The sequence below is a fragment of the Thalia democratica genome, chromosome 8 (assembly GCF_965202585.1).
Source record: "Thalia democratica chromosome 8, ktThaDemo2.hap1.1, whole genome shotgun sequence".
NCBI classification, from domain to species: domain Eukaryota; kingdom Metazoa; phylum Chordata; class Thaliacea; order Salpida; family Salpidae; genus Thalia; species Thalia democratica.
In genome coordinates, this window is record NC_139172.1 from 31,939,274 (window position 1) to 32,011,362 (window position 72,089).

General features: G+C 26.3%; 2 protein-coding genes across 3 annotated transcripts; both read left to right on the top strand.

Annotated features, from left to right (window-relative positions):
* Positions 1-6,154: 6,154 nt before the first annotated feature.
* LOC145843144 (uncharacterized) lies at positions 6,155-7,455 on the top strand. Its single transcript, XM_082950606.1, has 2 exons — positions 6,155-6,795; positions 7,029-7,455. Exons 1-2 carry the CDS (start codon positions 6,155-6,157, stop codon positions 7,453-7,455), a joined length of 1,068 nt encoding a protein of 355 aa, XP_082806732.1.
* Positions 7,456-21,705: 14,250 nt separating this feature from the next.
* LOC145842714 (eukaryotic translation initiation factor 3 subunit E-B-like) lies at positions 21,706-39,607 on the top strand. Of its 2 annotated transcripts, none has more exons than XM_082950191.1 (10): positions 21,706-21,812; positions 21,992-22,139; positions 23,580-23,696; positions 25,771-25,900; positions 30,467-30,648; positions 33,206-33,394; positions 34,231-34,461; positions 36,330-36,497; positions 37,747-37,845; positions 39,376-39,607. In XM_082950191.1, exons 1-10 carry the CDS (start codon positions 21,748-21,750, stop codon positions 39,406-39,408), a joined length of 1,362 nt encoding a protein of 453 aa, XP_082806317.1. In that variant the 5' UTR covers positions 21,706-21,747; the 3' UTR covers positions 39,409-39,607. The 2 variants fall into 2 exon arrangements, with proteins under 2 accessions (XP_082806317.1, XP_082806318.1); XM_082950192.1 differs by having other exon boundaries at positions 39,379-39,607.
* The last annotated feature ends 32,482 nt before the right edge of the window (positions 39,608-72,089 follow it).

A 72,089-nucleotide genomic window follows, 5' to 3' on the forward strand; every position in this document is an offset into this window, starting at 1 on the left:
CAGAAATGCCTCTTATTACCGCCCCTTGTTTGAGTAATTTATCAAAATTATCTTCTATTTCCTTTGAAATAGTTTTGTTAGTTTTCCTTGCTCTTTGGTGTCGGGGTGAAAATTCTTTTTCAAGTTTTATATCTAAGACATGGTTGTGCTTGGGCTTTTCTTTGTAGTTTGGTTCTTTGTCGATTTCAGGAAAAAGATTTAGGAGATTTTCTACTTCTATTTTCGTTTTTGTTTCAGGAGTAGTTAGCTGTTTTAATTTCAGTTTAACTCCTGAATCACCTTGTACGATAGTTTTTTCTTGTGGTATTATTGTTAATTTATGTTTAATTATGAAATCTAAACCTAGAATTGCAAAAGGAATATCTATGTCTATTACGTAGAAAGAATGTGGCAGGTCCGGTTTCAGGCCAATTTTAACGTACTTCATTGAATAACCTAATGCTTTAGATGTTTTGCCATTTAAATCGCATATATTAGGCGCTGACTTGTCCTTATATATGTGTCAACCATGGATTTGGGTATGATCGAAACTTCTGCACCAGTATCGAAAAGATATTGTACAGAGGTTTCATTGTCGGCAATTATTAATAGTTCAGTATTGTTTTTTAGTTTTGTTTCATAAGGCAATTTCCTTTTAATGAATTTATCATCTATTTCGTTTGTTTCTTGTTTAATTTCCTCATTATTTCTGTCGTTAGTAATGCATTTATCTACTCCATTAATGTTTGTTGGTTTGTTTTGAAAGAAATTTTCACTTGGTTCAGCATTCTAAATATCTTGTATTATTGACATGTTAACTGCTGCAGGTTTATTTTTGAGAAAGCTTAATTTTTTCTCTAAAAATTTTTGGTACATATCGCATTGTTGGCCTTCACAATTATTGGATTTTTCACCGAACCTAACGTGATAACTACACCTGTTATTATTTTTATTATCAAACTGGTTTAGATTTGGTCTATAGTTTTGTGCTTGATTGTATCTGTTCTGGTTATAATTTGAAAAGTTTTGGTTTCGTTGTTGGTTGAATGCGTTGTGAAATTTGTCATTAAAATTATACTGGTTGTTTGATTTTCTATTGTTGTAATTTGTTTTCAAATCAATTGGGCCTTGTTCAAGAGTCCACATAACCCGACCTTTGAACTTATCAATTTGTAATTCAAGGTCTTTTTTTAGAATGTTACTAGCCCATTTCGGGCAATAAATCAGTGCCAAATGTTTGTAAAGGTCATCTTGAGAGCATGTAAGACCTTTTGATATTAGATGATGGATATCTTTAAAGGTTTGAGTGCTGCTCCAGATAGGTGGAGGTTTAAGTATGTCTGGCAAACATGGGGTCATACTTAAGATTTCTTGTTTAAAACAGATATAACTAGATGGTTTGCCAGCTTTTACATAAGAAAGTACGTCATTAATTGGCCAGATTCCGATAATAATCTCAAATTGTGTTTGATCATCAAAAATTCCTTGGCTTTTACATTGAACCTCGAAGAGGCTTAACTCCTCTCTTGGTCTTTCCCCTGAAATTTTTCTGAATGCTTTATCAGAAATGCTATTTGATAGCCTCGAATTAACTGTTTGTTGGAAGTGTTGATTTCTGGGTATCGGATCGTGGTTGCCAAAAATGTGGTTGGTGTTAGGTTGGGTTGTTATACGTTCGTGGATAGGATTTTGGTTTATTGTCTTTTGGAGGTTGTCAATTTGCCTTTGTAACTGTGCAATCGACTGGTTATTATCTTGTGGTTGACTTCCATTTCTTTCGTTTGACTGGTCAACGTTTAAAATTGAATTGTAATTGCTTGGTATTGTGCAAGATTTGGACGCATGGCTTGATAATGGAATTGGTGTCTGGATTTTGTTGGTAGGTAATGTCGATACCGCCTCTGTTGTCATTGTTGGTCGTATTTTTTCAGGATCTGTTAAATTTATATGTGAGTTAAGATTATTTATTGTACATACCTCGGTATTTGTCGGGATATTAGATGATTGAGAATTCTGTATAGAAATTTTTTTTTAAATAGTATTAAATCTATCTTCTATTAGTTTGTTACTATTTTCTACTAATTTAGTTAATTCGATAATTTTTTTAGTGTTGTCTTCTGTGGTCGGCGGATGTTCGCTTCGGAGGACGCCATTATTGTTACCCAGACTAGGAGCCTCACTGGTTTCCTTCGCAATTGCCTCGGTTTCAGTCTCAACAATCTCATCGGATTCCAGGTTAGCAATAGTCTCGGAACAACTTATCTCGGTTCTGGACCGAGTTCTGGGTGCCTTCAGGACTAATGCCTTTTTTAAGGGTTTTAAGGACATAATTATATAATTATTTAACTAAATATAATGAAACTAAATAATGTTGGTTTATTATGTACAAATACGCAATGACAGCTCACAATAAGTTTAGACACTTAATGTTAACAAATAGAAGGAAACGTGCTCCGGATTCCCCCTTTGGCGTGTCACTGGTCTCCGTTCGCTCAGCTTCTGGCACTCGACGTTGGTCCGTCTCGTTTGCAGAATCTTGCTAAACGTAGCGTGGTCTGTTTTCCTTTCCTTTCCGTAAGCAGAGCGGGCGATAAAATACGATATTAAATAAGCACGATGATATCAATATGTATAATTATTACAATACAAATACAATAGTGAATAAATGCGGTGATATAAATATATATAAATATTACAATGCAAATACAATAGTGAGTATATATGATAATATGAATATATAAACAATACGATAGAATCAAACAGTATGAAAACAACTTGTTCGTTGAAGTGTAGCTAAGGTTGGCGCCCAGTCTGTGTGGGTTTACTTGCTGAGATGAATGTATACTTTAATTTGTTTGAACGCTGTGACTCAATCGTGGAGTCCAACTTAGAGTATTTGATGAAAGAGTACTTCCAGTACTGAAATTCTCGATGCCACAGAATGCGTGGGCTTCTTCGATTAGATGGTTGTTGAAATCTTCTTGCTCGAAGATTGACGATGTTATTTCTTTTGCGGAGCAGAGTGTCGCTTCGTGCTTGTTTCGTGGTGGATTGCCCGCTTCATGCTCTGATCGGGCGTATTTATAGATTTTGAACTCTTTTTCTTGAATTTTCCATAAATCACGCGATCTCTCATTTTCCTGGACTTTGGACTGTAGATCACTTGATCTCTCATTTTATTCTCTCATTTTCCCTTAGCCACACCCATGAACAGCAATTTCCAGTTTAATCAAGAAATCAAAGACAACAATCATTTTAACTAGCACTTATTTTGTTTGTGAAAAATAGTTTTTTTCTTCGGAAATCAGTTTTACTATATTTTTTCAATGTTTTCTTTTTTAAGGAAAAAATATAATATCAAGTGAAAAACATTAATTCCTTTAAATTATAAAAATTTGGACACAAGGCAAAATAAGATTTTGCACAAGTGTCCTACATTGAGTTTATTTTTGCAAAAAATTTTTTTTGATTAGTTTCATAAATAGTTTATTATAAGACTTTTGAACTACGATTTGTAAAATTTAATAAACTTTCTTAAAATTGGTAGATTCACGTTTAAGGGAAGCCAAGTAAATAATTTTATATTATTAGTTTATTTTATACTCATGTTTGTACTTTGTAAATTTTAAATAAACTTTTTATAATAAATCTAGATACTTTTACAAAGTTTCATATAAATCAAAAAAAATTGCTCGTTTTTTAGCAATGTTTAAAAAAGTATGTAATATATTTGTTTTATTTTAGGCTACTTTGAATTGTAAGTTTTTATTAGTTTCTAATTTAAGCACAGAAAAAAATAAATGATGATAAATAATTTGGTTGAGTTTTTTTTAAATATGAGCAATGAACATATTAATCAAAATAGCTATTTAGCATGACAATCATATAAAAATTTTAACTGGAATTTTTTATAAAAATAGCAGTACAAAAGCTAAAAAGTGTTGTACTGTTTTACTAAAAATAATTTATACAAGTTTACTTAACTAAATTGACTTTTTTTCACTGTTATGTTGTACACAATAATATATTTCAGCTCGACAAATTAGTCGGAAAATATTGCATTTAAATTTTGTATTACATAAAAAAAATCAAAAATTCATGAAGTCTTTAGTATTACAATATTTGTGAAAAAATACTCAAGACAAGTACCTTATTTGTTATACATGAACGCATTACACGTCTTTTAAGATTTATGCTTCATTCACCAAACCTCAGCCAAAATAGTTTATAAAGATATAAATTCATGTTTACAGTAGAACAAGAAAAATTATTTAACTGTTTTTTTTTTGATATCTTCTATAAAACTATATCAAAGTGTTTAAATTTTTTTAAAAGTAAATAACAACAACTTTTCGGTGTATTTCTAAATGTGCGTGAAAAGACATGCTTGTATTTTGTTATGTGTTTGGACATTTTCGGTATTAAAAACATTAAGAAAATAAAATAAAACTGACTGACTTTTTACTTTGGTTGTTTTAGTTTTAAAATAATAGCTTTTAAAATTTATATTTTTGCATTTTAGTTATACTTCAATATTATTCGCAATTATCATTTAAGTCTTTTTTATTAAGAAGTTTAAGTAAGAAGTATTAAAAACAAAAAATTTTAACAGCTAAATTAAGTTTCTTTGAATCAAGTCATCTGTATACTTACTCGTGAGAGCTCCAAACCTTTTGCAAATTAAGTTTTTTAAAACATTATTTAGATTGAACGTAGTTGTTCTAAATAGAAACAATTGCAGTAATAGTTTACATACACTATAAAAATGTTGTTTTAAAATACGATGATGTTTAATAAAAGTACCAAACGGGGAATTTTTACTAAAAATCTTTTCTAAATTAGATACTGTTTTAGCGTTTCATCAAAAAATGTAGTAATTTCTTTTTTTTTTTGTTATATTCGTACAAATTTCTTATTTGTAATAAGTAGTTCCAATTTGAAAGGTCTTCGGGACTACTGCAATTCTGAAGATTGTAACAAAGTAAGTATAAAACTTTACAAAGAGTTTTACTTAAATTTAAAAAAAAGTACAATTAAAGAAATAAAAAAAAATCATAAAATATAATACAATGTTATTCTAGACATTAAATTTCTAACCGATTTAAAACCAAGACTAATCTATTTCAATTAAAACTTACTAGTTATTAAACTTTATTTGTATAAAAGATCAAAGTATCAATTTTTAGTTATGTATGGACTGTATCATAATTTTTTTTGTCTGAAATCACAAGTTGGTGTTTAAATAGAACTTTTAAAGATTTTTATAGTTTAAATATTGTTTAAGTAGTTATACTTGATAAAAAGTAGTTAAATAGATTAATGAATTTAACCTTGGTTTTTTAAAAGTTTAAAGTACTCTAATAAATATTTTAAGTAAAGTTAATCAAACACAATTAAAGTTAACTTTTTTAGCTATAAACTTATAGATTTTATTTAAAAAAAAACTAAAGTTATCAACTTGTTTATTGATTGCATATGCAATGCTTATTACCTAAATATACGAGATTTGTTCGTTTGATTTTAGATTAGAGTATTAAGAACTCTACAATTATGTCTTTACTAAACTTTGTTTGGTTTTATTTTAAATACTATTTACATAATTTTATAAAAGTTTTATTTATAAATAAAATAAAACTTTAACTTACACGAGTTAAAATACATACATTTAAAAAAAATTCATATACTACCAATAAAATTTTTCTTATTGATAAAGAAAAAATAAATAAAAAGGATATACTTTTAAAATAATAATAGAACTATTTTGTTCAATAAAGATATTGAAGTTAACTAACAATTAACAAAAAAATCTGAATAAATTTAAAACTGTTTAAGAAACTTTTATAAACTTATTAAGAACTTTTTTTTTCTTTTGTACAAGAAGATTCCACAAAATCATTTTAAAAAAAATTGATAAAGAATTGTTTTTAAAATAAATAATTTAAAACTTTTTGAACTATAACAAATATTTTATTCTTTTAGAAAAAAAAAGCTACAAGTTTTGTTTAACTTTCCAAAACATAACAGAAAAAGTTGAAAATTTTGAATTAATGTTTATTATTTACAACTATATGATATATAACATATGAATAAAACGATAAAATAAAAAGACTTAACGCTTTAATTTAACGATAGAGGAAAATTTTAAAGTCGATAACATTTTATATTATTCAAAACCATGAGTGCAGCAAAAAAAATCACCAAGACTTCTTCAATGTACAATTCAAGACAAGATGCAACGAGATCAACAAAGGACAACCTTATTGGAAAAACTCTCAGCTCCGCATACACTTTTGAAAGTAAAATAGGCGTAGGCACATTCGGCACCGTCTACAAATGCTTCGACACTGAAAGCAAGAATCACGTCGCCGTCAAAGTGATCGAGAGCAGAGAAGATGCGGCAATCGAGCTGTGCATGCTGCAAAAGCTGAGAAGGTTCAGCGAGCAGAACAAATGCAGCTACTTGGTAGAAATTCTCGACTGCTTTTCACACAAACCTCCGCACCAGGACCTCACGTGCTTGGTTTTCCCGCTCCACGGCCCCAGCATCAGCCAGGCGCTGAAGCAAAACGAAACTCCGTTTGAAATGGAAGAAGTCAGAACAATCGCTCGCCAGCTGATGGAAGCGACGAAGTTTCTCCACGACAATAGAATGCTGCATAGTGACATTAAAACGGGGAACATTTTATTAAACAAGCACTACTACAATAAAAAGTACCCAGCGAGTTACAAAAGTCCTGACATAGTTCTCTGCGACTTTGGATCGGCTTACTTGCATGATGACTTCGATGTTCACGAGGTCACAACGTTGCCTTACAGGTTATTTTTGGTAAATATTTTAACATTAAACTTACAAGTATTTTAAAACTTTGTTTAATATCAGTTTCAATCAATTTTTATGAATACATCTAAAAGTTGCTAATTTTACATCACTAAAACCAACTTTAAATTTTACTTGGTATAAATTTTCATTCATATCTTGTTATTTATTACTTCCTCGCTCGCACAGCTCTACCGAAACCTTAACTTTTATTTTTCTTATTGCCTCACAGGGCTCCTGAAGTTCTCATGGGCATGAAAACCGGTTACCACTGCGACGTTTGGTCGATAGGCTGCGTTGTTTTTGAACTTTGCAAGGGAAAAAGGCTGTTTGACGTCGGAAAAGAAGAGGAACTGTTCATCCTGGTTCACAACACGGTGGGACCGTTCTCGAAAAGTCAGCTCGACCGAGCAATGTCTCAAGAAAACAAACACAGGATAGAACTGACTTTGCACAAGAGTGAGCTGGATGACGTCATAGACAAACTCGTGGACAGAATTAGTACGATCAATAAACAATTGGAGGAAATTGAAAGGGACGAAAAGAATTTTTATGACCTCCTAAAACAATTGCTGCTTATTGATCTTGAGAAGAGGATAAGTCTGCGTGAAGCGTTGAACTTGACATTTTTTACAGAATTAAAAGAGGCAGAAACTTGATCAGTATTAGTTAGTGAGTTTTATTTTGCTATGATTTTTATAATAGTCGTTTTTTAACTAAAAAAAAAAGAATAAAAGTACTAAAATTAGTTGATAATGCTAAATTTATAAAGTATACTAACAAATATATTCCTTGGTAAATTTATCAATTTTGAGAAAGTTTGAGCTATACTAGCAGTTGACAACGACTAAACTAAATCTTAGTAAATGGCCTAACCGCTTAATTACTATTAATATAAAAGTTTGCTATCTTAATAATTGTTAGAAATTTATACTGTTCTACAAAATTGTTATTTTGAAAAATATATAGTGCAGAAGAGTATTTAAAAAAACTTAAAAAGCTCAATTGTATAGCTATCTTGGCTAAATTCTTACTATTGTTGTTGATATTTCTAACCATATTGATTCATAAATAACCCTTGGAAAATATAAGGCTTATCTGATAAAAACATGTTTCAACATATAAACCAACCTTCTCTCAATAATTTAACATTTTATGAAAGGTGCAAAATTGTATTTTGTTAGTTATAAAAGTACTTTATTAGTTTTTTGATAATTTTAATTTCATTGACCCCTATTATGTCAGGTATAATTTCATAGAATGACATAATTTTCTCAAGCTAAGATTTATTGTGTTTAAACTTCATGTAGAAAACTTTTGCTTACATTTAAATCGCTATCTGATAAACGTCTTACAATAAAAAAACTATTTGAAGCCAACAGCAATAATTTTAGTCTCTATTTTAAAACAAAATTATTTTTTGGTATACTATTATTTATCATAAAAAGTTAGTTCAATGTGTAATTTAACTTTTTTTTTGCAAAAACAAATGATGTATTTGTTATTTATATAACTAGAGCATATTTTTTATTTGACTAAGACTTTACTTAATCTGTGAAGATATTTGTTTTTTCATAATCAAATTGTGAGTTTACTATTATTTACAAACTTACAGTTACAAGTGACAACAATTAAGACTAAGATGTTTATAGAAGAACTAAGAAGCTTTTAAAGTACCACAGAGTTCTTTATAACAAATAAATGTTTAAAAAACAATATACAAAAAATTATAGGGTGTTTTACCTTTTTGAAATATAAAAAAATATTCTTAAGCTTCTAGTAGTTGCAGTAGTTAAATTTTTTTTGATGTTAAGTAGTTAAACCAACAACTTGATTTCAAAATAAGTTTGTTTAAAGTGTAATAAAAACATAACTAAAAACAATTACAATTTGTTCTTTTAATATAATTATTGTTTAAATAGTACATGTAGCTTTAGATTTGCTTAAAAAGCTTTATTAAGTTAAGCTGACGTTTTAGTTTAATGATTTTAATTACTGATATACCTAGTTCAAAGTTTGTGTATCCGGTATATCACTAGCTAAAATTTTAAACTAATTATAATGATTACTGAAAAAAGCTTTAGTTGTATGTTAAACAAAAACTTACTTTGTTTAATCAAGAAAAAAATGTTATTAAAAAGATTACAGATGCAAAAGTACTATTAAATAATTTTACATTCATACTGAAATTTAAATACATCACAATTTTAAAATGTTTAATTAGATAGTTATTAGGGAAATAAAAAACATAAAATACTTAATTAAACTTGTAAGTTGGCTGATTATATCAAAAAGAAAATATAATTAGCAGAGAATTGTAAAGATTATAAACTTAACAATTTTCAGTTGTTGGTTTAAGTTTACTTACAATATTGAAATTTATATTAGCTAAAAATTTTATAACTCTAAGTTTTTCAGACTTTATCAATTCTAATTTTGTAATTGATTGACCAACTATGGATAAATGTTAAAACTAGTCTTAACTATGTTTTCTCAATGTTAGTTTTTAGTTCAATTAATAAACATTTTGTTGTTATCTTTTTTTCATACATTCGTTTATTGCGAGACGGACCTTACCTGCAGACTTTTAGTTGTCCATGCTTATTTTATGATAACTTTAGGTGGAGTCCATTAGGTGGAGCTAGCTAGCCGCGCCAATCATAAATCTTTGGCGTAATGTGTATTATACATATAAAGAAAAAAACTTATGCAAAGTAACTAACATAGATATTTGTTAGAACAAATGTACTTTTCAAATGTGCTATCAATTTCATTTTCGTATGTATTAGTGCTGAAAAGAATTTTTTCCAACACAACCTTACTTTATAGTTTTTACTAATATTAAAAGCCTGCAAAATGCTTTTTTGATTAATATGACCCGCTGAGGCGCCGACTGAAAAAATTTCCTACAGCATGCTATAGGCTTTAAAAATTAAAGTAAAGCAATGAAGTTTCAAATCTAGACTTTAGATCACCTTTTTGAGTTTTGAAAAATTTTAATTTGTTGAATCCAGTTCTGGCAAAAAGTCGATTTGAAAAATATTGGGATCAGGCCCAGTCTTAATTAAAAAAAATATATAGTACGATTAAAAAAAAAGATCTGGACCTGGCCGTTTTATGGAATTTTATGTTTTCAACATTCAGATTAAGAAAATAAGTAGTAAATTATAAGCTTAGTATTGTACAGTACATAGTTGCGACTTTATTTGTATTCATAAAGTTACTTGAGCATGAGCATAATTTAAAACAGTTAAACCTTTGTTAAGCATTCAGTACTATTTATTTCTAGCAACCAAGGTTGTCAAAGAAATAAGAAATTAAGAGTTTATAGTCCTGAATTGAAGTCTGTTTGTTTTAAGCTAACAGTCATGCTTTTTTTGGTAACTTTGTTAACTTTTCATAAGATATTTTGTAACTATGCTTTTAACCTTGGTACCAAACTTTGTTTTTATTATTTAAAAGGTTATCAAAACTTTAATTTATCGATATTTAAAATTACAACGATATAAAAGTTTCGTAAAAATAGTTAAGGCTTGATAAAAATCTAGTGACTGACCTATTATTTTTTTGATTTAAGCAAATTTGTGCTTCGAAATTGCTGTAAGACAATAACTCGAGAGCAGCATATTGTTTTAAAGTTAGACTAATTAATATAAACCAAATTTTTCCCCATAACTTTTAAAACTGTTGTCGTTTTTTTTATCATTTAAAACATGTTTTTAATACAAAAACATGTACAAGCTTTAAGTTTTTTTAAAATGCTTTCTAAAATTATATTTGTTCAATTAATAGTTTTAAAAATAATAAAAAGTAAGCTAGTTAGTCTTAAGACTTAAAAGTACTTTAGGTTAGATTTTTAGTATTTTTCAACTTAATTAAGTTAAAACTTAGAGTTTTTACATAACTTAGAATCAAGATATCTAAAATATTGTTAAAAAATTTTATGATTTTGTTGAAGTTTTTCTCTCGATTTTGAGATTGTTTTAATTAATGAGTGTATTTTAAACTTCTCTCGAACTAAAAAATACTAATAAAAGTATTTTAACAAAGTATATTGAAATTTGAAATTTATTTTATTAAACTTTAAATGTAATATACGTTTAATAAGTTTAAGGCATTGTGATAATGAATTGAGAAAACTAAATTTTGGTCGTTGAATGTGAAGTCAAAAGAGAATAAGTAGTAATAGTCACAGTTGGTGCTTTCATTTCTAAAATGTATTCATGTTGTGAAAAATATGTGAAAATTCTATACAATTCTAAAATAAAATGTTATTATAATAAAACTGAACAGGAAGACATGTTAATATGCATTTTCCACAAATAATGAATGGAACTGTACATACTTGGAGTATAAAAAGTGAAAAATTGAATAGCTAAAGTGAAAATGAACATTTTTAATGTATTATACTTACTTAACAATTATAACTATTTTAAAACAGTTTGTATTTATATAATTTAATATTTTAATTAAACTTAAGTTTGGCTCTTAAATTAATTTACTAAAAAGTGTTTTAAAGAAGAATTTAATTTAAATTTGAATTTGGTTATTTATACAGCTATCAGAAATGTTGCAAAAGGTAGTGTTTGAGACTGATTTTTTTTTGGTAATTACTTAAGATGATGTTGCATCAATATCAGACTGAAATTATAATAAATATGATGTCTTTTTTAACCATAATTTTAAGCTTAATTATGTTTAGTCTAAAGATATATGCTTTGTTTTAAACCTTATGCATTTAATACCTTTTATTTTACAAGGTTATTATAGTTTTAAGTATCTCAAATTTTCCATTGGTTGTGTGTTCTTCTTCAGGATTTTTTTGTCTTTTTTAAAATCATTTTAAATAAAAAAGTTTTTTTATTTAACAAAAATAATTTTTCTATTTTATTTCATTTAGTTTTTGCAAGTTTGATTTATAATTATGTCATAATATACTTTTTTAAAGCTTTTTATATTCAATGAAATTTTGAATTAGTTCAGTTCTAATTGCCTACTGAAGAACAATTTGAAAGTACTTTAGGCAATAAAAAGAATATTTATTAGTATGTAGGTTTTTTTTGTTAAATAGTTTTTTTTTTATTTAAAACAATTTTACAGGGTTGTAATTGATATAAAGGATTGTATTGATTTAATCACCTTATATTTTAAAATAAAATCAGTTAAATATTCGAGTTTTATTACTATATAATAAATAAATTTAATTCTGTATATGTATTATTAAAATATATATTTTGAGCCAAAAATTGTGGTTAAAATAGACATCAAATATAATATAATTACAGTTTGATATTTGTGCAACATCATGCTAGGTAATTATCAGTTTTTTTACCTTTGTTTTATTTAGTTGTTTTTTACCAAAAACAAAGTTAAATGTTATGTTTTTGTAAAGGGTCCAGTGAATATAAACCTGAATTTTACCAACTTGAAAACTATTTTGAAAAAGTAAAACTGTTTTTTTACCTTTAGGAGATGCAATAGTTCTTACATATATGCCCTTACCAAAAAACTTGGAATCCTGAGCAAAACTTTGAATTTGACAATTTATGCAAAAAAAAACTATGGAAACCTTAGAATTAAAAACATTACAAATCCTAGAGTCTTAAACAATTTTTACATTTAAATAACAATATAGATATATGTCTTAAGTTTGAACAAAAGCAATGATATTAAAAAAATAATTAACATATTGCGCATAGGGAAAATTTTATGTTTTTCTACCAACAAGCCAATTATCTATTTTTTACTATTTTAAACACGGTCCTTTATCTAGACCGGCTGTTCTTAACTTTTTCTTTTGTTTTACCTTTTTTTAAAAGGTCATTACAAAACTACCCCTTTTTGAAAGGTAGTTACCAAGTTTACCCCCAATATACAATGTAGTGCTTGTTCTTGGGGAAAAAAATTAATTTTCTTTTGAACTTTTTGCTTAAAAAACTTGAGAAGTTATTAAGTTTAAGAGTTTATAATACTAAACTTAAAAATAGTTTCAGTTAAATGCCAACTTATAATTTAAAAAGACATTAATAAACATTAACTTAAATAACTTAAAAAAAAAGTTTAACCGCTGGTCTAGACTGTTACAGAAAAACTATTTATTAGAAAGCAGTGTTGGACTCATTTTTGATATAATTACCAAAAATTATTTTAAAACAAGTTCACAAATAGTGATGAAAGTTTTTGTATAAGTATTGTTGAATGCATTTTTAAAATTGTTTTTTATTTATTTCAAGTTATATTCTTACTTTAGGCAAAGTTACTTTCACAGTTATGAAAATTTGTACACACTCTATTTAAGGCTATAGTATAATCATTGATTAATTTGAAATGGTCCCATAAAGAACAATGTTTAAATTTTTATAATGATTATTTTTCAGTTTAATACCATAATTACTTTCAGGTGTGATTTAATATTTTTAAAAATAATTTATCAAGGTTTACCATTTTCCTAGATTTTTATGGATAATCATGTTACATATCAAGGAAGTTCATAGTAAATTTAAATTTATTATCTAAAATCTTGTCATAAATAGAATAAATTGATATAAAAATGTATTAAAAATTAAACTTATAAAGCAAAAAGGCCACATATATATTGAAAAACTACTCTAAAATATTTGTAATTTAAATTGCATTTAAAAAATAATGCATTAAATCAAGGTTCCTAAGAAAATTCTTAAAAAACCTAGAATTTCAAACAAAAATCACTAAAAAACCTAAATAGCCTGAAATTTTAAATTATTTTTCATGTTAGGTAACAAAGTTTTGGTAAGATACAAAATATCTATCATAATGATTAAAAAATGTTGTATCACTTAAAATGTTTATCAGCAAAATACATTTAGTATCCTTAATGTAGTTGTACTATTTAAGACAATTTTTTTATCTTTAATTTATTTACTACTAAAAATGGAACAAAAACTTAAATTTTAAAAACCTGGAATAAATTCAGAAAACCTGGATGAAATTTACAAAAACCCTTTGGCAACCCTCTTAAATGTAGTTTCTGACCACCTTTTAAATAGTTGACTTGAATTAGTATTGTCAGTAGTACAATATAATAAAGAGTTACTTAAATTAAAGCAATTAGTAGGGGTAGGGAGTACTTGGGTCATGTTTGCTGGACTTATTAGGAAATATGATTTGGATGTTTTATGGCTTCATTATGAAGAATATTAAAAAAAAAAAAAAATTAAAAAAAAATGCTACATAAAAAACTAATTTCAACCCCTAAAAATCACATGTTTTTTGATTTTTTGACATTAATTGTGATAAAGTCACTTTACATGTCCTAGACTTATAATTTATATCTTAAAGACTTATAATATACATTTAAAGACACTTAAACTGCTTTTGACATGTTAAGACGTCATAATAACACATAGTATGCAAATTTTTCCGTAAAATTACTTTTTTTATAGAAATAAAAGCTAGTTCTTCTGCTGTTTTTACATTTATTTTCTTCAATTTTGAATGTGAAATGTGTGGAACTAATTAGCCAGAAAGGTATTACTAATGTAATGTCATTTCAATTTCATTTTAATATAGATATAAAATATATATTAAGCAACTTTCAGTTATTAGTTATAATTATTATTGAGAGCACCTGACTATGTTGATATGACTGTGTTCAATAGTACATGTGATTTACTTTTTTGTTAAAATAGTGTTTTGTTGTTTCTTGTGACACATTTTAATTTTGATTTGTTGTAGAATTGCTCCTTATACACTTTAATAAAGTTATTATTTACAACTATTAACAAGTTTTGTTTTGCTTAAGTTTTTGATATAGCATATCTTTCACCAAATGCTTTGATTACATTATTAGAAAAGTAGTAGTAGTATTAAATGATTACTTTGATAAAGTGTATGTAAAGCAATTCCGAAAGAAGTCAAAAATAAAAGGTTCCCAAGAAACAATAAAATACTATTTTAACAAAAAAGTAAATCACATGTACTATTGACCACAGGTTTCTTACTATAGTTTTCTACTATGAATATGCTTAAGGTTAATATTTTTATTTAATAATTAACAACAATTTAAATAATAGTTAATATCAACTCAATACCTATAATATAGTACTTAGCAAGATGTAAGCTTTTACATATTATATAGATTAAAGTTTATACTTAGCTAAGTTCTAAGTCTTGAAAAGAGCATTTGTATAAAGTAAATACAATAATAAAATGCTATATGTTTAAAACTAAAAAGAGTTTGATACAAAGCTATTGGACTAGAGAATTAAAACTTTTAAACAAACTAACAAACTAAGTTTTAAATTAATTCAAGTTTAAGTTACTTTGAAAAACCTAAACTAATAGTAATGTGAAAGCAATAACATATTTAAAGCGAACTTAGAAAAAACTTATAACAAATAAATAACTGACACTAAATTAAAAAAAATATATTTAAACAAAAAAGTTAGACTATTTATAGTAATTTTACATGCAGTTTTAATGATAAATAGGTCTAATTCTTTTACTCTTAGTCAGGTGGTCTAAATAACCATACTATCTAATAACTGAAAGTGATTTATTATGTGTTTTATATCTATATCAACATGCAACTGAAATGATATTACATTAGTAATATCTTTCTGGCTATCTGGTTCCACACATTTTACAACAAAACTAAAAGTAAAATCAGCAGAAGAACTTGCATTTAATATAAAAAAAGTACAATTTAACAAGCAAAATTTGTATATTTTGTATAATTATCTTGTCATAGTATATCTAAAGCATTTAAAATGTCTTCAAATGTATGCCTATAATTATAAGCATTCATTTATGATATAAATTATAAGTTTAGGATATAAATAAGTGACTTTATTACAATTTAAGTCAAGAAATAAAAAAATATGTGATTTTCAGGGGTTGAAATTAGTTTTTAAGGCAGCAATTTTTTTTACAAAATTTTTTTTTGATTCTTCTTGATAAAGCCAAGTCACATCGGAATCATATTTCCTAATGTGAATTTTACAACATGACCAAGTTAACATGCTGTACTCCCAACCCCTACAATAATCAAATTTTTAAGTATATTTTCAAAGATTTAAAAACACTTATTTTTTGTTTAATTTTATCAGAGTTGCTTAAAAAGCTGGAATCCTGGAAAAACTTTAAAGTTGAGAAAAAAAAACATGGGTATTTGAACAAAAATCAATAAAAATGTTGGAGATTTTAACAACTTACACACGTAAAATAATTCAATTTCGATTTACTACAAACAATCTGTTGTATACAATTTTTTGTGTAGTTGAGATTTTTATTATACAATACATTTAAAGTAGCATTTCTTTAATTTTTAATATTTTTGTACTATAAAACACAGTATACTTTCTTAAATTTAATTTTACACTAAAAATGGATAAGACATCTTGTACTTCAAAGAAGCAGAAAGAAATCCAGAAAAAAAAAATACAATAAACTTTTGTCACCCTCTTAAATATATTCATTTGTTTTATATAACTACCAATCTAAAATTATAATGGACAACTGTTGCTTAAATTAAAAATATTATATATATTAAATACTTTAATTTTAATCAGTTATACACTTTTGCTAAACAAATTGTACATTAAATATATATGGATGGACACAAATATAAAATATCGAAATACTTCGCATTCTAAATTTTATATCTACTTTTGATTTGTTTTTGTTGAATTTTAGAACAATCAATAATCTTTAATTATTTTTTGAATGTAACAAACAGAGCTTGTTTGAATTTAAAAAAAACAACTTTATCAACACAAGAAGTTTTATCATCTTCAATACATTAATAAAAATAATAAAATTTTAATGTTTGGTACTTGTACACTATCGGGTAAATTTAAGCTTTATTAAAACACAGTATAAATTGATTAATAGTAAAATTGTTGGTTTTGTCTTAAAATTTAACTTTCAGCAGAAATGCGCAAATTAAAATAAAATTTTTAAATGTTTTTATTATATAAGCAAATATTTTACTAAATTTAAATAAATATGTGGTCATTTTAAGTATAAGTTAAAATCTTATTTGGTTTACATTTCTTAACAAGCTTTGTTAATGTGTATTTACCAACAGTTTAAGTTTTTTCCAGATTTAAGTTGAAGGCATAGGGGGTAAACATTTGTTTTTTTAACAAAATTAAAATTAGCACTTTTTTTAAAACTTGGAGTATATACTATAAAATGCTTTTTATAAAACAGAGAAATTTCAATTAACTTATGAGATATAAAAATTTTTGTAAAAAAATACAACCGTATGACATCAAAATTTTTCAAAGTGGATTTTCTCTGAATTTTGTAAAAATTTACTAAAAATCTATCTCCTTCATTTATTTGGCAATTTAATTCAATTTTTCAGGAAGTGTAGTTTTTAATATTTACAAACAACTTGTAGGAAGTGGATTTGTGAAAAAAATTCATAAAAAAGATATTGACCAAAATAGAAAATTAAAAAATTTGTTTCCTTCAAGTTGTTTAAAATTTATTAAAAATTACTCTGAAAGTTTTTAAAAACATTGCTCAAAAACTGAAGAAGGAGGAGATAGATTTATAGTAAATTAGTTTATTTTTGTCATTTTAGTTTGCACATCCCATATAGAATCTATTATGCAGGGTTGCCACACACTCAGGGAACTCAGGGAATTTTCAAACTGTAGAAAATCTCAGGGAATCTCAGGGAAACTCAGGGAATTTTGGCATTTTTCTTTTAACTCAGGGAAACTCAGGGAGGTTTTGATTTTTTCTCTAAATTACAGGGTAGTTTTTGAAAATCTCAGGGAAATTTTTTTCTAGATCTCGAATGAGGTTTAGTTAATCCAGTTTGAATATTTTGTTCAAAAGTAGTAATTTTTATTATTTAAGTGGTTATTTAGAATTTTTTTAGCCTCGCGGCTAGTTCTTCAATATTCTTAGTATTAACATTGTAGTTTTTTTAAGTTTTAAATTAATATTTACTTAAGTAAAATCAAACAGTTTAGAGAAATGAAAGTTGTTGTTAACTATTCATTGAAAAGTTCTAATAAACTCTAAGTCACAGTTTAGACACCTTTTATTTTGACACACTTGATATCCCAAGCAAGTATAAAGATTTAACAAGAGTCCTTGAGGCTGTTTTTGTGCTTCACAATGGCCAGGCAAGTGTTGAACGGGGCTTTAGCTTAAATAAGGAAGTAATATCAACTAATATGGGAGAGATGACACTCAGGTCCCGAAGAATGGTCAAAGATCATCTATATGCAAACATTCTAGAACTAAGCACGGTTGAACTAAGTTCTGAATTGTTAAAATTTGTAAAATCTTCTAGGGCCCAATATTTGGCATATCTTGAGCAACAGCGCTTTGCTAAAAATGTTCCAAATAAAGGTGATGCTTTGAGCAAGTTAGGAGAACAAAAAAGTAAACTTACAAAGCAACTAAAATGTTTGAATGAAGACTATGACAAATATACTGCAGATGCCAACAAACAGTCTGATTTAGAAGCAATGAAAGAATTATTAGCAAGAGGAATAGCTGCTAAGGACAACGCAAATAAACTTGAAAATAAAATTAAAACTATTGATTTAGAAATTGCATACTTAAAAAAACAGTATTAAGATTTTATTATGAGGTAATGTGAAATTGTTTTAAAATCAAAATTATGTTTTCAGTTATTTAAAATAGATTGTGTATGAACATCTAAAAGACATTAAAAATTTTTTAATTTTAGATTATTTTGTATCAATTGTTAGGTATTAAGTTGTACTTTGATATAAGATATTTCTTTAGCTATTTCTTTAAACTTTCTTTTTGTAGGTTTTTTTACAATAATGTTAAGCTTTTAAGTTTTATTTACTGCATTCAGAACAGTTGCTAGGAAAGACATACAAGTCATAATAAAGTTATTATGTATGCATTTAAGTGAGTTCTTCATGTGAAATTATTATAGTATAATTTTGTCAATTAAAATGTCAAACAAATTAAACTTTATTCTTTTATGTAGAAAGTTAACTAACAAGTTTACAAAATGCTGTGCAAAAATTTAGTTTTTAATTTTTATTTGGTTTAAACCTTTTAAGATTGAGTTTTTGAAAACAGTTTTTTTTCATAAATTTAATGCAGAAATATACACATACAACCTTCCTTTTATTATTAAGGAAGAAAAATGAGAATGAGGTATTAATAATTTGTGTTACAAGAGAAAATTTTTTTTTTAAGATTTGAAAAATACTCAGGGAAACTCAGGGAAATTTAAGGTTACTCAGGGAAATTTTTGGTCACTCAGGGAAGATTTTTTGGCTCAAAGAGTGGCAACCCTGATTATGGCTCTAACTTTGATTGCATATATCTCAAAACTTACTTAGAATTTAAACAAGCGGTAAAAATAAAAAGTAGTTTATCTAATTATTTTAAAAATAAGACTAACTTGAAAATAAAGTGTTTTGAAAAGTCTGTTGAAATCTGTGGGAAAGGGCTCAAGTAATTTTTATTAGAGAAATAATACTGTTTAATAGTTATATAATATATATATTATAAAGTTAATTGTCAAAGTTAAAACTTAAAGATAATAAAAATTATTAATAATTTGATTAGAAAACAGTATTTTTTTTTGATTTTCAAACTTAGTAAATTATCAGCTTTGTTCAAAAAACTTTCTTATTTATTTAACTATCTCAAAGTTGTTAGATCATAATTTTCATTGCTTCTTGTGAAAATATTAAGTTATTATAAGCTATTTTTTTAATTTAAAAAAACAGACAGAAAGAAAACGGGAAACTTTGACTAAGTTTGTAGTCAATTTAACGGAAACATATCACTCCTAACAAACTAGTTTTTATTGGAAGTTTTACTAAAATTAGAAAGAATAGACGTTTGTTATATAATTTTTCCACGTTTTCAACAGAAAACTCATGGAATTTAAAAAGTTGCAAAACTTTTTAAATAAATTTTTGTGTTTACTACTAAATTTTTTGAATTTTCAACTGACCAAAAATTTCCGGATAAGTGAGCGTCTGGATAAGTGAAGTCGGATAAGTGAATAAGCACTGTATATCTGAATTTTATAAATTGTTGACTACAGAATTTTTTAATTTTTTTACAAGTTTTACACAAGCAATATATTCAGTGATAAAACCCTATAATAATCACAACAAGTAATATTATATACTTTTGGCAAATAGCACCACTGTTTTTAATTATATTTATGTCTTATAAATTACTTTTTTAAATAACTTTTGTCAATATATGTTCATAACCCACAGTTTTTATATGATGATTTTTTAGTTTTTTTTAAAAGCATCTTATAACTAAAAAATAGTAATCTTAATATATAAGCTTATGAAAATTTTTGTAAAAAAATCTTGACCCATTTGGTCAAAGTAGTAGTTATTACAAAGTTGACATAGAGACACAATTAACTATCAAAATTAAAAGTACACACAGTATAGAACAACAATTAATACCATTTTGTTTTACAACATTTAAACAACATAGTAAATAAATTTATTTTGTACGAAGTTGAACAAGGCCTTCTAGCTAACTATTGTTACAAAACTCAGTTTCTAACTGAGTCCGTATTTAAAAAAATTTACACTTATAAATTTTAAGTTTAAAAAAATATACAATTTTTAAGGCCAGAGTTAAAAAAATATTTTTAAACAATGGCCTTTTAGAGTCATGTAATTAATTTTATCAGTGTTTCCACTCTTTGGCACCAAAATTAGCCTGAGTGACCATAAAATCAAAATTTGAGTCAGTCTGAAATTATTAAAATACCTTTTGTAATTAATTTTCATCTAATGTTACACTTGCTTAAAGCCTTAAAATCTTTGAGACCAAACTTTTTAACATGCTTTTGTCATTTATGTTATAATTGATATTTTCAACATTAAAATTTAAGGCCATAGGGGGTCCATTTTTTTGTAGTTTTTACTAAAAATAACATTGGCTCTTATGAAAGTTTTCACTTTAATCTAGTTTTGAATTAAAGCCAGTTTTTTTAGATTTTTTATGTTGTCAAAACATTGTTATTTCTGTCAAAATTTTCTGATACAAACGTGAAGACAGCAAGTTTTTCACTATCAAATTTATCAGAAACTTTAAAAATCACAAAAATTTTATCTTTCTAATTTTTAAAGCTTAAAACCTCAAATTTTAAGGAAACATGCATTTTTTAGTTGAAAAAAATTTATTAAAAACTTAACATTTTAGATTGAAAAATAAAATTAGTTTTTTATTAAGTTTTATTAAAATAAATTAAAACAAAAATCATGCATTTAATCAATATGAAAATTAATAATGATCTTTTTGTGAAAATTTGAAGAAGCTTGGTTAAAAAATGAAGGAGAAGATAGATTATTAATGAAAAATTTTTTTTTTGTGTTTTTGATTTGCACCTTTCATTAGGATGCTATTGAGCACACTGACTTTGATATTTGCTTATATTTCAAAAATACTTGGAATTTATAAGTAGTTTAAAATGTCTGCCGGCTCAGATGAAACTCTAAAAAAATCAATGTGTAAAAATCAAGGTGTACCCCCTATGACCACAACTTAAGTTTCTAAATTCTAAACAGATTTAAGTATTAGCATAAAACTTTATTACAGCACTCAAATAAAATTTTAAGTAATTTATTACAGTGAAGCTACTTTCAAGCCCAACAATTTTAATTTATAGTTACAATTACTACTTAAAAGTAAAATAGTAGAGCTAAACATTGACAAAATAAACATATTGAAAAAAAAACTTTTTCATCTCTTAATATCTAACAAAAAACTGGTTTTTAAGTTTTTCTAAAAATTACCTTCTACTAAAAGCCTAGTAGAGTCTGGTAGTACAAATTTATTTGTGAAAACATTTTAAAATATGTTTTTTTTAATTGTGTTGTGTTGTATTAATCCCTTGTTTAGTTAAAATTTAATTTAGAATTTAATAAACTAAAACAGACTTTGCTTACAGAATCTTTTTTGTAGAATAAATTAGGAAAATGTCAGAAGAAATAGACCCCGCTCAGTTTGATTTGACCCAGAAGATCGCCTTCTACTTGGACAGGTTAATAAATATCTTAAATTATTTAAATATTCTATTGCATTAAGATTCAATCAAAAATATATCTCTTGGTCATGTTTCATTAATTAACTAACTACAAGAATAATCAAGTCTGAAACAAAACAAAATTTCATGAATTTAACTATCAACATAGTTAACATTTGTAAATACTTACATGTCAGGCACCTGGCCTTCCCCCTCTTGGAGTTCAACTGCGAGAGGGACGTGTTCAACAAGGAGGACTTGGAGGTGGCCCGCTTGGAGCTGCTGAAGAAGACCAACATGGTGGACTTCGCCAAGGACGTCTTCCAGACCGTGTTCCCCGATCAGGTGAGAATGAATTTTGTTGAGATGATATCACAATGCAAAATTGAATCTAACGTAATTTGAAGGTTTTGAATACACTACTTCCTTCATTTTCATAGCCCCGTTAAAGTGTTTATTCCGTTAACACACAGAAACATGTGTTAGTGTAATTAAAAAGGACACTGTTAATTTGCTTTTATTATTTATTCTAGTGAACTTGTTTTGCTAGAATCTTTTGTTAATTCTTTTGTTCCGCTGTTTTAGTTTTCCCTCCCCATAGGGAACCTATTATGCGGCCCGACTTTGACTGGTCATATCTCAATAAATAATTCAAATTTTTTAAAACGATAAAAAGCATCTTGAAGCTTAGAAAAAACTCTATAAAATAAAATAAACTTGTAAAAAACAAGGTTTTTCCTTTACTATTGCCTTAAATTTATATTTTCAATAGTTAATAAACTTATAAATTTTTGATCCTATTTGATAAATGTGAGAATGAGTTAAGTTGTTGTTGGATGTTGAGAAAAGAAAGAAATACTTGTCCACCAATACTGGCAGTTGCGCTGCGTAACAAAATCTGATATTTAAAAGTCAAATGTGTTTGTATGAAAATAATTTTAGTATTTACAAAACTTAAACAATGTATTGTAAATTTGTTTACATTGTTCATGTTGTCTTGAATTTTAACTAGTTCTAAGTATTGGTTACAAATAACTTATTTTAAATGTTACATTGAAAACTATATAAATTATAGCAATGATTGTTGTGAATTAACTTGACAATTATTTAACAGTGCCTGTTTGTAACTGAGTTATTAAAAACCAATCAAGTTGTATTTTATATTGTTTTTAATATAGTTGAAAATTTTCACAAAATAAGCTTCTTAAATTTAATTAAATTATTAATATTTTGTAAAAAATATTTTGAGATAGTTTAAATTAGCTACTTAGCATAAACTTTCAATAAGTAAGTTACATGTGAATTCTGTATAAATTCCGAAAATCTAACTCAAACTCCAGTTTAAGCACAACAAACTATAATAATCAATATTAATTATGTTTCAACTGTAATTTAAAATTATGTTTGCTGTTTGAATATTTATATTAGTTGACTACAGCTTTGTAAAAGATTAACTATTATGTTAACTTAAAAATAATTTCTACAATATAAAACAAAATTTGAGTAAACTACTTTTCTTATTAACCAAAATTTTATTTAATACAGTTAAATCCAAAGTATTATTTAACTATTTAGGATAACTAAGGTTTACTTTATGTAAAAAGCCGCTTTAATTTTCATGATATGTATAAGCTTTAGGTACATCTAGTTTTTCTTGATTTCATCTTCCACACAAAAACGTATACAAAAATTTATCGTTAGAAAGTACCAAACTGCAGCGTGCTGTTCTATTGATTAACAAGTGTATACCATATTTTTTTTCATGTTCTCAATACAAACAAACAGGAAGTGCCAGCGTCTTTTGATGAACAGAGAGAGGTTGTCATCGAGCAGTTGGACTACCACTCCAGGAATGTCAACCACATCAAAGAAATGTTTGCAAACGAAGAATTCAAAAGACAGGTTGGTATTTGTGAGATCGTTTTTAATTAAACGAGGTAATTATGTATAAAATGAATGAACTCTTAATTATTAAAGTAATAGAAATTTTTGTATGATGTTTGTTTACCAAATGAAATTCAAACTAAAGGTAACATTTGTAAGCTAAAGAAAAAGAAATACTTTCAAATTAATTTGAAAACTCATAATACATTATAGCTATTCAATCCATGCTGGTAATATTAATAACTGGATTTGAGTCATTTAGATAACATTTTTGTTACATTTAATTACTTCTCCATATGATACAAAAAGAACTATTATTTTTATTTGTGAGTTAGTTTGAAAATTTAAAGCTGACTTTTATTTTCATAAACTAGTAGTGTCTAGCTTTCCGATAAACTTTATTTATTTAAAAGTTAAGTGAAGTTTATAACTGTTAAACTTTAAATTTCTTCTAGTGTCTATTTTCTATGACTGTTACTTAGTTATTACAGTGTAAGTCTATAGCAATACCTAGGTTTATAATTTTTTTTAAATTATAAAACATATTTGTCTAGTTTACATTATACTTTTTGTATTAAATAGTCTTCTAACTCAAATTTACTATCATTTAATTATGAAGATTATATCATGTAACATATTTCATGAATTATAAATAACTAATTATATAAGTCAGTAGTCGGCACGGTGTACACTGGTGCACACTAATGTACATGAAGTTTCTTTTAGGGTGCTCGAGACTTTTGGGGTGCATGAAACTTATTTTGGGGTACATGAATTTGTTCGTAGCAATACCTTTGTTAAACACAGATAGTAATCGCTTAATAAAAAAACTGTTAAGTTAACTTAACTAAATGTTTAATTTTACCATTTAATAAAAAGTACCAAGACTACTGATTGTTAATTGGGGTAGTGGCAATATATTAAATTAATCGAGTTAGTATTTTAGACCTGGATGATACAAGTAAAATGTTGTTATAAAATTAGATTATCGATATTAAATTTTTATTGAAATGGATTGGGTAGAATGGCAATTTTAAAGTTAGCGTGTAAAAATTTACTGGGTGTTACCAAATTATTAGAAAAAAAAAACAATTAAAAGTGTTTACATATTCTTAAACACTAGCCGCGCTAAAGAATGCAAATTGGGGTGCACAGAATTTTAATTTTGTGATGTAGGGTTTACGGATTCGAAGTAGCGTGCCGACTACTAATATAAGTTATCAATTTTCACATGTTTTTAGTCTGAAGATCATAATAACGCAATTAATATGAACTTAAATAATCCATATGTATAAGTATTGCCTTGCTATAACTGTACATTTGTGTTAGTTGTTCAATTATGTTTTATTCAAATGAAAAATTATAAATCAGAATATTATTGTTTTTAGTAATATAAAACATTCAAGCGTAACTTGTCAAATGCATAAATTTTTACTCTGTATGTTTATCTAGTAGTTTTATCAGTTCATGGTTTTTTACTTTTATTTTTATAGATTTTAAAATTTTAACACGTAAATCTGCGTTTTTCAAAAAATTAAAATTTCTGTTGTTCATACTTATTAATAAAAAAGATAATTTAAATGTTTGATGTTAAACTGTAGTTCCTTATATAAAATATATAAAACAAAAACAATACACTTATTTCTTGGTAGTATAATACTGCAAAAAAATTAAACACAGTTATTATTAGTTTTAAAGAAACAATTCAGGTGTAGACCGTCTTATTTGTTTGAAAAATCATTTTTATAAAGTTAAATAGTATTTTACAAAGAACATATAAACTAATGTTATGAGTGGAATTTATTGCATTTAAAATGAAAATAAGGTTTACAGATGGAACATGAAGACAATAGTCAAGTGTAAAACAAATAAGATTTATACAAACTTTTGTATCTTTGAGTTATAATAAATTGATAAGAAATTTATACAATAATAAAGTATATAGTTAATAAAATTTCAACACGGTCAACAAATTAATTTTATTACCTGTTTATATAAAAACCTGGTGTAGAGCAAGTAACAAATTTACAATCAACAGACAACAATGAATTTTGTGTTAGTACATGGATATTTAACATTTGAAACCTCACAGATGGAATCGACGAGGGAGGGAAAAACACTGCTGGACCACCTGGTCAAAAACCACAATTTCAACAGTGAGAGGGACTTGCCCGCCATCTACGACTACGCCATGTTCCAGTTCAGTTGCGGTAACTACTCCGGTATGTGTTGCAAGTTTTTATTGAAAATATTTATTCTTTGATAGTTATTCAGGTTTGTATTAAGTTAAGTGTATTATAAGTAGAAATGATAGTTTTTTGAAACTACTATGGTTCGTAACGAGCTTTAATTGATATAAGTAAGGTATATAAAAAGTTTGATAACTTTCTGTGAAAACTACTCTGTTTTGTTTGTTTGTAAGAAATTTTTAGCTGATTTTATAGATTAATACAAGTTCAATGTGTTGACTATTTAGTTAGTGATAAGTTAAATTAAATATAATTAACTTACAAAGTTTCAGCTCGGCTACAAAAACATAATTGGAATTATAAAAAAAATTGTAGTTAAAAATTTAATTGAATTAATTAAAACATATCTTCAAATATCAAGTAGAATACAATACAATTTGTTTGTTCATATTATTGTATAGTCTTATTTTGTAATTAATAAGCAAGATCGCAGTTACGAAAAGAAAAGTTAGTATTTTTTTTTTTGAGTTCTAAAATGTATTATCATCATTAATCAAACTTAAACTAACATACTATGCCTATGTGTATTAAAATACTACTCAAGTTGTGTGAATTACTTTTTAAAACTATGATTACATATGAATATCAGCATTTGCTAATATTTTGATTAACATAAACATTAAACACACATGAAACATTAGTTGATCTTATATTTCTAACTTTTTATAATAGCAGTGTAGTTTGAAATATTACTGTCAAAAAATAGGTTTTGGTCTATTAGCAAACTGTCAGTTCATAGTATAGTTACCGTAAGTAATTATTTGTGTTATAAAAGACAAATCAATAAAATTAATTTTTGGTTTATCTGACCTGTTCAGATGTTTATTTTTAACTAGCATTTACCTTTTAAACTAACACAACAGGGTTTCCTAAAGTTGGCAACTAGCAAAGGGCCCTAAAAGCACTTGGGTAATTAACTAGTAACAGTGACTAACTAGTAACAGTGCAATATCCAATAAAGGGAGGAGATTGTTTTTTTTTTGATTTATGTACTTAGCAATTATGAAAATGAGTTAGAGAAACCCTGACTTACAACTATCCTATTTCTTTTCACCACCAATTATGTTTTGTTCTTAATAATATATGCGGGCCAGATGTTGTATTTTTGACGCTAACCTGGGATAGATTCTACTTATATACTATTTTTGGCCTGGTTTAATACGCAACGTGCGCTCTAACTTATATAAAGTAGAAGTCCCCAAGATAACGCTTATTTTATAATTGACTTAAATAACTAAAATGACTTACTTAATATTTACTAAAGGTTTAACAAAACAGTTACTTCTACTGAGTTCGAATTTGTGATAATGATTTTATTTACAATGAAGCTGCGAACCGAAAAGATGATAAAAAACTGCACAACATTACACTAGAATAACAGAAACTAAACACTACATGTTTAAACCAAACTCAAAAAGTATTGACAACAAGATTGAAACCATTAAAACTTAAGTGCAGCAAAAAGCTGCACTGAGTTCAGACCCTCAATGAAGTAGAGACTAGAAAAACTGCACCGTACTGAACTACCCATTAATCGAGACTATCAACTTTATATCGCTTGCGAAAAAAAGAAGAAAGTAAAAAAAGAGACAATTACCACTAGAGTGGCACATTTTCTCCTCTTACCCTCGGACTTTAAAAAATTTTTCTTGGTTTTCCGAAAAAGAAACATTAATTTTTATTCATATTATTTAACACTTGTAAGAATGCTTAAAACTCCCTATATAGAAAAATTAACGAAAAAACGACCGCCGACTTTTATCTCCTTAGTTTAAAAAGCATTAATTTTTAATACACAAAGTTAATAAAAGTATAATACAGTTTTCTAAATGACAGACAAATGTTTTTTTTTTAAATTCTTTGCTGCTGGAACTCGCTCCGCCCTTGTACATCTCCACGTCGTTTGACCGGTTTATGCTGATACGTCTCCTCGCCTCACCCAACGGTCTCTTGGCGCCACGGAATCCGTCTCCTTGCCTCAACCAGCGGTCTCTTGGCCCTACGGAACCGTCTCCTTGACTCAACCAGCGGTCTCTTGGCCCTACGGAACCGTCTCCTTGCCTCAACCCGCGGTCTCTTGGCCCTACGGAACCGTCTCCTTGCCTCAACCAGCGGTCTCTTGGCCCTACGGAACCGTCTCCTTGCCTCAACCAGCGGTCTCTTGGCCCTACGGAACCGTCTCCTGCCTCAACCAGCGGTCTCTTGGCGCTACGGAATCCTCTGATCCGTCTCTCCGTACATCTCCTCGTTCCTCTCCTCGTACATAAAGATCGGTCTCCTCGTACCGCTCCTCGCCGATTCGTTTCTCGGGCCGTTCGTGCGAAAGTCCAAATAGAAATACGTAACACTACTTTATATCAATTTTAAAAACAAGTTAAAACATAAAAAAAGTAACAAGTTACATGCTTTTAGTTAGCAATAACATTTCATTAGTCGATTAGTCTATTTATTTTTATCTTAAAAGTCTTGTATGTTTTAAAATACTTGAAAAACATTTATGGCTCCAATCAATATACAGTAATTCTCTACAAGCTTTAAAATAAAAAACATTTCACATTTTACACGAATTAGTTGACCAAACAAACAATTATATTCATTTCAAAAGCTTAAATTTGTTTCGTAAAAATATATAGCTCTTGAACTTTATACTAATTTATAAAACTTTAACATTCTAAGAAAGTTAAAAACAAAGTTGTTGTTAGCGTTTAAATGTTGAATAAGATATTAATAGCTCAAATGACCTTATTAAAATTGTGTTTTTATAAGTAAGCTGAAGTGTATAACAACAAAAAACAAGTCAATAAAGTTTGTTACAAGCAATTAACAAGGTCATTGTAAAAAACTGTAAATATTATAATTTAAAATTTGAACATAACATTGTTGCTAAATATAAAACTAAATTAAGCTTCATAAATTTAAGAAATTTCACTTTAATAACCGATTATGCACTCGAAAACAAGTTTTATTAACCTCATACAAATATTTTTACAAGGACGAACGAAAAACAACAATGTTTTTTACATGCAGTTTAAAAAGTTTATTACCCGTTATAGTTCAAATTAAACCGATTGTTTGAAAACAAAACAATTAAACTTTACAGTTGCTAAATTTTATAGACGTTTAAAACTCTTTTTGTTATAAGAAAGTTTTATTATTAGAAGCCTTTAGTTTCATTTTAATTTTTAATAAAATGTTTAAAACGATTGAACGATATTTAATTAATTTGACAAAACGCGGAACAACTTGAAAATAAGACAAACTTTTGTTTAAACTTGCTCGTACAAGTTTAAAACTTATTTTAAAAAACGCTTCAACAATGAATAGCAATAATATCTACACAACAAATACATTTTAGTTCTAACACATGTCCATTAGCTTATCCCAAACCACTTTAACATAAAATTCAACACAATAAAGCTAATTACTTTTTGCAAAAAACAACACAAATCTCTCACAAACTCGAACTACTTAGTTGTTTTTCCAACTAGAAATTTTAAACTCATTTTTAAAACTTTACAGACCAGATGACTGGGTTAAATAAATGCCCTTAAATTTATCGAATTTATAATATTATTAAATAAGGTTTATTTTACTCTGTTTTCAAGTCACCATCTACAAAACGTAAAAATTTTAATGAAGGTATCTGTGTTCGATTCCAGCTATAAATAACTGGACGTCCGGGTCATCATGACGCTAACCTGGGATAGATTCTATTTATATACTATTTTTGGCCTGGTTTAATACGCAACGTGCGCTCTAACTTATATAAAGTAGAAGTCCCCAAGATAACGCTTATTTTATAATTGACTTAAATAACTAAAATGACTTACTTAATATTTACTAAAGGTTTAACAAAACAGTTACTTCTACTGAGTTCGAATTTGTGATAATGATTTTATTTACAATGAAGCTGCGAACCGAAAAGATGATAAAAAACTGCACAACATTACACTAGAATAACAGAAACTAAACACTACATGTTTAAACCAAACTCAAAAAGTATTGACAACAAGATTGAAACCATTAAAACTTAAGTGCAGCAAAAAGCTGCACTGAGTTCAGACCCTCAATGAAGTAGAGACTAGAAAAACTGCACCGTACTGAACTACCCATTAATCGAGACTATCAACTTTATATCGCTTGCGAAAAAAAGAAGAAAGTAAAAAAAGAGACAATTACCACTAGAGTGGCACATTTTCACGACGTGCTAGTAAGCACGAGCATTGCTGTGATTAAGAAACACGTAAAATGTAAATTATTATAATATTTCTCACATTATGCTTATTACAGACATGAGATGTTTTACTTCTATGGTGCACTGGTCTGCAGGAGATCTAAATATATATATTTAATGATTTAAATATTTTCTAACATATTTTTTGTGTTTATTTTAACAACGCGGGCGAGATGTTGTATTTCTAAGATTTAAAAATCATTTATTGTGTTGCAGCAGAAGATATAATAGAGATTTGATTTAAAAATAACAGCAACATTTGAACTAAACTCAGTAAAATAATAAATTACGTTATACGGTAACAGACGCGGGCGAGATGTTGTATTTCTACGGCGCCCTAGTGGACATGAGCAACGAGAAAGCGCTTCCTTCGTACTGGGGAAAGCTGGCATGTTCAATATTGACCCAGGAGTGGGACGCGGCCAACGACGACATGAACAAACTGAAGGATTTGATCGACAGCAACAGCAAGTCGTCGCCTCTGCAGGTATTTGATTGATAAAAAAAAATTGTCTAGTAATTTGAATATACATAATTTTTTACATAGATTTCAAAACGATAAAGATTACTGTTCATTATTTAAGTTTTTCAAATTATATTAAGCAACAGTAAGTCATCACCATTGCAGGTATTTTAATTGATTTGGTGAAAATTACATGCAATTGCAAATTACTTATATTTTTTATAAAAGTTTCAAAATTGCTAAGCTTAGCTTCTCTATCAATGTTTAATTAGTTTATAAATTATTAAATTTTTTGAATTTAATTAACTACAGCAAGTCATCCACCACTGCAGGTAGTAAAAAACATACTAAAATGCAGTTAATTTCTTTAATAAGTTTCAAAATTTACAAAAGATTATTAAAAACTTAATTTTTTTTGAAGTTTCCAAGTTTTAATCAGCACTAGTAGGTCCTCGCGATCATAATTGTTTTATTGGCATAAAAATTTGGATAAAATTAAAAAAATATTAATTTTACAACCCAAATTGAATTACAAAGTTAAAGTTAATTCCTAGTAAATATTAATACAAAAACTGAGTTTTAATTAATAAAACAGTTCTTATGATTTCCATCCCTGCAGGGTTCCGTTTAGAACATAAATACTTACTGTACTGTTTAATGTTTATAAAGTAGTGATAAAAGTTGTTTTATATTTCAAACTCTTGTTGACGATCTATGTTTATGATAATGTTTGAAAGTTTTACTTTGTTTTAACAACTGTGTATTTACATACAGTACACTTTAAAGCTGAATGAAATGAATAAAGTCTTTTTAGTATTCTTTTTACAAATACTCTTTAAGTATATTTATTTTCTCATCTATTCGTATTTTATGAAACTAAAGATATGAATATTTTTTTGTACAGTGGTTCAAAATAAATAACAATTAATGTGGTAATAAAGACCAGTCAATTATATTAATTTTTTTTTGATAAAACTTGAATGGTTAGTTATTAATTAAAGTTATTAATGCAGTTATTCTGCCAACTTATTAAAGCAAAAATGTTTTAGTATTACCTAAAAAACATTTAGGCATAACAAAAAAAATATATTTTAAAACAATGGTGTCCAAAAATTTTATGTCACAAGTTTTATTCTTCATCAGATATAAATACAGAGTTTCATACACTAATCTGACATTCATAAAATCAGAAGTCTATTTTTTCTACAAATAGCATCACTGCTTATAATAAACTTTTTACATTTGCATGTGCAGTAGAATTATTGTACATAAAGTAACAAACTTAATTACAGTAAAAATTCCAGTGTATAAATAAAGTAGTAATCTCTTTAATTTATTTTTTTAAGTTGGCCAACCTGCTATTATAAATTAGGCTACTCAGGATAACTCATAATGGTTTTAAATCTTTAAACAACTCAGTCTGACTCAGACTTTGTTGATATTTTTTGCTAGTTTTTTTTTGACTTGAACTAAAAAAACATTTTATTAAGTCCTAGGTTAGTATTTTGGTAGCTTTAGGTATGTAAGGTCGATTAACATTATATTTTTCAGTTTTCATATAAACTTTATCAAACTTAGCAAGTCTTAATGCAGCTTAAGTCTTTTTTGTCTCGAAGAGTAGTAATTCTGATTTTAAACAATCACTTTTTTAATTTTAACTTAATGTTTTTTTTGAAAGCAAAAAGTCCCTTTTATTTTAGAATGTAGTTTCGATAGTAGAGCTAATTTAAAAAGAAAGTCCTTATAACTCGGCATTCATGAGTTTTAAATGTATGGTAGCCATTTTCATGTCATACGATGTATTATGTCAGTGTGCGAACTTAATATAGAAGAATTTCTATTATTGTACTCTTTATAACAAACAGTTCACAAAGTTTCACGAATAAATGATCTTTCACTGATTAAGCAAATATTAAGAACCAATCTATTTCTCAGTTTGGGTGTATGAATATTTATTTTCATATTCTTAATTTCGACCACAAAACCTTGTCCCCCAGCTACGCACATGGTTCCTACACTGGTAGACTGGCTAATAACAAAAAAAAAAAAAACTTTGCCAGTTTGTGCACTTAGCTTACATTTTTGCATCATATTCAAAACACCAAAAATATTACCATATGTACCAATCACCTCATTATACTTGATTAAATACATATAATATGCAAAACGATTTGAACATTCTCTCAGGTTATTGAAATTTATTGTTACGTTTTAAACATATTCTCAGGTCCTTCAGCAACGCGCGTGGCTCCTCCACTGGGCCCTCTTTGTCAAACAAAATTAATAAAAATTGATCGTTTTGCAATCTTTTAAACCTCATTATACTTGTATCATTATTCACTATAAAACATGTAAAACGAAGTTATGATGGTATACTGAGTCATCGCTTTCATTGTTTAGCAGATTTTATAAAATATTTTCATAAATAACAAGCATTCTTCAATTATTGCATGTTCTCCCCTGCACTGAAAGGGCTAATATTGAAAAATAAAACCTTGCCAGTTTCAATTTACACAAACAATCTTGCACATAACTATTTTTACTATCGTGCTGTTTATTTTACGCAAAATTTCTATCCCAGGTCCTCCAGCAACGCACGTGGTTCCTGCACTGGGCGTTGTTCGTCTACTTCAACCACCCCAAGGGCTGCGACAACTTGATCGAGCTGTTCCTGTACAAGGACCACTACCTCAACACCATACAGACCATGTGCCCGTGGATGCTCAGGTACCTTGCCGCCGCCGTCATCACCAACAAGAAGAGGAGACAGGTGACTTGAATATGTATTAAGTAATTTTTTTGGGGTACAAAATTCAATTAAAAAATGTCTGCATTTTTTATTTAAACTCATTATGACATATCCATTATGTAGCTTTTATACAGGTCAATATTGTATTTTATAGCTTAGTTAAACACAGCAGTACTTGATAAGTGTGTTTTAAGATATATTGTACTTTATGAAAAAATGCAACGTATTTGTTGACATATTTTTTCAAATACATATAAGTTTAAGTTGTTTTATATACTAGTTTAAAGTATAGGAGACGGGTATGTTGAGTTTTTTAATGATAAAGACTGCTGACGACAGTGCATTTGTAGAATAATTTTTTTTATGGTTAATGTTTTTTTTAATTGTAATCGGCAACAAGAATAGAATACAGGTATGCGGGGTTTTTGTAAGACTGTTGTTAATTTTTATTTTTGAGAAGTTATTTGTTTATAAAACTTATCTAAACTCCAAGGAATTTTCACTACTTTTTTAAAATAGTTTTTCAATAATTCAGTCATCAGTGGTGACGCGTGATGACGTCATAGGAGAGATCATGCTCAAACTGCCTTAATTTGTTCTTGTAATTTTATGCTCCATTTAACTGTTTTTATAAGAAAATCAATAACACCTCCATTTGAGACATACAGTTTATACCCCCTGCAACATCATAACTAACGGTTGTTACTAAACTATTGCTTTCAAGTTTTAAACCGTTTTGCCGAACTAATAGTTAAAAAAAATTAAGCAAAAGTAACATTCTGTTTTATAACACGACAAAACACACTAACAAACTCCCATTAACGAAATTGCAAATTGTACAAAAGTCCATCCTTCAGACCATGAAGGAGCTGACGAGGGTGGTGCAGCAGGAGTGCTACGTCTACAAGGATCCGGTCACCGAGTTCATCGAGTGCCTGTACGTCAACTTCGACTTCGACAGGGCGCAGCAGAAGTTAAGGGAGTGCGAGAGCGTGCTGGCCAACGACTTCTTCCTGACGTCGATCGCCGACGAGTTCATGAACAACGCCAGGGAGTTCGTCTTCGAAACTTTCTGCAGGATCCATCAGGTTGGCGTTTTTAATAACAAACAATTAATACTTAAATATTAAGAATTTATGTTTGAAGTCACTTGATAAATCAAAGTGTTTCAATTTTCTGTTGCTTTGGGTTAAATAAAAGTACCTTCGTTTTGAAGTTTTGTTTTCGGATTCGTCAGGTTAATATGATGTTTAAAATTATTAATGCTTTTTTGATAATAAAAAAGATATATACATGTTATATTTTGTAAGATTAATCAAGTTGGATTGATTAAAAAAAAATTAGAAATAAAAAGTTATGAGACTTTTTGCGAATTCGTAAGTTTGGCTGCGTCCTGTTTTTATTGATATTTAGTTTTTGAGAAAGAAAAATAATAAATTGTCATAAGATATAAAATAATTTTACCATTATGTATACTTACGAGCTTAGTTTTCAATGATTACTCATTGTGTATTTTAATTTTTTTTTTAAATCAGATTTTAAGTAAAAGTTTGAAAAAAGTTATTCTTAATTAGTATTTCTTTAGCTGCTTAACCGATGTGTAAAGTCATATAAAGTTATAACTTTTGCTGAACAACAATATTTTCATAATCCAAACATATACAGTAAGCTCTCGTTTCTTTACGCACTCGTGACGTTACGCACTCTCGTTTAGTTACGCATTTTAAAATTCTAAAAATTAAAAAAAAAATTTAATTCCTTTTAATATTACACAAATTAGGTTTATATCATATTTTAATGTAAAATATGTTTTTAAATACTAATTCACCTCACTATATCTTAAGACTTTGTAAACTTATGTTCCTTGACTAATTGATAAACATTTAGTTATACCTCAGTGTATCAGAAATTTTGTTAACAATAAAAGTTTAAATTAAAATTCTGAAAGAAATATGACTATTAAATAATGTAAGTATAATGAAATAATGAGAGTTTAAAACACAAACAAATAATACAGCACTCTTGCCCTATGTATGAACAAACATCTTAAAAAGAAATTTAATGAAACTTCCTAGCAAAAAGTAGCAGTGATACTTAATAAATATAGAGCTTACACTTAACACAAATGCTTAATTATAAATTGAATTTGCCAAGTAGAATAGTTTATAAATGTTAAGTATCAAATAAGTTACTTATAAATAAAGATAAAATTTACTTATTATTAAAATTAGTAACATTTTTTTACAAGTATTTTTATTTTATAAAAACTTAAATCCTTTTTATTTCAATAAATGTATAGTTTTATCTTTTTTTCATATTTATAAACAAATTAAACAAATTTTAAAAAGTTGGAAAGTCCCCAGTCTGCTTTTAACTAGAAACAATATCAAAAAACAGCCATTATAGTAAGTATACTTGGTAGCTCTCATATCTTTACGATCTCTCATATCTTTACGCACTTTTTCTGTGGACACAATGTGCGTAAATAAGCGAGAGGTTACTGTAGTAGATTACCGAAATTTGAATACGCATGAACTGTTGTAACAAAAAAAGAAGCCAAAAGTTCTTGTGTTTTTTAGTGATCTTTAAGAGTTGTCTAACATAATATTTTGCAATAAAGATGAAATGTTTGATATCAGTTCTACTTTTACAATATATTTATATTGTACATTTGCATACTAGCATATACCTCCACACAGCGTATCAACAAAAATTAAAATAACGTTCTTGTATCTACATGATCAACCAAGTGTTTCCTCCGCACTTCACTTCATAATATTTTTGCAAAATTTCAAACCAGTTATTTTTCATCAGTGCATTTCAATTGACAAAATTCAACTACTTAAACACTGCATTACTACTTAAAACATCACTATTACTTTAAACCAGCTATTACAATAAGACTACTTCCGCGTTTACACCATTCCATACTAACTTTATACAAAACTAACCACAGTGCATATCGATCGACAAACTGGCGCTGAAGGTCAACATGTCGGAGGAGGACGCGGAACACTGGGTGGTCAACCTCATCAGGAATTCCCCGTTCAGGCTGAACGCCAAAATTGACTCTCAGAGGGGCCACGTAGTCATGGAGACGTCGTCCAAGTCCGTTCACGACCAGGTTCGTGAAAATTACATCCTTTGTAAAATTTTTTTTTTTTTCAAAAATTATTTACTTTTCAAATATCACAACAATCTGTACACATTTGTAAAATTATTACATTTTGTTTTAGTTTTTGTATGAAGTTATTATGAATTTTCAATACTATAAAATAGTTAGCTAGCTTAGTCTTTTTTACAAGTCTATTATATTTTTTTAGCATCAAAATTAGTTTACAGCCAAATAGTTTTGAATATATAATCTTGTTATGATAATAATAAAGAAAGGATATAACAAGTTTCGCATTATTATTTTTTGTGTTAAATGTCTTGTAATATATTTATATTTGTTAAATTGTCTAAATCGCTGATTAAAAAAGGTCATTACTTATACCCTATGCAAACTTTTTTGTCTGTAATTCTGGTAAGTATTTAATTTTCTAAGATTCAAAATTTGAAATTGAATTCTGCATCTATATCTCTGTTAAACTACAATTGCACTTGACATTTAATAAACTACTGATTTGAAATATGTGTGTTGGTAGTTATGTATTGTAATTTAGATTATGTTCACCTTAAAATATAATAGAAACTTTAAGCAATAGCTACAGGTAATTCGTAAAAAAAAACTTAAATGTGCTCTGAAATTAAACATTGAAACATTAATTTTTTAACAATGAGACAAAGTTACTCAGTGATTGTAAATATAATCAGGGTTGCCAAAAAACTTGGAAACCTGGAAAAACTTTGAATTTGACAATTTAGGCAATAAAACCTGGAATTTTAAACAGTATTAGTAATAGTTTTAAACATGTTAAGTAGAAAAATTTTGATTTGACACAAAAAATTTACCATATTGATAATTTTTTTTTTGTCAACATCGAAAGTTTATTTTATTAAAAATCACATTTGAAGTAGCTTTATAGTATCTTTTTAATGCTTTTATACTATTTAACACTGTTTTTTACCTTAAAATAAACTTTAAACTAAAAATAGACCTAAAAATGTTTACTTTTAACTAAGTAAAAATTATTTCTCCAGATTAATTTTCCAAAAATATTTGGTAACCCTTTATAATACATAATAACAAAGTGATTATAAATAAAACTAAATTTGTTCAAAAATTGTAACACTAAACTTAAACTGTTCCTAAAAATAAATTAAAACAAAATTCAAAAATTACGTGTTGTAGAAACACCACAGCAAAATATATGTTACTTACTAATATATTTTAAACAAAAAATACTCAAACATATTGAACAATGTTGCAGGTGATCGACAAAACGAAGACGTTGGTGCAAAGAACGCAAATGTTGACTATGAACGCCGAGAGGAGAGTGCAGAAACAAAAAGATAAATCCAACGATTCTGTTAGTTTATTATGAGTTAAAAGCAAAAAGATAAGTCCAACGATTCTGTTAATTTGTTATAAGTAAAAAACAAAAAGATAAATCTAACGATTCTGTTAATTTGTTATAAGTAAAAAACAAAAAGATAAATCTAACGATTCTGTTAGTTTGTTGTACTTGTAAATTTATCAGGCTTGACACACACAATCGGGCTAGATTAAAAAAATCATAATATCAGGCTAGTCAAGCGGTTATTAACCTTTTTTCATGTCTTACACCTTTTTGGAAGGTAAATACTACATTTCAGTATATAAACTTTGAGGAAATAAAACTAGAGTATTTGAACTTCAAGCACATAAAATATAAAAAGTCGTAAAATTTAAACAGCTTTTAAATTAAAAAACAGTTAAATACTAACTTATAAGTTAAAAATACAATTAATAAACATTAATTTACATAACTTATGTTGGGAAAATTTACCCCCAGGTTAAGAATCGCTGGGCTAGTCTATTTGACTTTAAAATCAATTTATTTATGTTTATTTAACCTAAATAACTTCTTAATATCAGTAATTCCTTTCGAATATTAGTATTAGTATCTATTTTTTATAAGTTTTAGATGAGTTTTAGTTTGATTAAAAGTAAATGTTTTTTAGTTTTTGGCTCTTACTACATTTTTTTCCAGTTTTATTCCTAGACTGACTCAAGTTAAACTCAGGCTAACTTTTATGTATTCAAGAGTGGTAACCATGAAATAATTTGGTTTAATTAAAAAAATGATTAAGTTTTTTTGAGTTTGGAATCTATTATAATTCACTACAATAAGTATCTAGCTTAAATTTCAATTGATTAAGACAAATACTTTTTAATACTTAGTGTTGATGAAATACTAATGATATTTTAAAGAAAATCAAAGTTATGATTCATATAAATTTTATTAAAACTAAAATTACTACATCACACTATTTTGCAGTATATTCAAACCATAAATCGAAATACTCCTTTTGAGCTAAAATAAAATAAGTTTTTTAACTTTAATAAAATTTACTCATGTTATGAGAATTTTTTCTCAAAACATGCCTTATTAGTTGACGCATTTATAATTTTTTACAATTGTTAGCAATTTTGAATCAATAAGTTATTAACTGGTCTAGATTATATTTAACAAAGCAATTGAGTAAATGTATACAAATTTTAACAATTTGCAGTTTTAGTTGCTAATGTTTAAAAAATATCTCAGACGTCTTTTTTTTTTCCTCATTGTCTTACATTATTGGCTTAAATTAGTATATTGTTCCTATAACTAATTCACACTTCTGAAGTTTTATTGCAGAAATAAGATTAAAGACTTTAATTTTATTAATTTCATTAATTTACGTGCTTGATAAAAATATACTTTCATCAAACGTTTGAAATCTTAAAAATTATTTAAAATCACTAATATTTGTTCAAGGCCGTTTATAATTTAGCTTGTTTTTGTAAATTATAAGAATAGTAGTTTTATTTTTATTTTTTATTTATTTATATTTAAATCATTTTTAATATTTTACAGCAGGTGCCACATTGGGCTGAAGGTGGAAACTGAAAAAAAAAAACAAGAATAAAAAAACTTCCAAATTCACCTTGATTTAGCCTTCTTGAAATTTATAGTCTAATGTATTTATATTATAAGGTGACGTTTTTTGCGTGTCTAGGATTAAATTGTTTAGCGGATATATTTGTGTTTGTTTGTATAAAGTTAAGAATATAACAATTAAAAATAAATAAAAAGCCTATTTTTGCTACCGGTTTGTTTATACATAGTTTTTATAAGTTATTTAAATTTATAACTCTGGTTTGAAACCTGTAGTTATATTCTTAAGACTATATAATAGTATACTTTAAAAATTGTGTACCAAACTAAATTTTTCGACAAGCTTCTTTAAGTATGCATAAATATTCTCACATTTTGTATCAGGTTAGTTATGCTGAATAGTGCATCTGCGCTTGATTTAAACTTTTTCTTTCTGGGAGAAATAACCTTTCTAGATATATATGTATAAAGTTCACTTCCAATGGCCATTGAATTTGTTTGTAAGTTTTCTGTCATTTCAAAATCGAACTCTAGATTTATATTTTATATATCTTGCAAGCACATCGCTTAAACCAGGATTTTCCTTTGGTGCCATTACATAAATTTAGGGAGCAGTTAAGGGAGCTTTGAGGTCACAATTTGAAACTTACACTAGGCATTCTGGAGTTGATGATGAAGAGCAAAAAAAATTCTTGGGCGATTTTAATGTTAGTTTTGAAACTTATACTAGATACTATAAACAAACTAAGGAGCCATAAGCTGTAAGGGGGCACAAGGCCATAAGTTGAAACTCACGTAAGATATTTGAAGTTGATGGTTAGGAGCGAAAAAAAAAAGTCTTAAACATTTTTAATGGTAGTTTTTTAGAAAAATTTTCGGTGGGAGCCATATCTTTTTAAAGGGTGATTTATGATAAAAAGTTTAGAAAACCCTGGCTTAAACAGAATTGAAAACAGTTTTTGCTAGAAAACAGCATAAACCTCGCGTATTCAATATAGACTTTCCATGCAGACATGTTAAAAAATGTCTTAATTGATGAATGAAATTACTTTATTTACTATGACCTATTTAAAATATAAGGTTTTATTTAGTTGGAGCCAGGCATTTGCACTCCTGTGTGCTTACATACAAAAACTTTGGTTTATCCGTAAATAAAATCGAAATGTTTTTTTCATATTAGTTTTTGAAGTATTTATTCACAGCATTCTGGTTTTCGTTGGTGCCCTAGTGAGACTTGACTTTTGTTTAAGTGCCCTCAAAATTGTAGTCTGTTTAGCCAAGTTTTGTTTAAATTTATATACTACAAACACATGTTAAAGTGGCATTAAACGTTTTTCAAAAACTCTTGGGCGAAAGTTAAAATGTGTTAAGCAATAAATTGCGAATGCTGTTCTCGGATTCACTGCATTTTATACTATTGTTTCCAACTCTCATTTTCATAAACGCCTTTGAAAAAAATTAAAAACTAATCGCTCTCATTTATCAGATAACGCCCCTTGCATGTAAATTACCCATTAAAATTTTGCCACCTTCTAAGTTCACGCCTTCTGATGACAAAAAGGTTGTTTTGCACATTTTGGAAAACACGCTTCTACACTATTAAACAAATGTAAGCAGTAGTAAAGTATTAATTCTTGTTTTTATAACTTTCATGCTTGTTATAGCGTGCATACTCGCCGTATTTCTTCTGAATGCAAAATGAAGAAGCCGTGATTTTGTTAAACGTCAAGACTTAGCACTTTGTGGTCTCATCTTATAATATTGCAGAACATAGACAGTCGGCACACATTTTCCCAATCATGACAGTTCTTATCACAAGACTTCTGGCATTTATAGGTCAGGGATGAATAAGCTTATATTTTAAATGGTTTAGGCAGAAAATAACTTAACCTTTGAATATATGATTGCTTTAAAAAATTATATGATATATTTGAGTTTAAAAAAATCATATTTGTTTAAGTAAGTTAATTTTGCTTTTCTATCAAATTCAGCAAGTATTGATACAAACGCTGCCCTCAAAGCTAAAATCTGCATTTCAATTGAAACCCCACCTTTTTAAAGATAATAATAAAAAGAGTTTTTGTGGTAAGTATTTACGATAAGGCTCTTAATTTAATAATTACTGGTGCTCTACTATAACTTTTTAGTCACAATTTAGGTTTGAATTATTATTTTTATGTAGACTACTACGGGTATTTTGAAAGGAGTAAGGATGAATTAAAATAAATAAGACTTTTTTTATACAGTGCGGCCTGCGAGCAATATTTTTCAGGAAAATTAACTTGCGACGTATAAAAGGATGCTGACTTTTGCCGTAAGTCGAGCAGTAGCATAGATATGCGTTTTTTTTGTAACTATGCTTCTCCAAATTGAATTTAGATTATGTTTTGTGAACCAATTTATCAAACTTTAAGAAAACTTTAAAATTAAGACCGTCCTGTTTTCATATTAACGCAGTAGTTTAATATATTTTCACTAAGCAGCTTTTGATCGACTTCTTTTTTACTTAAACTACGATGTGAAGCAGCTCTTCAGACAAAATCAAATTTGCAAAACTAAAGATGCTTATTAACAACCAAACACGATGTAAATGATCAAAATGAAATACTACAAATAGTTATTATCATTTAACAAAAAAATTGCTATTTAAAAAAAAGAACTGATTAGAGTGTTTTTAGTTCTTAACAAATGAATAACTTTCTGACGATTAATTTTAAATGACTTGTCTAGTGTTTTAATAACATAAAATTACGTTTTTTTTAATTGAATCAGCTGTTGTATAAATTAAAAAAAATTCGACGGACGGCTCTAAGATTTAAATTTTTAAATCGGTTAACAACAAAAAAATAGCCAGCAACTGTTAATAAAACTAATAACTAAACCGTGCTCCTTGTTCTAGAGACTTTTGATAGCAACTTATGGTTAAACCATTGTTTTTGCGTTTTTTAATACTTATGTGTTTTATAACTGGTGTTTAATGTCACTTACGGTATCAAAAAATTCCGATTATGCTTGTAAGCTTTTTCAAATAATTAGACTTAAAATTTAATAAAAATCTACTGTGAATATTTTTAATCGCAAGTAAGATAAAAACTATCTTCTTGGGCAAAGACGCTAAACTGTATCCAAATGGTGTCGACTCTATAATCGAAAGATTTTTTCGTACACCAGGTGTTAGGACCAAATTTTTCAGTGTTTTTTTTCTTTAATAAACTTTTGTTAAGTTTAAAAAGAAAAAAAAAATACTACAAAGCTTTTTTATTTGATGATCAACTTTATAATTTTAACATTGTTAGATATAAATAAGGCTTTTAAAGTTAATATTATAAAAATTAAAATACATCATGAGCTTACAATTATAAGAAAACGCGAAAACTTATACAAAAAAATGTACTGAAACTGTAGAAAAATAAATTTTGCTCCATTTAATTGGTAATTATGTTGTAAATATCTTAAATATGCAGCTTTATAAAAAAATAATCATCAAAATTAGCTAAAATATAGAAAACATGTTTCCCTATATACGTTTCATGCTTCAGAATACTTAAAATGTTGCTTCTATTCAGCATTTACTGAGTTAAAACAAGACCTAAAAGTAAGTATAAAGCCTGAAAATCAGCTAACGTTTGGTTTTTTTTGAACTAACATAAAATACCAGCTGTGTAATAAAGCAGTTGCTAAATAATTTAACTTCTAAATTTTAGAATCTAAAACTTTCAACATGCTAGCTAAAATTACCAAACACATCTTAAACTCGCTTTGTATGGAGTATGGATGTATAATTTGTTTACTTATACATAATTTCAAATATGCATTGATAAACTTTAGACTTAAGAGCATTAGCTTTTTTTTACAAATTCTGAAGATAAACTAATTTTATTTGTCAGTTATGTTTAATAAACAAATAAAGTGTTTGTTATAAAATTTGTTTAGCTATGCTAATAGTTTAATTAAATTTGTTTAAATGAAGCAAAAATAAAACTCAAGAATGTAGATAATTAGAAGAAAAGTCAGTATTTTTATTAAAAAATATCTTTAAAAGTAACTTTTAAATTTAAAGGGTAAGTTTTACTTGAAGCTAAAGTCATTTTATTTTCCTATTGGTTAGGCCCTTTTTCTTCATATGACTTATTAAAGTAACCAAGTTGTATCTCAACAATAAAAAGAAATTTAATAAAAACAAATCATGGTTTTTTTTATAGCAACTATAAACTGTTTATATGAAGCAGCTAATGCTGAATAGTCTTAATTACTTTTAAAAAAATCATATAGCATAAATTACCAATTTGTTTAAAAAAAATTTATCAATACTTTTTAACTACTAGTCTTATACCAACTTTTATAAACTATTTTAATAGAAAGCCATAAGTATATATTTTTTTAACTTTTATATCAAGAATTTCCATAAAGTTAATAGTAAAACGGTCGAAATAAACATCTTAATAAATATAATTTATAAGTAGATCTCAAATAAGAGTTTGAAGGGCACTATAGAAACTAATGAAAATTACCAATTATCTATTACACTTAAAGCTTTATTATTCTAAAATTGTCTGACTTTTTATGTTGTCTAATATTTTGCAATGTGTCGTTTTTATATTTGTCCAACATTTTGTCATAATATACTAGCGCTATTACAAGTCATTTTACAGTTTGTTTTGAATGTCGAATACATGCGTTCAAATATTGTTTTCACGAACTTCCTTATCTGGTAGGCAAACAAATGTCCTTGTTATATTTTTTGTAATCACTGTGTACTGTAGTGTGTAGTATGTTTTATATAAGCTATATTTCAAAGCTAACTTTTATGTATTAATTGAGTGCAAGTATATGCAATGCAATGCATAGAAATGTCTTAACTTTGCTCAGAACTCTGAGTCAGAACATTTCTTGGAAAGTCTTTTTACCAGCTTTTTTTTTAATCTAATTAATTTGAAACCTACCTTTTATTATGTTTTAGTTGTTAATTCAACAGAGAACAGAATTAAAACATACTTAAACCTATAAAAAAACTAACAAAAAGTCTAGCTTAAATAAAGAAGGCTGGTGAACATTAGATTCCAGGGTTTTTTTGATTATTTAACTCCAAATTCAATAGAAACAATATTAAAATTTTAATTAAAGTGTCCAAATATACTTTTTTTTTACATCAATATAATTCAAAATGCTTAAAGTTTAATGTTTATTTATATGTGCAGCAAAGATAAAAAATAATAATTATGAACTAAAGGGTTTAATAAACCTTTTTTTCATTTAAGGGTTGCCACAAAGTCAGAAAAAATGGGAAGTTTTTGAAAAAAAACAGTAAGGAAAAAATAGAAAACTTGATAAAAACATGCTATTAATACTAAAAACTGCAATTTATTTTCTAAGAATTTGCTTTTACAGTTCTTCTTTTTTTACGGCCTAATTAAATTTTTAGAACAAATTAAATTTTTTTAGGATCTCACGTATGTATTTACTATCGTGTATATACAAATAATTTTACTATAGAGCAGTTTATTTTGAACACATTGATCATACACATATGGTTTAAATTGTGTAATGGAAGCTATATGATTGACTTTTGCAAAACAAAACTGTTGCTGTAACCTGTATAAAACTACGATTGAAAACTTGACATAATTTTAGGTTTTTTTAAAATTAATTTTAAATCGGTTTTAATTAAAAATTTGATTAAGTAAAGTTTTTTGTTTTCAGCTTGATCTGTGGCAACCCTAAAAACGAAATAAATTTATATTTATTAGTTACTGGTTCACTAACATTAAGGATTTAATGATTTTTTAAACATTATCAAAAAAGAAAAGGTTTTCTAGGCGGTCTAAAAAACTTCGTTTATATTCAGCCAATTAAAATATACATCTAGAATGTTTAATTGTTCTGTTGATTGTACCTACTTATTGCTGCTTATAGTATGTCATAGTTTTTTGTAACCTTTTTTCTATACATTAAAATTATTAGTGAAATTATATTCCAAAGTTGTATATATATCTAATTGTTAAGTATTTATCAACACTTTTCCTATCATTACAATTTTTAATAGTTCTATTTAGCATGAATCTAACTTTTAAAATTTAAACTTAGAAAGCTATAATTTAACTAAAACCTTTTAATAACTATTTTAAATTAATAAAAAGATTTTTATGTTGTTTTGTTTTACCCTTTAAATTGTTTTATGAAAAATTACAAGTATTTTTTCAAAAAAAACATTAAGTGATTGAATAAAAAAAATCTTAAGGGAAAGCTCTATAAACTAAGTTTAAAATTTTGGAACATTTACAATTAACACAACATAGAACTAGATTTAGATCAGGGTTCCCAAACTTTTTTTCAAATGGTTCCCTTCAAAGAAATATAAAAAGCTATTGCTCCCTCCGACAAAATTATTCAAAAACTACCACAAAAACACCAAATATTTTTTTTTTGCTCGCCATCAACAACTCCAGAATGTCTAGTGTAAGTTTCAAAACTACCATTATAAAAATTAAGTTTCAATTTATGACCTCATGGCCCCTGTGACTCCTTTACTACTCATGAACCCGTGAATATAGTCGCGTCCCCAAGGAGGCAACTTGGCCCACTTTGGGAAACCCTGATATAGATGAAGCTAAAATGTATTTATAATTATTTTAAAATTTTGTTTTAAAATCATTAAAGTTAATAATCAAATAATAAAGCTTTCAAATCAATATCTTAGTAATAAACATAATTGTATATCCTTGGATCAAATATTATGAGCTTCAACTTTTTTGTTGCTCTATAAACTTAACAATATGCTTAAATTTTATGTTTAAAAAAATAAAGTACTTGAAAAAATCCTTTTTAACTTATGTATCATGACTAAAGTTTTGTGTGTTTTATAAAACTAGATTAAATTAAATAAGTGTTTTTTGATCACAAGCTACTAAAATGTTTCCATTGTATTCTACAAACAATACCATTTTTGTTAAAACATTTGCATTTATAAACAAATAAGACTTTTAATATTTTTATCTAGAATTTTCTTGAAGACCTAGTTACAGTAAAAAACTTACTACTTGAAATAAAGTACCTTTAGTTTATAAGTATTTAAAATACTTTAAATTAATCAACACAAACATAAGCTTCTAATGGACAAATAAAATAGACAAACTGTTCATAACTTTGATAAATGTTTTTAAATCAAATTTAGAAAGTTTAATGCCTCCTGAATCTATTAGTAAAAATTACACACCAACTTTGACTAAACAAATTTTTTCTTTATAGGTTTAGAATGATAAAACTATTCAGCAAAAATGCATGCACTTCTGCAACTTTAAGGTGGTCATGGTTGTTCACACAGAACAAAGCCATCTTAAATACTGGTAAAGAATTTTCCACCACAATGTCGAAGTCCCCTACAAAACTTAACTTGTTTTCTGAAGCAGCCAATGAAAACTTGGTCAATAGTTTCAAGAGGTTAAGGTGGTCCCAACCATGCGAAAATGATCCTGACAGTCTTCAGTATGAGCCAGGTTTTGAAGTTCTCGGCGGCAAGGGTTCCATATTCTACCCTTACAAGAGTCACTCATGCAAATCAGATCTGGCTCACGATTTGTTTTCTATTGAAGGGGTGAGTTTGTGTGTTGATATCAGTATTAAAACTTTACTACAAAATTTTGTGCATGAAGCACTGTACACCTGATTATTATTATTTGTTTTATCAAATACTTGAAATAATATTTTATGAAAATGCATAAAAAAATTATCAGTTTGTTTTATAACTGTTTATTTTTTGATTTTTTTTGTTGTCAACTATACTTTACACAAAGCTGCTATTTACACAAACAAATGTACACAACCTGATTTTCAAAGTTAACATAAGATTCTTTGTTTAATTTGACCAAATAAAACTGTTTAACAAAACTGACATCGTAATAAAGTATGTACTAATAAAAAAAACAACAAATAAGAGACAATACTCTACTAGGTAACAAATTTTTTTCTTTGAGAAAAGCGCAATTTAGATCCTTTTGAATATGTGCAACAGCATTCAGTTCTAATTCTGCATGTATAACAATTAATTAGTGTTAAATTAAAAAATTAAAAATAAAAGTTTTGTTTATATTTTTGATAAATTTACAAGCTTTAATTTAATAAGATTAATATAAAGTAGACACTAAGCATGTGTTATTAGCTCTTTTATCAGAAAAGATAACAGAACAAAGTAAACACCAAAAATTTGGTTCTTAAAAACGTTATACTATTTTGATAAAATATAGGGTTGTTTTTCTTAGTTTTTAAGCTTAAAGACAATACATAAAAACTGTTTCTTTTAAAAAATAAAATTCAAATTCAATTGAGTCATGTATTTTTATTAACAAGGTGAAGTCTGTTAAACTTGGACCGGATTACTTTGTGGTAACAAGATCAAACCATGAAGTAAGCTGGAATATTTTGAAACCGCAAGTTGTGAAAACTGCCTCCAAACACAATAGCAAGTATTCTTCTGAGGAGATCCTAGGTACCTTTTATTTCTTATATCTTCTGAATACATGTCTGTTGTTTTATTAGTGTCACTAGCTAGTCGCGTTTCTTTAACATTTTATTTATCATCCAGAAATATTGGCTGCCGTGGACTATATGGAGTACGAAAAACTTCTTGAACAAGCCAAAGGTATGCTTCAGCTTTAATTTCTTCCGTAGTTTTGTTGTCTAATTATTATTCATTAGCTGGTCTTTAACTTTTCTTCATACTTTTTTAATCTAGAAAAAGCTGCAATAAATGTTGGTCTATCTGATATTGACAAAGCAAAGTTCCCAAATACACGAACTCTGGTAAACTTTAAAGCTTACGTGCACATGTCTCAACGTCGAAGTCGTCTTGAATATGTGGGATTCGATAAAGATACTGGTGTCGTTTATATCGATTTCAGAAGTATGTACTGTATAACGTTTAATTGAAAATTCATCATAATTGTAATACATTAAAAATAAACTATTGATACAATAATCAAAATTTCATCTATACGTACTCATACTTATAGTACGAATGGCTGGCTTTTAAATTTCTGTAACGGAATGTAAGATCTTTTCATTTTATAAAATATTTTAATTTCACAAGGTAAATTTTATTAAAAAATGCACGTGCGTAATTTAAAACTATTTAACATTTAATAAACTACGTTACAAACTAAGTATTGTGTTCTTAAAGTGTTTTTATTTACCTGTAAAGGTAAATTATAAAGAAGACTTAATTTAGTTTTATTTAATGATAAAGTATAACTTGGTGATACTTAAATTTTTTGAAGTTTCTATAACTGTTACAATATTTAAATCAGGTCCACGTAAATATCACGACTTTGAAAAAAGAAGTTTCAAAAGTGTTTTTGACAAAGATGATTTTGAGGAAAAATTGAAGCTTAAGATGTCTGAGGTCACAGCAGTGAAATGGGTAACTAACTCTTAAAATTGTAGTTTATAAGATACAATATAAAATAATTTAACTCGTAGTTTGTAAAATTGAATGAACTTTTTTAGTACCAGTTGGAATAAACTGCGGGGAACTTTCTATTAGGTGGCTCAGATTTACTAGCAATTTTTTTCAAGGGTCTTACTTTGAAAAAGTCCTTTGTAGCCACGAAATATTAATTATTATAAATAAATTAAAGTATAACTAAAAAACTTTAATAAAATTTTGAAGCTCAAATTTAAAAAAAAGGCTTACTTATTTTGCACAAGTTGGTTTCAATGAAAAAATCATGTATGTATTCCTTCTGAGTTTGATTTTTTAAACATATTTTAAAGTATTTTTCCAACCTTGTCTATTTAGTGTTACTCACAAGCTATGTACACAAATAAAAAGTATTTTCAAACTAATAAAAATTATGCTTGTATAAAAATTGTTAGAAAATCTCTGTAAGCTGCAGTGTTTGAACAATTTGAAAAAATAATGTTAATTAAAAACTATACTTACATGATACTTATCTTTTTCATAAATATAAGTTTTTATCCCAGTCTAAATTTAGAATGGAGTTTAGTGTTTATTTTTGTTTATTAAAATTCTTATAGTTGTGTTACTTTTTCACAAAACAAAAAGTATAAAGTACCTTTTTACAATATTATCAGAGTACACTTTTAAATGTCCTTACAAGTATTAAACTACAAAAATTAAACAACCTACTTTAAAAAAATATCAATATTGATTCTCAAAAGTAAAATTTTATAAAGTAGAAATATAATGTTTTCTAATATATTTATGCTGAATCAAAATATGGATAGCTTACATAAATAAGTGATTGTGTTTAGTAATTTGAAGTTTTTTTTTAAAAGCTTTAATCAAATGTGTTTCAGTCATTAAATGATACTTTAGTATACCAAACACAAAACTGAGCAAGTTTTTTTTACGAACATAAAACTTTCAACTGTCAATCTTAGAATCAGTTTTTTTTTGCAAAATGTTTATTTTTTAAGACTAAATACAAACAAAAAACGTTTAAATTTTTTTATTAGATTCATAAAATGTGTCAGTATACAACGAGAATTATAAAATTATATAAAGTCTAAAAACAAGTACATTTTTACTTAGGACAAAGTAGTGAAACTACAAAATTGAGACTATGTTTTCTTTATACTGTTTTATTTCCAAAAACGCTCAAAAAGTTTGATTAAAAATATTGATATGTTTGATATTATTATTTAAATTTTTACCATTTCCAGGTTGAAGATACTAGCAAAAATGACAAGCGGAAAACAGACATAATTTTAATGAATGAGAATGACATCAAGGCTTGTAGACTATCAAAATAGTTACCACATGTAGCACTCAATAACTTATAAGTAGTTTTCTTCTTTCATTTTGAGACGCAAATAAACTTGTTACTAAAATTTTGTTATCGTAGCTTTTGTCGAAGAAGTCTGTAAGTATTAGTTGAAAAATTTAGCTCGTTTGTAACTATTCTGTTTACTTATATTTGACCACTAGTAATTTTTTTAAAAATTACATTTTAGGTTTTGATGTAAAACATATTATCTTCTGAAATTTAAATAAGACTTAGCAACTCTAAATTTTCATGTTCCTAAGTTAAATCTATTTATATTATTTTAGAAATTCAACTGAAGAATAAAAAATAATTTGAGTTTTTTTTGTAACTAATTATAAAAGTTTAACATTATTTTTGTAAATTATAAAATGAAAATAAACTTTTTTATACATAATAGTAAACATTTTTAAGCCAAAAAAAAGTGTAGCTGTGTATCTAAAACTTTATACTTAAGAGATTGTACCATATCTACTTTAGGCTAGCTTATTAACTTATGACTAAACAAATTACTTTGTAAAAACTTCAATTAGTTAAAAGCTCTCAGCACAGTTCTTTTAACAGCCTTATTATCTATGATTACTTAAAAAAGTTCCAAATCAAAATTCTATGCTCCAATAGTTTTAAGTACACGCTAATAGCCATGATAAAAACTAAAGAGCTCAGCAGGGCAACCAGCACTGAATGCTTCATGGACGGTTTTTGTTTAAGAATGGTGTTTTTGCGCTGGTGAACACGACTTGTGCTTGTTTGTTGTTTAGGAAAGAAATAAAAATGTTAAACAAAATTTTTACTCGTTTATTTATTTTTAAGGTTAATAAAGGTTGAATGAAATTTTGATAAGTCGTAGAAATCAAACAGTTAAGCCAATATTAAACACCACTAATATTTTTCGCTCTCAAAAGTTACTACCGTGCTTCTATTTATATCTCTTTAACTACTTACTTAAAGGTTATGTATAAATCAAATAGCTCAAATGAAAGACATATACAAAGTGAACAACCTTGACAAAAATCATAATATAAAATTTTTACTAAGAGTTCTCAATTGTGTCTAGAACTTATGCAAAACACCTGCTACTTTTAATATTAATTGTTAAACTCGTTTGAAAAGCTTTTAAAACGCTTTTGAAAAACAATTACAAAAACTTTTGATTATTTGAATGACCTTTTTTGCGTAACTTTAATAACAATTTCTTTCTATAACTTTTAGAAACAGCAAACTTTTAAAAACAATCACAATTATACTATAATTAATTAACTTCACCACACGACCAACAACAGCAGCATCCGAGACGACCTACGACCGGTTTCGTCGTTATTAGGACTCGTCAGGCAGACATAGTCGCGAAAAACCGCTATAAATAACAGTTTGAATACCCGTTTAAAATACAAACTAAAATAAATTTAAACTATACAAATTTTAATTTGATTATACTATGAATAACCTAATAACCAGCTTACTAACACTTTAAGTCGGTTATATACGTATAAATAAACTTCGTTTTACTAATACAAATGTTTCTCTGTTCTGTTGGACAGAACAGCTCTTCAGTTCGTTTATTACAATAGTATCTTGAAACATAAATCAAATTGTTCATTTAATTAAGCAAAAAACGGGTAGGACTTTTTATGGGTAGTTTTTTTTCGAGCAATATTGGGTACTTTTCATGAGTATAATTGCAGCAATTTTGCAAAAAAAGGCTCCAATATTTTCATGACGTCATAGCATATTTTGGGTAGTTTTGATTTTAAAATTATACAAAAAAGTTGTAAAAATACGTCGCGCTGAAAAGTAAATTGAACAATTTTACATTTAAAAATCCTATATAAATGGCTTCATTAAATGCCGTACTGCTAGTTTTTGGAGCTTTATTTTTGTAAACACAAGAACAAGCGTCTCTGTTTATAAAAAATACGCTTTCTATGTAATTTTTAATTGTAAACAAATTCAACCACGTCTATAGATATAAAATAAAAAACTATTTTAATTATTTACTAAGTTTAAATGAAATGTAATGACAATTATAAAGTGGGTTGTTTTTAATTTATGTGTAATTTTCTTTGAGTCATGTGTAATTTTTAAACTTATTTACTAAGTTATAACTACAGAAGAACACTAATTAAACTGTAATTACTAGTAATTTTGAAATTATACATTTGAAACTTATTTAACATGATACAATAAGACTTTTTCTATGTTATGATTTTCGTAAAAAACATACTTGACCAGTTAATATAATGATTAAAGCCGGTAATGTGATGTGTATAGATAAACTAAAATAAGGCATAAATAACCAATTTAGTTTTAATTAAATCTAAAGAAACTACTCTAATTTTGTTTAGAAACAAAAACCTAGTAAAGTTTTAATTTATTGTAAGCTGTTTATCATAATTATTTTAATAATTCTTTAAACAAGCCATAAGGGTTCTAAAATTTATTTTTAACAAATTTTATTACTTGCTCTTATTTCTAGTTAAAGCTTAAGTTAAAACTGTAAAATTATTCAATTATAACTATAACATTTTATTATACTATAAACTTTAAATCGAATTCAAAGTTAACTTTAGTTGTATACAAAAATAAGTACCATCTGTAATTTTAATTAATAAATAAAGAAATGAAACATTTTCGCATTTGTTAAAAATTTATTATTTTAGACTATATTAATTTTTTCACACACACAACAACTTAAAAAAAAACGTTATATTTACCTAAATGTATAAGATTCATATTTTATTATAGAACACAATAAAAAATTCACTTATCTTAAGTATTCAAAATAATCCAAACATATTTTGAAAAAATTGTTTTTTAAAAGCAGAAAACAAAACATCTATCTTTAATACTAAAACTAAATGTGTTGAAAAATTAAAAACAGGTATATAAATCTAAAACATACAATCTTTAGTATAACAAAAAATGAAATATCATTAGTCCTAGCTAATATTGTTTAAAATAAGCAATTTTCGGTTATTAATATCAATACTACAGAAAATTAACACAAAAAAATCTAGTTTAAATGTTTACTGACAGTTATAGATCATAAAAAAACACAAATCTGATTTTATTAAACATGCAGTTGAGTATGTAACCATGATTTACTTTTAATTATATGGTCAAAAATTAAAATAGACTAACTTAGATAAAAATTTCTTTTTACAACTGAACTAAAACAGCACTTAACAAAAACAAAGTTAAATCTAACAAATAAAGAAACTAAAACGAAATACTGAAAGATACACTCTTTAGTATAACAAAAAAAAAAGAAATGTCATTAGTCCTAGGTAATTCTGTTAAAAAAAGCAATTTTTAGTTATCAATATTAATACTACTTGATATTTAAACAGAAAATAAACACTTAAAAATCTAATTTTAATCTTTACTGACAGTTTTAGATCATTGAAAACAACAATTCTGATTTTATAAAATAAACAGTTAAGTATGTAACCATGATTTACTTTTAATTACATGGTCAAAAATTAAAACAGACTAACTCAGATAAAAATTTATTTTTACAATTGAACTAAAACAGCACTTAACAAAAACAAAGTTAAATCTAACAAATAAAGAAACTAAAAAGAAATACTAAAACATACAATTTTTAGTATAACAAAAAAATGAAGTATCATTAGTCCTAGGTAACTACTTGTGCACTAATAATTTATAGAGGCAAATATAGTACTTTAGTTCAATCACAATAAAAGTATGTGAAAAAGAGTTCAAAGAATTTTATCTAAGTGAAGTTCCAAAGTTTGTTTAGGGCCACTTAACACTTGACAAAGTGTACACTTTGACACATATGAGGTTGATAGAGTTGCAGTCAAATTACAATTGGGATCACCCATAGATAGTATTCCAATCTTAAACTAAATGAATTGTCTAAAAGTATTTGCTTGGATTGTCAAGAACAAAGATGCAGTTGTACAAATAAGAGATACATATACTTTACAATAGACTCAGTACTTTCTAAAACAATGTAAGTGTGAGCACCACAAATGTGGATGGGAGTAGACCACAATGCACGCAGTTGACACTAAATTTGACAAATGATATATATATTAATACATTCTATCCACATGTAAATGGTCTAGAAGAAATTACAGCCAAATTTCTAAACACGGTTTTTAATTGTAAAGCTCTTGGAAACGAAGTAAGTATAACAATTCAATGTTCTTCAAAACTTTTGATACTAACAAATATTGGCAGCCAAATTATTTTGTTATTTTGTTGTATAAGGTAACTTTTTATCAAAAAGCTGTATTTGAAAAAAAGATTATTTTTCAAAAACATGTTCAGTTGAGTTACTATAAAACCTATTTAAACAACTCAAAGAATATGATTCGATTAAAATAGTTTGGTATACAATAAAACATTCTTTAGATAAAAACTTTATCAGGGTTGTCAATGTTGTTTTATCTAAAGAATTTAAAAGATTTCTGTTTTAGTACAAAGGTACCCAACCAATGTTTTGTAAGAAAATTAGAGTTGATCCATAATCCGCCATAAAAGTAAAAGTTAATACTCTTAAAAGTAAAAAAAAATCAGAGTATAATTGATGATCAAAATTTAAATACCAAGTCAATTAAAAATGTGAAGTATAGAATTAACACCAAGCATAAGGATAAAAATATTGCAAATGATCTAGAGAATAGTTTGAAGAAAATAGGTGATTCATTCAAACCAAAATTCAACATTTCTCCTTTAGTTTCTGCAAAACAGAATATATCTTTAGAATTAATTAAGTTATTAAACTTTTTTTTCATGTCTGTTTTCTGAGAATAGTCCATATTAAATTTTCTCAAGTTATAAATTATGTTTTTATTAATATGTACATGACACCTAAACTTTGTGCTGTCAGGAAAACTTTTGTATATTGAATTTATAAGTGCTTGTTCACCATCTGAGACGAAAGATAGGGTTGAAAAATTGAATGTAGGAAAGTTATTTAAAATTTTCGACTTTATATAAGAGAAAAAAAAGTTATAATCTTCTTCTCTGGCTTTTTTGTGTAAGAAACAAGGACCTAAAAATACTGGATTAGAACTATTATTTCTAAAAGTTACTTTTTTGTTTTTGAAAGTAATAGCCGTCAAGAAATAAGTTCCCAGATTAAAAGTTCTGTCTACACTTAGAACTGAACCTAGTTGAGCAGAACATGTGACCATGTCAACAAACTGATCCTCTGTGAAAAGAATAAATGAAGGTAAGTTTTTATGGACATTTGTAAGTATAGGATCATTAAACATTTTGATAGACTGAATGAATCCATCACCTACTTTCTTTAAGCAATTCTCTAGATCATTTGCTATATTTTTTTCTTTAAAGTCCTTATGCTTGCTGTTAATTCTATACTTCACATTTTTTATTGACTTAGTACTTAAATTTGGATCATCAATTGTATTCTTAATTTTTTTACTTTTCAGATTAATATCAACCTTTACTTTTTTGATGGACATTGGATCAACTCTAATTTTTTTACAAAACAATGGTTGGGTACCTTTGTATTGAAAAACAGCTCTTTTAAATTCTTTAGAAATAACAAAAGTGACTACCCTGATAAAATTTTTATCTAAAGAATGTTTTATTTTATACCAAATAATTTTTATCAAGTTGCACTCTTTGAGTTTCATTAGTGACTCAACAGAACATGTTGCAGAAATTTTAGTAAAACCTGACTTCTGATAAAAAGATACCTTATAATTTTTGCTTTTGTAGTTCCATTCTCCACAATCATCATAAAATCTGAACGCTTTTTTACTATCTGGAAAGTAATAGTTGTCCATATTTAATACAAATTGCACATTACTTTTTATAATCTTTGGTACAGCATCTAGAACTTTGTCACACTTTTCTAAAACTTTAAAAATATCCTTATGCCTTTTAATTTCAGTATAAGGTTTGACATATATACCATCTATATTATTGACAATATCTTTGTTATCTGTATTATTTTTTAAATAAGGTTGTTGAACATAACAAGATTTTTTTTTTTGTTTTTTTCTTTCAGTAGGCTTAAAAAAGTGTTTTGTGTTATAAAAATTACCACCTTTTTTATTTTTAGCATTAAAATTATCTACAAAATCATCTGAACTATCACTGGAATAAGTTTTTTGAGGCTCATTTTGTTTATTGTGTTTAACTGTTTTAAACAAATTCTCACTTAAACTTGAATCAACATTAACACTAGCATTTGAAAAATCATCACTGTCTTTATCATCGCTGTCAACAATTATAATTCTTCTTTTACTCATTTTAAATTTACTGTTTTGCTTAACTTTACTTACCAAACTAACAAAATGGTTTGGCTGCCAATATTTACTAGTATCAAAAGTTATGGAAGACCATTGAATTATTATACTTACTTCATTTCCATAAACTTTACAATTAAAAATTGTGTTAAGCAATTTGGCTATAATATTTTCTAGACCATTTACATATGGGTAGAATGTATTTATATGTATATTAAGTGCCATTGCACTGCATGCAATGTGGGCAACTCCCATTCATGTTTGTGGTGTTCCCACTTGCATTGTTAAAGAAAATACAGAGTCAAATGTAAAGTGTTTGTACTTTTCTCTTATTTGTACAACTGCATCTTTATTTTTAACCATCCAAATAAATACTTTTAACCTAATTTCTTTATGATGGTCTTCAATAATATACAGGGACTGGGAAATAGCTTTAAACAAACAATCCCCAGCCCCTGAGTTTTGTATTGGTATGTAGTCTGTGGGTAACCCTAATTGTAGTTTGACTGCAACATCATCAACCTTTTGAGGTGGTTCAAAGTGTACATTTTCTCGATATGGGTCAAGTGGCCCTAAACCAAACTTAGGAAGTTCTTTTAAAAAAATCTCTGTAAACTCTTTTTCACCTAAGTGTTTCCACTTTAGAATGAAATTAAATGCTTCTTTTGCCATTTTAGTAACTTAACACTACAAATATACCTGTTAGTAAAACATTAAATTTAGTTTAATAAAAAAAATACTTAGGGCTTGGGGAGGGTGGGTTTAGTCTTTTTTGTATAACTTGATCTTACTTTGTTGAATTTTAACTAAGCTTTGAGTTACTTTTTACAGAATTTTTTTATTAAAATAGTTTTGTAAGAAATAGCCTGTTTAAGTTGGAGAATACAATAGGTTGCTTATGATAGGGGTTAACTACTACTAAAAATCTTTCTACTCCTACGTTTTTGAGATCAATACCATAAAAAGATTTTTTTAAACTTTCTTCATGTTTTTAGAGTTTCTTCTAAGTTTTTAAGGCAACAAGTATATTGATCTATCTATAGCATAAACTAATAAATTTAAGGTAAATAACTATCTTAAATAGTATAACAACACTAAAATGATATTGTAAAAATACTTAAAATGTGTTTATGGTTAAATAAATTTATTGATAGAAATAAAAACTCATATACATCATAGACTTATTATATCTAATTAAAACTTTATTATTTTACATGCAGAAATAGTTTAAAAATCATATATTTTTTGGTGATTTTGTTTGAAATACCATATTTTTCCTTTTTTTTCAATTTCACAGACTCAAGGTGTTTCCAGTTTTTGGTTAAACTGTCAAGTTCCTGGATTCAAGGTGTTTTGGCAACCCTGTCAAATCTTAAGGAAATATATCTTTGAATATTTATAAAAAGAAAGTAAAACAAAATAAAAGATGACAACAAAAACCTATTGTACTCACTAATATAATTTTTTATCTTTAAAATTTGTTTTAGTATTAAAAATCTGTATAAGGCTACTTGTGGTTTACTTAAAAATGTGTAAAATAGCATCAAGTTGTAATAAAGCTGATCTACACCCTTCCTGTAACTAAACTAAGTTTTTTTTTTAAATTTTGTTCAATTTTTTCCAAATTTAACATACTTTTTTAATTACAAGTCTTATTTAATTTTCTATAAAAAAAAAAGATCAGAATTTTAAGTTATTCTAGGATTTTATACAACATTCCAAGATTCCAATAAACATCTAGGTTTGATGACCATCACTTTAGCTTTATTTCAAACTAAAAAAAAGCTAGGTTTTATTGAACTACAAAACTTATGTATAACTTGTTTAAATTTTTAATGACTTAAAATCATCAATAATAAACTATAAAGGAAAAATTAAAAAAATAATAGCTTTATTTGTTTTTAGTTTGAAATTGTAACTTACACAAAAAATATCAGAGTTAGAAATTATATTTCTATAACTTTAATAACAAAGGGAAATAATTTGTACTATTTCATTGTTTTTATTCATATTTATGCATTTTCATATTTAAAAAAATAAACAACGTGAATTTGTCATAGGCCTGGACAGCAATTTTGCTTTGTTTACAAAGTTTAAGCTTCAAAACTACCCAAAGTAAAGTTAATGACGTCATCAAAATATTGGGTACTTTTTTTTGCAAAATTGCTGCAATTAAAAGTACCCAATATTTAAAACTACCCACAAAAAGTCCTACCGGCAAAAAACTTTAAGGATCATTACGTCACTAAACAAATCATTAAAAAAATAATAAGAAACATTAAGTTTGCATAAACGTTCAAAATTATTTAAAATATCAGTTGAAAAATTTTTTACATTAACTAAATAGTTCATTTCGTTTATTTGAAGCTAGTTTTGAGTTTAATTTTGAGATTTCGTGTTTTTCAACATTGCAGAGAGTGCAGCCATAAACATATTATATGTATATATGTAAATTATTTTTTCATTATTATATCAAAGTCATTTTTATGCTTTAATTCCTTATTAAAAAAATCTTTACTAATCTTCATCTAATAAAAAATACTTTAACCCCTTTATAATTATTAGAAACTGTGATAAAATCATTATAGTGGACTTAGACATTAACTTTAAGTGTATTCGTTTAAGTATGAACATTTTTTTATATTTTTTACTGAAAAACTTTAAAAAATAAACACTAAAAATTTTTGCTCCTAGGACTTGGTGTAAGAAAAAACCCATCGCTTATCGAATCGCACACCACGGATGCATTTTAACGTCATGTCCAGGACATCATAATCAGGTCAAGTTTACTTAGTTTATTCCAAAACGATAAATTAAGTTCAAAACAAATTCTCTATGAAACAAAGTTTGGTGAATATACAGCTTACAAAATTTTTAAGTTGTATCAAACCATAAAGTAATTTGTAATACTAGAGTGAAAGCGAGATATATCAATTATATTTCACATAAAGTTTACTTTCTCCAAAAACAGTCGACTATTTCGTTTCAATTTAATAAGCTATCAAATAAATAAATTGAAATTGTTAACAAAAAGTTTTCGTCGTTTACTTCTAAAGCAAGAAAACACATCTGAAAAATTTAAATATTGTTAAGATATTATGATAAGTTCAACATAGCATAAATTAAAAAGATATAAAAATTGTTTATATGGCTTTAGATATGTGTAAAACATTGAATCGCTTTACATTTTACAAGAAGAGAGTCTTTAGAACGTATCTACAGACAAACAGGTATCATAGTTGATATAACTATTGAGTTCATAAGAAGTAAATAAGACACAGTAATCTATTCATAGGAGAAGTTGATAGTTAATCATTTTATTTGAATAAGATATACAGTTTGGAAATCCGCTCTGCGGTGAAAGTTAGTAGTTGTTTTTCTCGAAAGTTATTAATTATTAAGCATAGTTGATAGTCATTCAGTTAATGAATTTACTACAATGAGTATTTTTTAGGCTGGAGCTATAATTACATGAAAAACTTTATTTTATTGTTGCACAAGTGTTAAAAACAAATTAAAGTGGTATATTAATAATCAAGTACGTACTATGTGCATTCAATCAAATATTTTTTTACTTAAAATAAAAATTTATACATTCTAAAAAACATAATTTAAAGTTTAAACTTAATAGAATAAGTGTTGAATCGTTCGACTCCCGAATTTTCATATCGAATTTATTTAAATTGACAAAAGTTACTCCAGCATGGAGTTTTAGATTTAAACATAAAAACGGTTAAAAATATTCCTTGAGCAACCTGGCTTCGAATTGAAAACTGTTCTAAAAGTACCGATATTAAAAATAATGGCTTTAAGGTTTCACGCTTTCTTAATTTTTACCTCTTTACAAATTTTAACTTAAAACATTTTTAGAAATAGAGCTAAAAATTGAATGTAGCTAGAAAAACAAGTCGATTGAATTATAGTTTTTCAGTATAATCGATAAAAGTTTATTAAAACATAAACCCTAAAAAAAACAATCTTTTTTTAAAAGTATATTTGGAACCTTTCTTGTATATATATTTGGTTTTATTCTAGTAAAATAAAGCTTAAAACTTAAAACTACAAATTTTGTGACATGAACTTATGAAATTTTTTTTTAATTTACTAAATTTGTTCTACAGTTAACTGAGATGGATATTTTTTAAGTTTATAAAGTTTATTTTGTGTTTGCAAATTTGTTTTTATATCATGATTTTATTGTGATAGTACTAACTGCTATTTAGTTTGTTTTGAATGTAGAATGTTTGTAAAACTGAAAACAAGTGTTTTTAAAATATTGGTATGGTGCTAAAAATTAAAAATATATATAGAAAGGATAAAACTCTTTATGGCTGTTTTGTTCATAAAAACAAGTTACATTGCATTCTTTGTGTTTTAAAATATTGTATGTTCAATTAAAAAAATGTTTTAAGTGTTAAACACTTATTGTTGTTGTTTAACAACTTATAAAGTTTTATTCATTAATTAAGTAAAATCTAATTACTTAAAATAATATTTGATCATCGTCTTCCATTTATAAATATACTCCTGTACTAGTATGTTTCAAAATACTTAAATTATCGTTTAAAATACAATAATTTCATAAAGCTTCAAGTAAAGACCAACCTCAAAAGTATCTTATTGCTTTTTGAAATTAGTATGTATAGAAAGGTGTCCAAAAGGTCCTTACATTGGATTTAGGCTTAGTAAAGCAGTATCATTTAAGAAAATAGTTTAGAAACATATTCTTATGTATTAGCAGAATATTGCTAATAAATTTTAAAAACCACAATTTATCAAAATTATTAGAGCCTTAAGGCATTGTTTTTTATTTTTTTTTACTTCTACAGTATTAATTACAGTTATCAGTTATTTTTCGTTTTTTAACAAAAATAAAATTATATTTAAATATAAAAAACAAAAATTGGCTCGTTTAATACATTACTTATATAAAGCAAGATTTAAAAAGTGAAAGAAGACTACTTTACTTAAAATGTTGTTCCATTTTTAAACAATGTTGAAGTTTTTATAGTTTATTTTTATTAGTTTAAAAAAGCAACATGACTCAGTTTTTTGATTTAGGAAAATTATATTTATTTTTTAAACAATTTTTTTTAATGGTTTTGAACTTGAGTTTAAAACGTTTTTATAAATTCAAACTAGTTTTGTTTTATCTTTACAGAAATGCTTCCTAAAAATATAAATTCTCTAGATCAAAAAGTAAAAGTATAATAGAGGCTTTTGCTAAGTTTCAAATGTTTTTAGAAAACTGAAGACAAAAATATTAAAACTTTAAAAGTGGTTATTATAAATCTTTAAACAATCTGGCTCTATTTGAAAAAAATTATTTAAGTTTCTATGTTTTTTAATTTTTATATATACACAAATGATACTATATCAAAAAGAAGTAACTTCTTTACGCCTTTTGGCCACTACAACTTTGTTAATACTTACAGTTTTGCATTTTCTTTTACAATTAATATTTTATTTGGAGTTACTTAAATTTTGTTACAATTTCAAAACAATAAAAACATATACCAAAAAATAAACATTTTTTACATTTCTGAAAAGTAATTGTTTTCTGTGATTGATTTTTTGCTGACAATGGTACTTTTGATTAATTTTACAAAACAAACAATATCAGTAAATTTTAGGGTTTGTTGTGAAAAAAAAGGTTAGGTATGAAAATTATCAACTGATTGGTAATAAAAACACTAAATTAAACTATGACTAAGACAAAATGTGGATTTAAGTATGTCCTGAAACAAAAACTGGATCATTTTAATTCGTTATTTTAATTTATTAATGATCAAAAAACACACAACTCTACCCATATTATCTAAAACTCAAAAACAGAATTTAATTTTCTTATTTACTTGTTTTGTCTTGCTTTGTAGTATCTTCCATGTTTTGTTTAACATTTATTTTTCAGATTTAAATTATAACTGAAGGTCCCTTATACTTAAATTATAACTTAAGAGGGTGAAACTTAGTTTTGCAAATAAAAATCATGAATAATTAATCTTGTACTTACAGATTAATTGAAATGTTTTAAGCAATAGGTACTTGAAGATGACTCTCTGTACTTTTTACTAGAAATTAAAGGAAACAATTCAAGTATATTAAGTTTTTAAGTTAATGCAAGTGTATGTATATATTTTAAAAAGTGGGTTAAAATAAATTAGTATTTCTTTTTTGTATTAGAACTTAAGTTTAAAAGGCAAACCAACACCAAAAATATTCTAAAGAGTAATGAGTTCAACAGTATATCTACATTTAAATTTATTTATTTTACTACAAAAAACTTAATATGATTAAGTTTTGTCCCCAGTTTGTTAATGAAAAAATTTAAATGTCTGCATTTAATACTGGATAAGAACTATCCTTACATTGATCATCATCATTACATTATAACATGACGTTGAAATTGTCCTGAACAAGATGTTAAAAGGTATCCGTGGTGTGCTACTCGATAACCTAAAAGTTTTTTCTTGCACCAAGTCCTCGGACTAAATAATTTTAGCGTCTTTTTTTAGTCGTTCATTAAACATTATATATTTATATATAATTAAAATACACAAAGTAAAATTTTGCTTGGGACAGCTGTTTCTGCGTTCTATACGCGTCTTCAGCCAATAATCTTTTATTAAACAAAAACTGCGTATTATTACAAATAAAAATAAAGAAAATGTTTCAACGAGCAAACATAAATTATATAAAGTGTGACATACAAACAAATTGATTATTGAACGAAAAAAAAAACAGCGCTCAAATATTTGTCCTAGGCCCTAGTGTACGAAAGAACCTTTCGGTTATCGAGTCATACACCAGGATACAGTTTAAAGTCATGTCCAGGACAATTGCCCAGGAAATGCAGGTTTATACGTATAAGTAAATTGTTAATATAATTAAAGATAAAAACAGACACAAGTATCAGCTTTTACTTAAAGATTAAAAATACGTAAATTGTTTATCTAACTTTGATCAGTTATTAGTTAGAATATTTTCATTGGTCAGGCTCAGGGATAAGCAAAATAGCTGCAACAACCAACTATGAACTTTTTATATCATACGTGGTTTTCAGATGTCCTGTCATAGTTGTTTTCATACACAAAAAAAATTTAAAAATTAGTATTTCTATTTGTTTTGCTACTAAATATTTAAAAATTCCAGTTTACAGCTTCTCTAAAGTTACGCTGCCCGTCAGTATTTACTTTAGAATATGCATTTTGGCTTTTCCGCGAAAGGTTTTTCTTGTCAGTCTAGAAATGTTTTTACCCATACAATATATGAAAACATTATAAATTGTTCTCAAAGCTAATATTGAAGTGTAGTTTAAAAAATAAAAGTTTTCTAAATTTCTAATTAACTGATCCAAAACCTTTTTTTCTGAATCCGTTAGATCCTAGTTTGTATGCAACCAATCGGGTTACATCTATTTTAAAATTTACGCATTTTTTTGTTGAAATTGGTCAGCAACAAATTTTCAGAACGACCTGACTGAGATACTTCGGATTATTTATTATCATCGAATAATTGAAACTTCAGTTTAAAGCCGTATAAGAGCTACACTTTTTGTTGTTACTTGAATTTTGATTATTTTTATGTACTCGTTTTAAATAGTATACAAATAGCTTTTATAAATTTTCTATTATGTAAATAAATTGGGTGTGAAAGTTTAAACATATAGAGCTAAAAAAAGTTATTTTAGTCTAAAATCAATGTAACAATTTAATACTTTCAAATTTAAGTTTACTATTTAGAGTTTTAAATTTAGGTTCGATGAGATTAAATAAACTATTTTGTTTCAAAGGTTTTTAACTCAGATCTATGAAACTAAAACATCTCTTATAATTTTTTTAAGTTGTAATTTTCAAATGAAATTCAAAAGGTGTGACAACAAACCATTTATGTTCAGTTTTGTCATATCTTTAATAACTTATTACCTATAAAAATACAAGATAAAAATCAAATACAGTTATCAATTTTTAATTAAAAAAAATATCTTAAAATATTTTACTTCACATTCTTCTTACGATTAAGAAATTAATTTAATTAGGTCTTTAAATTTGATTTTTTAAGTCTATTTATGGTACAATCTATAAGCTCTGGTACTTATTGTTGTTCAGTTTATTTTGAATGAAGAATGTTTGTATATCTGTAAAAAGAAAAATATGAAGATACAATTTTTGGTGGTAGTATGATGTTTTAATTTGAGAAAATTTTAATGCTGCTGTAAATGTATTAACATTTTTTTCTGACTTATTTTTAGCTGAAGGAAATATATATATATATATATTTTTATGTTCACTTTATTTTTTAAGTGTTTTTGTTGCTGTTAAAATTTAATAACTATAGTTGATTATTAGTTTGCCCTTAAAAAATCTAAGTTTTGTGCTATTATAAACTACTTGTAATCTTAAACTCATTTTGACACATAACAATTTATACTCAAAATGTTTTTTTATTGTTTTAAAACATCTTTTGAATTTAACCTTTATTTATATCAATATGATTGCACATGTATAGTAGGACAAAACACTTGAGTTAAGCTCATTAAGAAAGATCCTACTGAAAATCATTTTTGTCACGTTTTTAGAAAATTAACATCAGTTTTATACATTTAAAAGAGCTATGTCAATTGCATATTTACAGAAGGTAAGACTAGAAAGGCGAAAAACAACTATTTTACTTAAAATCTATTATTTAATTTACTGTAAATAACTTTTAAATTATTCTAGAACATTACTAAAAGTTTTAAAGAAATTACATGTTATGATTTAATAAAATTTTAAGAAAATTCTCTCGAAAAAAGAGCAAGTATTTTATAGAGTTTTGATTAAAACTTGTTTTAGTTATGTTATTATATTATTATTTTTTGTTTATTTCAAAATATTTTATACCATAAGATGAAGAAAAAGTTTAACTCTTGCCAAATTGAACTTATAGCTTAAAAAAAATTAAACATAATCTTAGGACACTTTTACAATCCTGATATAAATAAACATTTTATGGTTTTTTATTCTTAAAAAAGTCTAATAAACGTCATCCTTAGAACTTTCCTTTAAAAGCCGATGATGTTTTGTGGTAAAAAAATTATGTTGACCACCAGTGGCCTTAATACTTTTGTGCTTCCTAGACATAATGTAGTTGTTTATGCTAGTTAACTTATTTATATGTTTGGAATTACTTAAACTATTCCTCCAATATATGATATATAAATACTTTTGCAATTATTAGTTAATTAAAAATAAATGTTTTTAATTGATGAAATTAATAAATAGTTTTAAAGACAAGGCCTACTTTGGCTCGAATAGCTTTTTTGCAGTTTAAAAAAAATGTCCAAACTTTATATCCAATTATTTCTCTTATCTTTTTAGATAACTTCAATTTTTTATTCTAAAGTACCCTCATTTGCCTTTAAAAAATATCGAATGGATTGGGGTTTGAGTTTGTAGTGGAGCTCCTTTAGAAAATTAACAATTTTAATAGTTCTTTTACTTTTTTTTAGCTATTCTCAAAAAATAAAATAAGAATTTTTTTAAAAACTTATTAAACTAAGTTTTTTATGTGATGATTTTTTTTTTCCTTAAATTTTTTTAAAGATATCCCCAAATTAAAGTTTGCAAGCTATACAAATTTATCATGCCTTCACTGCAATAATATACTATTTTTCAAATAATTTTTATTTCCAATATTCTTATTTAACTAAGTTTTATGTTAAGGAAACATTAATTTTTCCAATTTTTTAAATTATTCGATCTTTACAAGTTTTACATAAATTCATAGCAATTGAGCGAGAAATCCCTCGACATATTTAAGTCTATTTAAAACTTGTATAAGTGATATAATAAAAAAGAAAATTGGAAAATTAATGTTTCCTTAACATAAAACTTATTTAAATAAGAACATCGAGAATAAATATTATTTGAAAAACATTATATTTTTGCAGTAAAGCCATGGTAAATTTGAATATTTTGCAACTTTTCATTTGGGTATATTTTAGGGGCATCTTAAAAAAAATTACATGAAAAAAAAGTTCCATCATAAAATACTTAGTTTAATAAGTAAGTTAAAGAAAATTCTTATTTTATTTTTGGAAAAAAGCTGAAATAAGTAAAAGTAATTAAAAACTTTTAAGAAGGCCCACTACTAAATCTAAACCCTAATCTAATTGTTTTTAATTAAAGGCAAATGCGAGTTCTCTAGAAACAAAGTATAAGTTAGCTTTAAAGATAATGAAAAGAAGTTTGAATTTTTTTTTAAAGTTGCGAAAAAATCTATTCGAGCCAAAGTAACCCTCGTGTTTCAAAGTACTTCTCAAACTTTTGTTGATGCATACCAAGTGAAATTGAATACAGCTGCTTTACTCCTGTTAGTACTTTCTATAAAAGGGTTTTCCTAAACATTTCAAAAACCCCCTTAAAAAATTTATTAATGTTATTGCTCACCCCAAGAAATTTCTCAAAAAAAAACAGTTTTGTAGTTGAAAGGCTTATTAGCTAGGACAAGCTAGTCTTATTTTGATAATTTTTACCAATCTCAGACTAGTTTTTATGGCTTTTAATCTTTAACTTCAGATAAGTTAGAATTTCATTAAGTTTTTAGTTATTGTTCTGGTATTTTTATACATTTAAGCTTACTTAATGTTTTCTTTTATGAACTAGCTTTTTAAAATTTAAATGTTCTGTAAATTCAGGCCTACTGAATTTAGTCTTTTCTCTTTCAGAGTGGCTTTTAATTCCCTGAAAGAGTGGCAAGATTTATGCATGATCAGAATAAATTTTTTTGTTACTTTAATATTTTTAAAAAATTTTAACAAATTTTGATTATCAAACAAAGTAATGTCAATTTTACTTGGTTTTATAAGTATATCTCCTTCTTTAAATTATATTTTTTCCAATTGTGTTTACCTGTATAACAGTATCTGTAGAAAGTTTTAAACTTTTGATGTTTTTATTGAGCTTTTTGTTTGCTATGTCGTATTATTTTCAAGTGAAGTAACACTCAGTATGCTTTTTTAAATTTTATCTTGGAAAACTTGTATTTTTGGATTTTCTTGTTCTGTAGGACAGTTAATATTATGTGCTGTTTTTTCTAATCAGCCATTTTAAAGTTAGTTACAAAGACTTCAATAAACTAGTATTTTTTCAGGTACTATTGCTTGCTTTTTCTGCTTTTTGGAAAAATATTCTTTTTATTTTAAATGTTGAAAATGAATTTGTTGTCATTATGTTTATCATAAGTACAAGGTTATGTTTTCTGTAAAAAAAACTGAATAGATCTTTGGACAATTTTAAAATGCATTCTTGTAAAATTAAAGTATTGCTGTTTCAGCTTATTTAAATATGTAATCTATGTTTGGAAATTTTTCCAAAAATAAGTAATAAATTTAATTGGTAAGCTTTCATCATTTGTTTTCTTTTATAATGAACTTTAACAATTCATTATTTTTCACCACCAAAACTTAAGAATGAAAAATAGACTAGCATTGCCTTCAATTGAACAACTTCAATGTATATTTCTGTAGTTTACTTACATGAAAATGTTAATAGTTTTATGTATACAGAAATGATCTATAACCACTCTCACTTAAATAAATATTGTGCATGTATGTTTAACAAATTGTTAATTATCTTAATTCGTTTGCACATCATAGAACAGGTGGTTTAAAGTTTTTGAGTTGTTATAGAGTTAATATCATTATTGTTACACTAAAGCTTTCTAAAAAATTAATTCTCCAAAAGTCAAAGTGTTCTGCATAATCTAAGGTGCGAAAAGTCAACCTACTTTGCACTATAACTTAAATACTTTTTAGTTGGATCTAGTTTTTTTGATGTCATTGCTTTGAAAAAACCTCAAGTTTATACTTTTTAAATGTATTTGTACGAACATAAGTATATTTGCGTCTATTATGAGAATAAACTAATTTTCACACAAAGGATTTTGTTTAACTTACATACTTAAGCTATTGATAATGATGTTCTGTTGCTAATTACAAGGTTACCATTCACCCAGGCTAATCAGGCATGCAAGTGAACTACTTAAAAATAATTTAGCTAGCTCAAGTCAACATAAAACGCCTTGAAATTTTTGTTTTATAAGATAAGCACAGTTTTTATGTAACTATATATAAGTTAAAAAGTAACATCTTTTTGTTTTAATTATTAAAGCTCTATGAATACTTAATTTCTCACCTTGTATCTACTAAATTATTTGTATTAATACATTCCACAAACTTAAACTTATGCTCGTTAGTTAAAAACACACATCAATTTTTCTTGCAACAGTGTTAACCAAGTTTAAATTTTAGGAACACTTCAAAATTCAACTAAATAAAACAAAGCAGTGATATGCTTGTTATTAATCTGTGCTGTTTCAAATTTGAGATAATTTTCAGGGATGCCACACATTCAACCTACTCAGGATAACTCAGGATAATTTATTTTTTTAAAAACTATGAATGACTCAGGCTTGTTTAATTTTTTATTTTAAAACTCAAATTGTGGATATGTTTTCCTAAATCTCAAGTTATAAATTTTTATATTTTTTAATAAAATTTTATAAAGAATTTATTTTTGTTTTTGGATATTCTTTGGTTAATGCAAAATACTAAAACTATTGAAATTTAAGTTATAATAATTTTTGGTTATATTTAGCTTTTTTCTAAAAATTTTTACCATAATATTCATTTTAAGTAGACCTATACTATTATTTTAACTTCAACTATTTTGAGACATGAAATAAAAAAAACTTAAAAATTATTTACACTAGATATATTTTTAGTACCTACGAAATTTATATTAAAAAAAACTAATTTTATTGTAACACCTCTACTAATTAGACCTACATGAGCATTTTATAAGTTTCTAAACTAAATTTATTTTTGAACAGGTGGCCGCTTTAGATTTTTTACATTTTATCGAAAGATTCATAATGCAACTTGTTTTAAAATTTCTAAGCATCTAAGTCTTATGTTATGAGGCCAACTTTAGTTACTTTTTTGTCACTCAGGCTGGTTGTTTTGCTTTGAAACTAAATATGTATTCAATTTAAAAAGAATTTCACAGTTTAAAAGAAAATAAATAGTACAAAAAATAACAATATTTAGAGAGAATTTTAAGTTATATTTAAAATATTTAGTTAATTATTCTAAACACGTGCACAAATTAAAAAAAAAAGATAACAGTAGAGTGTACAGTTACCTTAGGCTTGTTTAAATAGTTAATAAAATATGACTACTTCAGTATAATTTTAATTTTCTATTTTTTAACCAAGTTTTTAAATTTGCTCAGTTTTAGTAAAAGATATAAGCCAAATTACAAAACTAAGCTATAAAATAATACTAGTACAGATTAATTGACAGCATATATGTAAGTGACATCAAAACTGCTAGATTTCAAACACTACAGTTTACACAACTACTAGATCATTTTAGTTTTAAACAAACTAACTTAATTTTAGTATTCAGTGTTCAGTTAGCATTCTGGCAAATCTAAGTCATGTATAGAACTTAAATGTTTTATTACGGCTAAAACTATTCCTTTTAATGCTTTAATGGTTCATTGATTTACATCAGTTAATTAATAAAATTATTTTAATTTAAATAATTCAAAATTATAAAAAAAGAAAGTTTTATTTGAATAGTAACATAATTGGTTTACAGACTTATTAGAATGACAAATTTGTTTAGTAAAAAACCATGGCTGACCGCAATTTTTAGAAGCTCTAGCTTGCTTTATCAAAACATAGCTGGTTTGAATACCAAGAGAGATTTCGCTACCAGTCAGCTAGAGCATACAATACGTGATAGACTTAAACGTCGTAGTCCATTTAGGAAACCTCCAGGGCCTAGATGGCCTTCTAATCTAATTAAACGGCGTCCTGTAAAAATTCGATGGGAGTGGTCACAAGCGTACAAAAATGATCCAAACAGTCTTACGTTGAAGCGACTCGGTCCAGTGTCCTATAAAGGTTCTGTTTTCTATCCTTACAAGAGTCGGTCATGCGAATTTACAGTAGCTGAGAAGCTGTTTGAAATCGAAGGGGTTAGTTACCTTAACTAGTTTGAAATCTTTGGTAAATTTATTACAACTATTTAGAAAGGTAGTATTTGACACATGTTTTACAAAAGCTACAAACGGTTCTTAATTCCATGCAATTTTAACTTATGTTGTAAAACTACTAAAAAAATATATCTTCTACAAAAAAAATATTTGTCAACTTTTTTCATAGCTTCTAACTGCAGCTTAAATTTATACGAATTGCTTTAGTTTTAGGTGTCAAATATGTTTTTAGTAACTTAGTTTTAATAAATGTTTAACGATTAACAATTTTGCTAATGTTATTTTTACAACAAAAATTGAATTAGTATCTCCATAATTTATTTTTATTGCAGATTTTCAGTTTGTTAACTTGTAAAAGATGTAAAAAGTTTTTTTTTTCTTAAAGAATTTATAAAAGTTGACTTAAATATTGATATATACATTTAACTAAAATCTTTATTTAGTTACTGTACCTCTAGTGGGCCATATTGTAATATCCATTCAAGTCAATATGATTTCAATGTGTTTTTGCTTCATAAGAAGTATCCAAAAAAAATTTCCTATAATTTTGCAAAAAAAAAAAGCTGCTGCCCAAAAAGCTAATTTAAATCCTAAAAATCACATAATTTTCGATTTTTTAACTTAAACAGTAATAAAATCACTAATGTATGTCCTAGACTTATAATTTATGTCTTAAATGAATGCTTATAACTATTAACATATATTTAAAGACATATTAACTGCTTTTGATGTATTATGACGTCATAATCACCCTTAATGTGCAAAATTTGTCTGTAATATGTAGGGGTAGGGAGTACAGCACTTTTTTTTTTGGTCATATTGTAAAATTCAAACAAGTACATATGAAAAAATTTGTTTTAACACCAAAAATCACATATTTTTCGATTTTTCAACTTAAACAGTAGTTAAAATAACTATACACGTCTTAGACTTAGAGTTTATATCTTAAATGAAAGCTTATAATTATAGGAAAACATTAAAGACATATAAACTGCTTTTGTGGTATTATGACGTCATTATTGCACTTAATATGCAAATTTTGTCTCTAAAATTGTACTTTTTTTTTGTAACATAAAAAGCAAATTCTTATGCCGCTTTACTCTTAGTTTTTTGATTTAAAATATAAAATATGATGAGGCAGCTAGGCAGAAAGGTATTACTAATGTAATGTCATTTAAATTGCACGTTGATATATATATATATATATAATATATATATATATGTATATATATAATACATTGTAAATAACTTTTCCTTATCAAAAGTTATGATTATTGATAGCATTTTGAATAAGTAAATACAATAACAACTAACTGCTATGAGTTTAAAATTAAAAAAGATTTGATAAAAAGTTTTTAGAATTAGAGAATTAAAACATTTAAATAAACTAACAAAATAAAATTTTATTTATTTAGATGTACAATACTTTACAAACTTTAACTAATAGTAATTTGAAAATAATAACATACTAAACGATTAAAAAAAATAATACAAAGAAACATTTATTGTTTAATTAAATAAAAATTCTTAAATTAAAATAATAAAATTACACTAGTTTTAATAAATTTACATGCGCTTTCTATTATATATAAATCTAGATCTTTTACTCTTAGACAGGT

What these genes read in the sequence shown, in the direction of transcription:
- LOC145843144 (XM_082950606.1), top strand. Translation starts at nt 6,155, where the DNA reads ATGAGTGCAGCAAAAAAAATCACCAAGACTTCTTCAATGTACAATTCA. An exon ending in GTCACAACGTTGCCTTACAG is followed by an intron (nt 6,796 to 7,028) that starts GTTATTTTTGGT and finishes ATTGCCTCACAG; the next exon opens with GGCTCCTGAAGTTCTCATGG.
- LOC145842714 (XM_082950191.1), top strand. Translation starts at nt 21,748, where the DNA reads ATGTCAGAAGAAATAGACCCCGCTCAGTTTGATTTGACCCAGAAGATC. An exon ending in CCAACAAGAAGAGGAGACAG is followed by an intron (nt 33,395 to 34,230) that starts GTGACTTGAATA and finishes TCCATCCTTCAG; the next exon opens with ACCATGAAGGAGCTGACGAG. An exon ending in CCAAGTCCGTTCACGACCAG is followed by an intron (nt 36,498 to 37,746) that starts GTTCGTGAAAAT and finishes ACAATGTTGCAG; the next exon opens with GTGATCGACAAAACGAAGAC.